This window comes from Acipenser ruthenus, chromosome 1 (genome assembly GCF_902713425.1).
Source record: "Acipenser ruthenus chromosome 1, fAciRut3.2 maternal haplotype, whole genome shotgun sequence".
NCBI classification, from domain to species: Eukaryota; Metazoa; Chordata; class Actinopteri; order Acipenseriformes; family Acipenseridae; genus Acipenser; species Acipenser ruthenus.
Window position 1 is genome coordinate 117,575,950 of NC_081189.1, and position 72,089 is coordinate 117,648,038.

The 72,089-nt window shown below is 42.3% G+C and overlaps 1 protein-coding gene across 2 annotated transcripts; it reads right to left on the reverse strand.

Moving 5' to 3' along the window:
- Nucleotides 1-5,584: 5,584 nt before the first annotated feature.
- Nucleotides 5,585-44,233, reverse strand: LOC117420971 (solute carrier family 4 member 11-like). 2 transcript variants are annotated; one of them, XM_034034789.3, is made up of 20 exons: nucleotides 43,913-44,233; nucleotides 37,906-37,953; nucleotides 36,274-36,390; nucleotides 31,406-31,452; nucleotides 29,608-29,833; nucleotides 28,361-28,442; nucleotides 28,105-28,228; nucleotides 26,739-26,945; nucleotides 25,748-25,832; nucleotides 22,423-22,548; nucleotides 14,835-14,948; nucleotides 14,553-14,685; nucleotides 12,649-12,722; nucleotides 11,605-11,812; nucleotides 10,862-10,968; nucleotides 10,382-10,547; nucleotides 8,646-8,819; nucleotides 7,762-7,957; nucleotides 6,932-7,101; nucleotides 5,585-6,178 (listed from the first exon to the last, which is right to left on the reverse strand). In XM_034034789.3, the coding sequence occupies exons 1-20, from the start codon at nucleotides 43,947-43,949 to the stop codon at nucleotides 6,112-6,114; spliced, it is 2,508 nt and encodes an 835-aa protein (XP_033890680.3). In that variant the 5' UTR covers nucleotides 43,950-44,233; the 3' UTR covers nucleotides 5,585-6,111. The 2 variants fall into 2 exon arrangements, with proteins under 2 accessions (XP_033890680.3, XP_033890678.3); XM_034034787.3 differs by having other exon boundaries at nucleotides 37,906-37,956; nucleotides 43,913-44,232.
- Nucleotides 44,234-72,089: the final 27,856 nt, after the last annotated feature.

A 72,089-nucleotide genomic window follows, 5' to 3' on the forward strand; every position in this document is an offset into this window, starting at 1 on the left:
GTGGCTATCTACCATAGATTACTCAAATGGTGAGAAACCTGTTGATGACTGGGGTACTTCTTTAATAGCAAAAAGAAGATAGGGAAGCATTCTTACCCAATTATTGGTGTCTCTTTGCACGAAGTGGCACAACATCTGCTTGAATCCTATTAAATCATTCTACCAGTCCATCTGTCTGGGGGTGGTACACCAATGTCTTCATAGAGTGAACCTTGAACAATTTGCAAATCTGCTGAGTGCACCCTGACATAAAAGCTGTCACTTGGTCAGTGAGGATCTCTTTGGGCATTCCTACATGAGAAAACACTTGTACCAACTGTTGTGCCACAGACTGAGCACTGATTTTACACATAGGGTAAGCCTCCGGAAATCGAAACCTAATTAGTCCCTCCAGGATTCTGCAATCGCAGAAAAAATCATGGAATTTGCTCTCTCTTGCGGAATTTTTGCAAAAATAGATCGGGCACAAATGCAAAATGCAAGTGGCAAGTCCAGTATTTCCAATAACTCACGGTCATAGCTTCTGATAAAACGACAGAAGACTGTGACAATGGCCATGGATAGACAAACAGCGGCTACTGAGGAATGAAAGAAGGTAAGTATTATTATTATTATTATTATTATTATTATTATTATTTTACCTGAAAGATGTCATTCTAATTATATATGGAAATACACACATTTTTTCAAGCCCTTGTCACAGTTTCCAAACTATTCCCATGTGTTGTCTTGATGTGGATACGTTTTAAAATTACAACATTTTGGTGAACATTTTGATGTTTCTAAAAATACCATTACATTTGTACAAAAATGCTCCAAGTCTAGTACACATTTGTAAAATGGTGCATTTGTAAAATGTACCAATGCTAATTTGAATCCCAGTGCACCACTACAATCTTATTCTACTAGGCAATTGTTATTATTACTAATGTGATTAAATATAGTCATATGGCCATAACATAATTTATTTTTTAAGAATTGTTATGTTTTATGTATATTTTAAAAAATGGCATCCAATAGTGCTGTAAGAGTTTAAAAAAAAAGTGAACTCTGTTTGCTTTATTGTATATGTTTTTTTTTTTCTTCTTTGATTTCCATAAAATATGGCAAACATGTTTGTTCTGGGTTTTTTTCAGATTTTAGTAATGCGATTTAATTAAAAAAAAATGAATTTAGCGAACTGTGACTTACTTTTTCTTATTTATTTATACTCATTAACACTTTTTCATTAAAAAGTCATTGCCGCAGAATTTTGCAGAAAACACTTTTTTTCTTGTTGCAGATTTTAGGAAATTTTACCGCAGATTTCTGTTTGGAATACCTAATGTATGTTCCATCTTGGTGAGATCACGCAGGTAGATCGTTCTAGTGCCACCACCTCTCAGGAGACCAGATTTCACACATGTTACTCACCTTCACCCTGCTACAGGGTCCTTGTACAATAAACTTATACTGTATTTTATTTTACTTTATTCATTTATTGTTTGTTCTTGTGAAACAGGCTTTTTATTGTGAAGTGATTCGTGAATGTGCTATATAACAATTATTTGATTGATTGATTGATTGATTGATTGATAATATGTAGTATGTGCTCTTCTGTCAACATGGCCTTATCAATAATTAACCACATTTCTGAATTATCATAAACTATCGAATTAATGGAATTAATTTGAGACTAAAGCAAGAATTAATATTCACTAAACAGGTAGGAATCATAGTAGCTGTTTAAGTTTTCAGAACTGAGATGTTTGTTCATGACAGGAGCTGCACAAGTCATAGCTGGGCTGTGTTCTGTGCTAGCTGTTTAAGTGTTCAGAACTGAGATGTTTGTTCATGACAGGAGCTGCACAAATCAAAGCTGGGCTGTGTTCTGTGGTAGCTGTTTAAGTGTTCAGAACTGAGATGTTTGTTCATGACAGGAGCTGCACAAGTCATAGCTTGGCTGTGTTCTGTGGTAGCTGTTTAAGTGTTCAGAACTGAGATTTTAGTTCATGACAGGAGCTGCACAAATCAAAGCTGGGCTGTGTTCTGTGCTAGCTGTTTAAGTGTTCAGAACTGAGATGTTTGTTCATGACAGGAGCTGCACAAGTCATAGCTGGGCTGTGTTCTGTGCTAGCTGTTTAAGTGTTCAGAACTGAGATGTTTGTTCATGACAGGAGCTGCACAAATCAAAGCTGGGCTGTGTTCTGTGGTAGCTGTTTAAGTGTTCAGAACTGAGATGTTTGTTCATGACAGGAGCTGCACAAGTCATAGCTGGGCTGTGTTCTGTGGTAGTAAGGAGAGATGAGTGCCCTCCCACTGCTGGTACATTACAATCCAACAGTCAACTTAACTCAAATAAACTGCATTATGAAATGGAAAATATGGATCCCCAGTCTTAGAGAAATCAATTTTCTTTTAATAAGCCAAAAATAATTAATCATAAAATCAAAATAATAAAAATAAAAGTAATAAAAAAAACAAAATAAACAAGAAAGCTTAGTTTTTAATTACATGGCACAGGAATATTTGAAAGATATCTCTTTTGATAAAATAGTTTAAGGAAGCTTCTCCATATATTAAACTGTTTTCCTAAAATAACCAGCATTTTATTTTATGACTATCAATTGCAAGATAAGCTTTTTCTTTGGATTAATAAGCATTGCTCTCATTACACCAAACCACAAGCTTCCTCACCTTTGACTCTAATTCAATGTATGACCCCGGGGCCTTTGACAACAGCTGATCTGGTACACATGAAACCCATACATTTCTGGATAAAGTGCTGCTTTGTGTTTCTATGTTCTATTTATATATAGCTTATTACTGGGACACTTCCAATCATCTGCTATTGTGTGGATTTATTGATGTATTTTTTTAATATTGAACTTTCATATTTTCAAACTCGTCATTTTCAAAATTCTACGTACAAATATTTTTAAATAATTGCACCTGACCAAAAAAACCATCTAAACATCATATCATAAAGACTCCACAGTGTTAACTCTGACAAATGCAATAGAATAACCATATAAAAACTATAAAACACAGCTTCTATACTACCATAAACTAGAATTAACTGTGTACAATATTAACTAAGTTTGGTACAAAATAAAAAGAGTTTGAAAACTTTCAAAGCATTAGTGGAAATCAAAACCCGTAGCTGATCCCAGGATACACATTTAAATTCTGACCGTGTTTATGAAAGGAATCACCGGAGGAAGCAAGTGCTTTTCTGTTATCATCAGTTATAATAGAATGCACCAGGCAGCTAGAATTCAATAAGGCATTTTCTGATTGGTCATTGTATACATCGGCATTTCCCTTGAAAGGCAACAAGATAGGCTTGTACACCCCAGCTCAACACCCCAGGAAGTCAACACCAGAGGAATAAAAATATACAACTTTGTATCTAAATTTATTTTCAGATAATGTGTGCAGCTGGAGACAATGCCACAGTTATGAACTGTCATAATAACCGGCTGATCGCTGAGACACGCTCAGTACAGTGCACTTAGGTAAAGAGAGCTTTACATTCTAAAATGTATTGTTATTCACAGGCTTCATATATACTGTTTAAATGTTGATCAACTTGAAGTAATCTTCATAAAAGTATTATATAATGATCAATTCAGATTGGGTTGTTTTTTCATTAATCTGATGCAGCAAATTGCCAAACCCTTTTATAGTGAACACCCTGCAAGTGAGCATCTTAACAACTATGCAAAAGAGCCAGGCTCATGTGCATTCATGTTTTTCATCTCAAGACAAGGGGCACTATCCATAACGGCAGTGCCCTTTACACACACACACACACATATACTGTGTGTGTGTGTGTGTGTGTGTGTGTGTGTCTATATATATATATACAGCTCTGGAAAAAATTAAGAGACCACTGCAAAATTATCAGTTTCTCTGGTTTTACTATTTATAGGTATGTGTTTGGGTAAAATGAACATTTTTGTTTTATTCTATAAACTACTGACAACATTTCTCCCAAATTCCAAATAAAAATATTGTCATTTAGAGCATTTATTTGCAGAAAATGACAACTGGTCAAAATAACAAAAAAGATGCAGTGTTGTCAGACCTCGAATAATGCAAAGAAAATAAGTTCATATTCATTTTTAAACAACACAATACTAATGTTTTGACTTAGGAAGAGTTCAGAAATCAATATTTGGTGGAATAACCCTGATTTTCAAGCACAGCTTTCATGCGTCTTGGCATGCTCTCCACCAGTCTTTCACATTGATGTTGGGTGACTTTATGCCACTCCTGGCGAAAAAATTCAAGCAGCTTGGCTTTGTTTGATGGCTTGTGACCATCCATCTTCCTCTTGATCACATTCCAGAGGTTTTCAATGGGGTTCAGGTCTGGAGATTGGGCTGGCCATGACAGGGTCTTGATCTGGTGGTCCTCCATCCACACCTTGATTGACCTGGCTGTGTGGCATGGAGCATTGTCCTGCTGGAAAAACCAATCCTCAGAGTTGGGGAACATTGTCAGAGCAGAAGGAAACAAGTTTTCTTCCAGGACAACCTTGTACTTGGCTTGATTCATGCGTCCTTCACAAAGACAAATCTGTCCAATTCCAGCCTTGCTGAAGCACCCCCAGATGAGTCCAATTTTCAGCTTTGCCCAACACCTGGTCATCTAATGGTTAGACGGAGACCTGGAGAGGCCTACAAGCCACAGTGTCTCGCACCCACTGTGAAATGTGGTGGAGGATCGGTGATGATCTGGGGGTGCTTCAGCAAGGCTGGAATCGGGCAGCTTTGGCATGAATCAAGCCAAGTACAAGGTTGTCCTGGAAGAAAACTTGCTTCCTTCTTCTCTGACAATGTTCCCCAACTCTGAGGATTGGTTTTTCCAGCAGGACAATGCTCCATGCCACACAGCCAGGTCAATCAAGGTGTGGATGGAGGACCACCCCATCAAGACCCTGTCATGGCCAGCCCAATCTCCAGACCTGAACCCCATTGAAAACCTCTGGAATGTGATCAAGAGGAAGATGGATGGTCACAAGCCATCAAACAAAGCCAAGCTGCTTAAATTTTTTCGCCAGGAGTGGCATAAAGTCACCCAACATCAATGTGAAAGACTGGTGGAGAGCATGCCAAGACGCATGAAAGCTGTGCTTGAAAATCAGGGTTATTCCACCAAATATTGATTTCTGAACTCTTCCTAAGTCAAAACATTAGTATTGTGTTGTTTAAAAATGAATATGAACTTATTTTCTTTGCATTATTCGAGGTCTGACAACACTGCATCTTTTTTGTTATTTTGACCAGTTGTCATTTTCTGCAAATAAATGCTCTAAATGAAATTCAAATTCTAGTTTATAGAATAAAACAAAAATGTTCATTTTACCCAAACACATACCTATAAATAGTAAAACCAGAGAAACTGATAATTTTGCAGTGGTCTCTTAATTTTTTCCAGAGCTGTATATATATATATATATATATATATATATATATATATATATATATATATATATATATATATATATATATATATATATATATATATATATATATATATATATATATATATATATATATATATATATATATATATATACACTCCACACTGGGCAGCAGTGTGGAGTAGTGGTTAGGGCTCTGGACTCTTGACCGGGGGGTTGTGGGTTCAATCTCAGGTGGGGGACACTGCTGCTGTACCCTAGGTACTTTACCTAGATTGCTCCAGTAAAAATCCAACTGTATAAATGGGTAATTGTATGTAAAAATAATGTGATATCTTGTAACAGTTGTAAGTCACCCTGGATAAGGGCGTATACAAAGAACAAAATAATAATAATAATAATAATAATATAGTATTATTGGCAATGTTTAAAATATTTGTATAGACTTTCAAACATTAAAAGTAAACCATAAAATCTAATCGAATGAAATAGAAAACACACCCCAGGTTATTACTGCAGAAGTCTGTCCCACAATCATAGCAATGACTGATTGTCAGTCCAAGTGCTTAGAAAAGGCGCCACAAAAGTGAATACCATCAGTTACTAATAGAAAACATTATATGTAAAAAGTGCACTTGTAAAATCCCTGTTCTATTGGGAGTTCCAGCTGAAATCCAATTCCTGTCATTATCCAGCAGTCCTCACATGTGTTGTGCATCCATTGTGTCCAAGTACTTGGCTTCGATAATCTTGGGAAGCAGGTAGTTCCTTTGGGAATAGATCAAGGTATGTAAGTTAGATAACTGAAGTTAGTCCCAAATCTTGATAGTCTTGAAGCAACAGAACCAGTTGTCTCTTAATAGATTTTTCCCCCAAGCAGTTTGCCTTCACGTATTTTGCAATCTGGGCAACATGAAGACAAACTGTCCGCTCCACAGAAAAAGCACAGAGGGCAATTTGAAATCCTAAAAGTTATCAAGTGAGTAATTTCACTTGCTATAATCCCCTCAGTCACTGTGTGTATTACTGTACCATCTTCATTTTTCTATGTATCTATTTGATAATGCATATATGGCACATCAACTTCTCGAACTCCACAGAGTTCACACAAACTATTTTAAAAATTCTATTTAAAAATTGTGGCCGAAGGGGATATAAAGAATTGTACCACCTTTTACTGCAATGCACAAAAATAACAGCCCATGTTCTGAAGGAGTCAACCTCCTATCACAGCTCAAATAAAACTGGTGAAAAACGCAGATGAGACCCTCACTGATCAGTCACTACTCCGCAACGTGCTACGTCTGCTTCCTGACCCCGTTGTTGCCATAGACACGCCCCTTACTGTGTATCAGTACAACCCCTCAGGGAACAGGCGAGTCTCAAGCCCAGCTTCCCCTATAACTCCTATGGGACTGATAGGATGTTACAATATATTTATTCTAGGAAATGTAATTGCTGTATATACTAGACCAGGGCACCACTTGCTCCTGCACTCCCACACTGCCAGTGCTTTTTTACCTGACAGGGATCAGTGTGATCATGATGAGAGGGAAGATCATCTTCATGTAGGGCAGGGGGTACATCCCAAAGGCACACAGGACGAGCAGCTGCAGCATCTGAAGCCCAGTGAAATAGTGAATCTTCCTCTGGGGCACTTTCCGGATATAGTGGGTAGGGGGGTAGGAGGTCTGGAGAGAAAGAAGAAGGGGAGAGAGATGATCAGTTTGTTTTGAAACATTAGTTTTGTTCACAATACTGTACGCATTGTTGAGACCAGCGTCTTATAAAGACCAGCTCACCATTCAGATTAGTCCCTTTTAATTGAGAGCCGATCTGAAAATCCGCCTGTATTCGGACCGTCACCCTATTTAGACCACGGTTTTACATAACTATATATTAAAATGCCCAAATGAGAATTACAGTTTGGGGAGGAGTTGCTTAGATTCAGGTTCCTACTCCTCTCCTATACTGTTCATATAGTTCATCCGGCAGGGGTAGGGTTAGGGTTGGGGATAGTCAAGAAAGTCTTGAGACCTGGATCCAGGGGCGATTATAACAACAGCAGCATTTCATTTACATAGCACCTTTCATGCCACGGCTGTCCCAAAGTGCTTTACAGACATTCATTTTATTGGCAAGCATGTAGTTCTTATGGTGAGAATTAAAACTGTCACAGTCTCAGAATACGTAATAATCTGTGACCGGGTATTCCAGAGCCTCAGGAGCAAAACAAGCTAAAAGCCCTATCTAATACATATAATACTTCAACCTTTGAGACACATGCAGGCTTCTTTGACAACAGTCTAGGAAAGGTTCGTGAGCATCAAACTTTCTAGACGTGTCCTCACCTGCTCTTTGAGGAGAAGCGCCATGCGGTCACACAGCTGGTTGCCGTCGATGGAGGTGAGGGCGATGTAGAGGAAGAGGCCGTACAGGACGGGTTTGGGAATCCACTGCAGGGGCACGGGCAGCAGGAACACAGACACGCCCAGCAGGATGTTGGCAGCAAGTGAGGTGAGACGGGTCTCCTTCACACTGACAATCCTGGCAGGGTGGTGGAGAGGGGAGCAGAGCAGAGGTTAGTGCCGCTGCTCCTCACTCAAAGAACAGAGCTAATCCATGATGGTTGCTAGGAAGGTGTTACTCAACACGGGCAGCACAGAAAAGAGGCTTGATTTCAGATAGCAGGATCAAATAGAGGAATCTCACAGTGTGGTGTGTTAACCCTCTACTGACTGCTGAATGACCAAACATCTTCCATTCTCATGCTTCACGTGTACATTATATTACTAGCACATGGGTGTTTTAAGTTCTATTACAAGACTATCATGAATAGTCTATTTTGATGTTCGATTGGGAAGTGAGTTGCTGATTTCTCTAATAACATATAAAGCATATCTTTGAGCACGGTAACAAATTGTCCTATTAAACGAGATTCCCTTAATAGGGACACATAATGGCCTAGGAAAGGGTCAGCCTTGGGGAAACCGAACGTCCTCTCGTCACTCCAAAACTTTTCTTATTTTCTGACCATTTTGCAAAAAGTAGGAGTCAGATTGCTGCCACCTGAAACAAACCTCTAGATAGAAAAATAAAACGGAGTGCTGAACAAGTGGATTTGCACAGACACTAACAGCTTGGCATCAATCTTTACACCCCTTAAATGAGAAGCCCTGCCCTCCTGCCCCCGCTGTTCACACAGTGATAGATAGAAACGTGGAGGAACACTTACGTCTCGTACAGGTGTCCGTTCTCCACACGCTGCTCCACGCAGGCCAGCTGGTGAACGTGCAGGGTGGAGTGTGGGAACGCGGCGTGCATCCATGGCAACCCCAAGACTGACATCAGAACATTGATGAGCCCTGACAACATCAGGTCCCAGTGATAGGCCGTGCCCTTCAGCAGCCTGCAGTACAGAACCATTCAAATAGAGTCAAATAGGGTCACGTTCTACAATACTACTAAAACTACTACCCATGTATGGTTAAGGTTGGAAGCACAAAACGAATCTATACTGTTCTTTGACATAAAAGCAGTGATTTGTTTGGGGTAGTGTTGATAACAGACTACATTTCAGAAAGGTTGATAGCATATCCCTTATAAAAGTTTATCAAGGTTTGCCATGTTGTTTAAAATGCTTTACCATGCCTCTCTGGACTTTAAAATGCTCACCTATGGTTTACCATTCTTTCAATATGCTTTATTACACTTTGCCATGCTTTTACTATGGAAAATAAGGGATAAGAGATGCACAGACAGACATTTATTTTTCCATTTTTTTAATGTACTGTAACATTATTTTCTGCAGGTGCTTTGGCATGAGAACTTTTGTTCAAGTTGTTTTAAAATCCTTGTGAAATAATCATGAGTATTCAGCCACCAGGTGGCATGTGATCAGTTCAAAGAAAATACTCAAGACACTACAATCGCAAACATGCACAAAGTTTATCTAGCACTTTAAACACTCTCATACTTAGAAAACTATTCAGTACCATCAGTCAATCAGCTTCCAGCTCGAGCAGGCTTCTATCAGACAGTAGATGCCCACTGCTGCTACGACACACGGCATCAACTGTGAACCCAATTTAAAATCAATCTGTGCAAGTACCGGCTTTTTCATTAATGAAAGCTCAGTTCACATCTACTGTACAGCAAATACTAAACAAACACCTAATTGGTCCAAATTTATTTTATCCACCAAAACCAGCCAATCAATACTTTGCAGCGACAAAAGCAACCAATCCTGTACCCGCAACTGCCGAGTCAGCCAATCACAGCCTGTTAGCTCAGCTGAACCCAGACAGCATCTTTCAACAACAAACCGAGACACAGACAGTTAAGTAATATTGCTCCATTCAGATATCTGTCTGTCCAGATAAACTATAAGCAGCTCTAAAGTAAACAATATATTTATTAAAAAAAAAAAACTCTATGTATTTGACCCTTTATGTTCATTTTCAGAACTATTTTCCTAAAGCCTTTCTCAGCGGAAGGGTACCCAAAGAATCATTACAAGTTTAAGGTACATCTATAAAGTGCTGAGGACTCATAACTCCAGTCGCGGTCAACTACCACATGGTAGACCATTCGTCAACAGGCACTATCACTTATTACTGTCATACATTATAAGAAGAGTTTGTGAATTTCACATCAGTTTGCATTGGGCTAGATTCTCAAAGCTATTTCCTCAGCACAATTTTTTACCAAAGCAGAAATAAACTTGTGTTAGGGACTTGTGAGTACAGCAGTCTGAAGTTTTATTTCTTGTTAGTTTTTATCTTTCAGACACCAAAGATGACTTGGAGTAAATTTGGAGCATATGTATAAAAGGGTAAATAAAGCCATTTAAAAGCAGATGTATTTTAATAACTGTGGCTTTCTTGCATATTCCTGAAAGATAAGATTCAGTGGCTGAGTAGCGTAGTGCAGTAGCAGCCTACTGGTGTCCCCTGAGCCACTGGTTCATACCTGTTCTCTGGCGCGTTGGTCAGTGACATCACGATGTTCTGGTCAATGAAGATGAGCAGAGCCAGGAGGAATCCCAGCCCCATTGCGCTCACAACATTCATGGGGGAGAGCTCGTGGAACGAAGCCACGTTGAACATCTTACCGGCGTGGAAAGTGAACATTGGAACTGCAGAAGGACGAGGCAGACAAGGTTTATTCAGGGGCTGCTTTTTTATTGTTTTGTAAAAACAAGACAACACTTTGTATAGTACACCATCATTGTGGGCAGAGGGTCAGAAAATCTCTGGCACAAGTACATAAAACATCAGAGTTTCCCTTACAACGAGTTGCATGAAATGTGATGTTACATGGACTTCAGAAACTATGCATGTACTTTAGAGTAAATGCATGTACATACACGCGACTCCAACATGCAAGGTGAAGCACTCCATACTGAAAGAGACGCTGACCTATTGCTTGGATTCAAGGTGCGATACTTACGGTGTATATCTAAGAACAGGTAGGATCCCACGAAGGAGCACGTCAGGACGGAGATGGGCAGGGCACAGTCTGACAGGACTTCTCGTACTTTGGCGTGGAGGAAGGGGCTGAAATGCAAGAAAAAGAGAAGTTCTCATTAAATGCATTCCCTTGAGACTGAGCCATTAAACGCTGCAGATATGTCACACAAGGAATGCAATAATAAATTCAACTGTTTCAGGGTGAGTGTTTGCCAGAAGTATTTTCTAAACTGCTGCCATAAGATGTTAAGTGAATTAAAAGCTAAATACTTTGGAAAAAATATTTGAGCATGGAAACTCCAGCACAACACTATTAAGACCTTTATTGTAAATCACAAAGCCAATCTCAGCCAATCAGAACTCCAGATCATATTTTGCCATGAGTGTTGCCTTGTTCGTGGTACAATTTGGATGACCAGATCAAACCTGTCAGTACTTTTTAAATCCTGTTTTTCGTGCACCTCATTGCAAAAACAAGAAAGATAGCAGTTAGCTCTTGTACCATAAATTGTTAAAACATGATTTATAACAAGCTAATATGTAGAGTTGACCTTGTCTCCTATGCTATAGGAGTTTTCACAAGAAGACATGCTTTGCAAGACATAAGAGACAGAGACATATTAGCTTACAGAAGAACTGATCTTGACTTGAAATGCACAGCCCCCTCTTTTGAGTGCCCTAGAGCTGAAAATGTTTTCCAGTGTTGTGTTAGCAGTCCCTCACCTTCTCTTGAACTGGTAGAGTGTGTATCCAAGCCACACGGTACCCAGCATGAGCAGCAGACTGAGCACAGTGCTCTCCCGTCCGCACAGCACCATGTCCGTTATCCCAGAGGAGGCGTTACTGCTGTGCCCAGGGAAGCGCGTCGCATTCGCTACATGATCCACGGTGCCATTCTCAAACTGCGGATCGTGGTAATATTTGCGGAAAACTAAAAAAAAAAAAAATCCAAATGCATTTGAGTTATGAATATCAGCAGTTATTTTACCGTGGGTCTTTTTTTGTTGTTTTTTGTTTAAATGGTCTTTGAGATTTGAGGTTGTGGAATGAATTTTTAAAAATCCAACTAAACATTGTCTTAGATGTCATTGTGTTTTCAGATGAGACCCTCGTCTCCCCTGCCCAGCGCCAGGTTAGTCACTTGTCCAGCCTGCAGATGGAGCTATTTGTTTGCTTAATTGAATGTATGGCTGGTAATACAGGTCTAGATTAGCACTAACCTTAAACTACCTAATGCTATTGTAGGTGAGGTTATCCAAGATTAGTAGTTATCAGGGACTATGAAACCAGCTGGTAATGTTTTATATGTTCTCCTGTTTTAAACAGGCCAGCATAAAATGTAACTGTTACTTTACAGTTGAGTCTAAACCAATTCTCTAGTGGGTGTCTCATTTCAGAATATCAAATATGGTCCATATGTTCTAATTTTCGTCTATGTTGATGTTGTCCCAAAGAGTTCTTAGTTGTGTACATTCTAAAGTAAATTGAGCTGTTTGTTTGTTTTCTTTTTGACTACTGGATAGAAGATTACAAGTTAAATGCTCTGGCATGGCAGCAAAGTTCAGTTCAGTTAACTGCCGGGCTGTCAACAACCAGATTTAAGCCCAAACCATGAACTCGAGACATGCAATGTCTGGGCTGAATGTTGATGGAATTTAATTGTTTAATTGTATTTAGCCAATTATGTACATCCCGCGCCCCCCCGCCCCCGCCCCCGCCCCCCAATCTGGAACCTGTCATTAAAAAGCAGAAAACACTCCTACTTACTTTTCACAGTCCCTTTGACTGCATCCGCCACGAATGCAACGGAAATAAAAAGAGCAATTACTTCTTCTGTTGACCTGAAAGAAAAAAACAGAGCAATTTGTAAATAAAAACGGACAGTCTGATAATGGACTAACTGTGAAGGGTGAAGACATGGGTTCAAATCTGCCCTTAGTGACAAGTGAACCCATAGTGTCACCGGGTCTCAGCAATTAGGCACATGTTGCACCAGGCTTTGATGGATACGGTGACTGAACTGCTTCCTTACTCTCCGAGGAAAGCTTCAGGCAAGATTGTGGGGAAATATAAGCCCACACGACTGCAGTACCTTGTGGGATGATTTGAAACAGGGATGCTGATGGTGCCGACTTGAATAGAAAACAGTGGCTGTATCTATCAAATGTTTGCACTGACCCTACCATTCAAGGCCAGTGCCAAGCAAAGATGCTGCATTTATTAATATCTCAGAGCAAAGCTGACCAAGTTTTGTGAAGTTGCATGAAGACGTATGGCTCATTATGATCTGTCAAAAGGGTCTTTATCCGGCAGCCTTAAGACAAGTTTAATTAGTCTTTGAAACACTGAAAGTGGGTGCTGTCCAGGGTTCTGAAGGCCAGTCATTCACATAGGTTAGGCGCTGCACACAAAGTTGCATACAGAGCTGGCACATACCTTCATATGTGCTCAACACATAACACTAATCTAGTCAAAGTGTGTGCTTTCTTTACTGTGTCATGGCCCTTTTATGCCTGTGTCACAACTAAAGTAAACAAATAAAAGCCTATAGCCAAGCTTCTCTAAATTGTATACCTTTCTTTAAAGCCAGATAAATGCTGTGATTCAGTACTAAAAGGTATAACAGGGAAGTAACAGGTGTAACAGGTTGTAGCAGGGTGATTGCCCTGCACATGGGGAAATTAGTGTTGGTGTAATTTATATGTGGAAACAGGTTTGTTTCGTGTGCTTTTTGGAGTTGTTATGTTTGATTAAATGATTGTTTACAGACGGGCACTCAATTGAGACTTGCTGCCAGCTAGGTTTGGTTGAGAGGAAGGGCAGCGAGTGACTGGCTGTGCCGGTCCTCAATCAGCAGGTGGGCGGGTCTCAACTGAGTGTCCGTCAGCTTAAAAACATCCGGTGGGGATCATTCTGGGCAACTGCACCACCATGCTACAGAGGGGAGCTGTGCATACTCAGGGGGAGAGAGTCTGCTCTGCAGGAACTACAGCTACGCAACCCTGAAACTGCAACACAGTGTTTGTGAAGGCAATGCCCAGCCAAGGCCGTATGAAGAAGCAGGAGTCGCCGTATGAATACCAGCTCATAAGTAAGTTAGTTTAGGGGATAGTGATCCCAAGTAATGTATAGTGAGGGTTACGTAGTGTAGCCGGTTCCTGGAGCGGGACGCCTCGTTTTTAAGGCTAGTGCTCGTCCTGTGTGGCACCTTTTATTTGTAGTTTTTTTGTTTTATTTTGGCTTTTGCACATTTTCCTGTATGTGTCCTCTGTGCACTACCATCGCTGGTAGCTGCACATGACCCGTTTGTTTACTTTGTTTGTGAATAAGTCCTGCGCACCTGAGTGCAGTTTCAACTCCAGCTCCCATGTCTCTGTCTTGCATATGAGCAGTTACCCACACACGTGACATGAATACCCTGTCCCACAGGTGTAACAGGTGGGCCACATATTCAACAAGATAAATTGGATACAGACATTCATATGGATTAGTTGTGTACCACAGATCCTGAATTGGATTCCTGTGTTTAAACACTAAATTAAACAACTGAATGTTGGATTTGAATACAGTAGATACAGTATATTTCAAAATGAAAACGTTAGAAAAATGCACCAAGCAGGTAGATCTCAAGGCTTGCTGTGCAAGTACAGTTTACATGGAGCATGACTGACCGTTTGAAGAGCTTCATCACCAGGCTCACATTGAAAACAGCCCCAAGAATGAGAAAGAAGCTGTTCCACAGACCAATGCAAGCGTAGAAAGCTGCAAAGTTTATACTGTAGTCATCACAGATTCCTCGAATCACTGAAAGAGAGCATGCTGGTTTATAGTCTCCATTCACCAACTTCCTCAGACCTCGTTTTACCTTCTGATTGATCATTGTCTGCTTCCCGATTAAAAAAAGAACACAGACACACACGCGCACATGCGCACACACACAAATTATAAATTACCACTGATAAACAGAGCGAGAGGGGCTGTCGTTAAGGGAATGACCAACGGTGAACCAGAAAACAGGGAGTAGATAATTCCGCCAATGCCTTGCCCAATGATTGTCTTCTGCACATCTGTAAAGATAATAAAAACAAAACATCATTTGGTGAACCCTCACATGATCTTTCTGAAGCCAAGGGGGGTTGGGGGGGGTCCTGACAATAAAGCTGCTGTCACACTGAAGGCTCTTTGAGCCAACACAAATAGTCATTCAGTTAATATAAAATCAATCCCATTAAATGTTTGCACCACTATTTAGTTTCATCACCAGGCATCTCAAATTACTTAGATTGCTGAATTAGGCAATGAAACAACAAACATCAAAAAATATCAAAGCAAGCAGCTTCTCACTGTTATGGCTGAGGAAAATCATCTCTGTAGTTGCAGACAGTCATGCTAGATCATTTCATTTTGTTCTATCTGTCCTGAGCCGAAGGACTGCAGAATAATGACTGCTGTACTCTGAGAAGTTATGAGGTTTAACATCATTACTGTTAGTGATTCCTAATAAAAATGCCAGTCTGTTTATTAACACTTTGAATCCCAGTGTTGTTCCTGAAAACAAATGATTTTATATATATATATATATATATATATATATATATATATATATATATATATATACACACACACACACACACACACACACACAGTTGTAGGCAAAGGTTTACATACCCCAATGGAAATTTATAATTTCTAGAAATGTAATGAAAACAAAGAATTTTAGCAAGAGCTTTGCTTTTGTGGATGAGGAAAAAAGTTACAAGAAATAGATGTCTACAATTATTTTAGCAATTTGTTTTTATGCTAATTCAAAAGTATTCATACCCTTTGATGCTATGATAGTATTGTCTACAAAGTGCTAGAATTTCAATATGATAATGCAGAACCTAACTCTAGAAAAGTCTAGAAAATGCTGGATTATAGGTGAACATTCTTTGAGAGTATAAAAGGGTTAGGCATAGGATGATTGCTGTCATTAACAATAAGTCAATATGGGAAAAAGTAAAGAACTGAAGACCTTAGGCAGAAAATGATTTACTGTCATAAAGCTGGAGAAGATTTCCAAGCATTTGAGTATCCCAATTTCAGCTATTGTTTCTTTTATCAAGAACCTTGATTTTATTCTTCTTTAACCATTCTGAAGTAGATTTTGATGTGTGGTTTGGATCGTTGTCGTGTTGAAATGTCCAGTTGTGCTTTAAATGTTAGCTTGCGAGGTTCAGGGGGCGTGGAGCTGGGGGGGCCGCTAATCTCTAATCTTTCAATTTTCTAATCTCCAGTTAATTAGTTCTATTTACTATTTAAGACCTGATCACCTGCACCTTTTCTGTCTTGTGTTTCGTTTTTTAGCAAACGCTCAGACGCCGTCGTTTCGTGCTTCACCTCTAATATCTAAACTTCGTTGCCTCGCTCACGCAGGTCGTTTCTCTGCACATCGCTGCCAAGATATTATCAATCATTTTCTTACCTGCTCAGGTGATCTTTCTTTTCAGTCAGCTTCTCTTTCGGCTCCAAGAGCTCCAACGTTACTCTTTCTTGTTCCATCCGGTCTCCACCTCGGCATCATAGCCGTCCAAAGCGCAGCTCCATTACTCAACTTGTCTGTAACCTTATCAGAAAGTCTGGTCCTCCGTTAAACTTCCAAGCTCCTTCAACATGACATCCTCATTCCCGTTGTCTGCGATTGCCTTACCTTAGCTCTATTTAATTCTACCACGAAGTTTTGTCGGCTTAATCCTTCTTTACTCCTCGCTTGTAATCAGACGCCCCTCCCCTCGCTCCCACTGAGCCAGCACAATTACCGTTTCATCGGAAGATCCTGCCCTGGACCTCCATCAGCTACGTTCAACATTTTAAAGACGTATCCAGCCCATTCTAAACTCAATTTAACTAGTGGCGGCTCGTGACTCGACTGGTCACAACATTCTCCAACTACACTATTGTACTGTAACTTTTCCACCGGCGTCTTACAGACTATGGTTACCACGGCAACGCCTTTATTGAGTGACTGCGGGGAGTGGTAAGTTGTCATGGTGACCAGGCGGCTTCATCAGGCTCTGCGTGCTCTGCGCCTCAGCACTGCAATCTTCCGGCTTCCTGTTGCTGCACTTTCACAACTGGCGGAGACCAATTCAACGCGCCGAACCATAACATCTAAATATTGCGTTAACTTATTTCTATTCATGACTATCTGTCCTAAACATGTCTAGAATATTTATTATTCAAATCTAAAGGAATAAGCAAATGTTGTTCTACATAGACAAGGATTTTAATCGTAATAACTTCTTAGATTCTACCCTGATTCACTCAGGTCAATGATGTAATTCCAATCATAACCTCTAGATGGCAGTATAATACCACAAGCTCTCTCTCTATACATTTAAACCAGTTTGGTTTCGCTGCAAAGCTCAGACACTACAGCTTTTCTATCTATTCCCGCAGTTCTCACTCGGATGGATTCTCGGGAGTTCCCCTCCTGCCTCATCCTCCGTCTATCTATATCGAATGACATTCTTCAATTTCAACTCTTACCCCCCTCCCCCCGCCCCTTTGAGACGGACTGCTCCTGACCAAATCTATAGATATTTCAACAGCCTCAGAGCAGCGGATTCTTCATCCTCTTAGGTTCTACAGCAGCCTCAGCTCTATGTATTCTCCATCTCTGGCTTCATCTAAATCAGTTTAACTCACAGTCCAATATCCACCGCATTCAGCAGATGTCTGTGCTCTACAGCAGATCATCACACTACCGATGGCAATCCACCATTCACTATTACAGATCCCTGCTTCAGCAGATATCGGCGTTCTGCAGCAGACCACCACGCTCTACCAATGGCAGTCCACCATTCACAATAACAGATCACCGCTTCAGCAGATCTCTCTCTACAGCAGACCACCGCTCATTATTGACAGCACTTCTTTGTTTACTTCCTCAGATCTCTGCACCGTCCAGCAGATCCCATCCTCTACTGTTAATTGCTCCTCCCTGCAGCAGACCTCTGCTCCCTCTTCAGATCTACTCACTGTTCTAGCATGCAAGTTGCTTTAGTTCAGTCTAAATCTGTACCTGCACTACTCCAGATCTTCCAACGCTTCCGCTTTCCTCCAATACGCAGATCGTGGAAGCATTCCGCAGTCAAGGCTAATGCTAATCCTCATCTAATCAAAAAATACGAGGTGCTTGTCTTTCTCAGCAATCTATTTATATGTCCACACATCCTCTCAAATATTACAGCATTAATACATGGTGAGAGACGCGGTGAGACTGGAAATCTGTCTTGTTTATGAGTTAAGGAGTTCCACTCTAGGAGAATAACTGGAGTTGTGAAACCCAGTCTCTCAATGTGAGTTCACCTTTTCCATTTCAAGCAGACATGATAGTAGCAGACCACAGATCGATCCCGTATTCACTGACACATAGGATAGTCAACATCTCATCTCTGCCCTCCATTCCAGTAAATGGAGCACAAAGCGTGCTGAGCTTCCCCAGCAGTCGATTTACACACGTTCGTCAGTTCCAGCTGCTACCTCAACTGTCAGTTCCAGCTCCCCTTCGGCCTCCACTTTTAGTGTTCAAGTTCCGTCGACTGGTCCCGTCTGCTGCGTGCCCCCCCCCCCCCCCCCCGATTCACCAGCTGTCATTTGACTGAATCATCCTCTCAGTAACCTCCTTCAATCTGCGCAGCATTTCGTATCTGCAGCTCTCTCCCTCCTTCGACAGCTTCATATTGTACAGCTTGGTCAGTGTTCTAAACATTCTGTGCCAGAATCTGATTCATCCTATTCCTTCAAATCAAACCAGATCATGGCTTTCATCGTCCAGCTAGGGATTTTTTCTTCCCACCATTCTCTCCATACCAGTAGTTTGTCTGACTCTTTCCGGAATCTTCAAAGTTCCCCCCCCCCCCCCTGCTGCACCTTCCAGCCTGCCTATATCAACAGACATTCTCCATTCACTCCATTCTCTACTCTTTGGAAAGTTTGCTTGTCCCCTTACGAAGATCTCCTCATGGAGACCATCTGCCTAACAGCTGATTCTTAAGAGCCTTCCCTTCTGCCTCACCTTCCCGCTGTCCGCATCAATGACCATTCTCAGTTTGCTCATTCTACTCTTCTGAAATGCCGCTTCTCCCCATACAAGGATCTACCTATGGAGATCATCTGCATCTGAGCCCTCTTCGGTCTCCTTAGGAGCTCAGAATTCACAGTTCTAATTTACGCCATCATTCAGTTGTGTACCTCCAGACGGATCCATTTCGGCGCGGTCAGTTAATTCAGCTGTCAAGCAGATTCCCCTATCTGCCCCTTATTTTCAACGTCAAGGTATCTCATCTGCTTCTCGGCCGCCTTCGGCTTCCTCAGAAGCTCAGACTTCACAGTCCCTCAGCTTCAAGCTTCCCTGCAGCGACGAAGATCTCCTAATCAGCCAACCTCTCCACCCTCCTTTCTAGAGCAGGCCTCCTTCCTCAGCTGTATTCTCCCCATTCATTTCGTATAGGTGCAGCTACCTCTGCTGCGAGAGCCAACATCAACCACAGTCTGATCAAGACCGTGGGCCGCTGGTCCTCTTCCGCAGTAGATTATTACGTTCAGAACTCGCAGTTTCTTCTGCTTCTGATTTACTTCACCATTCGGTCGTACCTCCAAGAGGGATCAATTTCAACGTGGTTAGTCCATTCAGCTGTCAAGTAGAGTCCCCTATCTGCCCCTTTTCATCATCAAGGTATCTCCCCAGCAAGAACCCCCCCCCCCCCCCAGGACCCTCTGTTCATTGATTCCTCTCGCTCCTATCATCACTCATCAACCCTCCTTCCACCCTCCAGAGCAAGCCTCCCTCCTCTACTTCACCCCCTCATTGATTTCTCTCGCTCCTAGGATCACTCGTCACTGGATTCCAACCTACCTTGCCTCCAGAGCGGGCCTTCCCCCCCCCAATCATTCCGTAGGCACAGCCCCCTCTGCTGCGAGGGCCAACATCACTCACAGCCTTCTTCGGCTTCCTCGGAAGCTCAGAATACACAGTTTCTTCAGCTTCAAGCTTCCCTGCAGCGACGAAAATCTCCTAATCAGCCCAGCTCTCCTCCCTCCTTTCTAGAACAGGCCTCCCTCCTCAGCTGTATTCTCCCCATTCATTTCGTATAGGTGCAGCTACCTCCGCTGCAAGAGCCAGCATCAATCACAGTCTGATCAAGACCATGGGCCGCTTGTCCTCTTCCGCAGTAGACTATTACGTCCATTCATCTCCCTTCGATATAGCAGCAGCCCATTTTAAAATTGCTAGCATGCCCGGAGTGGGGGCTACCTGTTCGCCGGGGCCACCTGAGGTTTTCCCCTAAATTCGCTTCGAGGGGTTTTTTCCTCTCCACTGAGCGGCAGGTATACACATAGTCAGGTATACACAGTCACATCCCATTAACAAATTTACTAATTCCCCTTTGTTCGTCCTTCTGGTCTTTTGTTTGTTTGTTTATGTTATGCGTTGGCATGTTCTGTCTTGTTTGTCTCAAGGTGTGGGAATTTTCGTAGGTGCCGGGGGTCCATCCTTTGGGGGGCAAGTGAGGCTCACTTCCCCGACCTCAGGGCTAGGCAGCCGCCTCCCTTACCTTCAGGGGTTCTCACAGCGTGAGTCAGAGCGGACCCCCGGCCAAACTCTGTTCTGTTGCAGCTCCTGCGCTCATCTCACTCGAGGCTCTCTTCTATTCTGCCTCTCTTCAGGACGTGGTCACTCGTGCCGAGTCCTATACTAACCTCAATGCTCTGTCCTTATTTTCAGGTCCCAGGCAGCGTGATGTCTCGGCCAATCAGGGGTTTTACGAGCGCCCCTTACATAAGCCTCAAATGCTGGGTACCTCTCTCATCTCCTCCCGAGGGGTGGCTTTTCAAGTCTAACCCTCATATGTGTTTTCAGGTTGCCGGGTCCTCCGCCCCTGGGATGTCGACAGCATCGGCCCCAGTCGACGACCTCTTTTCTATCCCGTTTCCGGTTGCCGGGTCCTCCACCCCTGGGATGTCGACAGCGTTGGCCCCAGTCGACGACCTCTTTTCTATCCTGTTTCCGGTTGCCGGGTCCTCCGCCCCTGGGATGTCGACAGCGTCGGCCCCAGTCGGTGACCACATTCTGTCCTACTAACTGCTCCTTGCTGCTTCTTCTGCCTTATCTTTCCCCCCCAGCTCACGCCCAGTGAAACCAAGTTTTGCAGCAGAGGGTTTCAGGTGATTGGCCAATATCTTTTGGTATGCTATGGAATCCATTTTACCACGTGTTGAAACTATATTTCCTGTGTCATTAGAGGAAAAACAGCCCCATAGAAGGATATTACCACCTCCATGCTTGACAGTAGGCATGGTGTTCTTTTCTTTGTACGCCTCACCAGACTTTCTCCAAACGGAACAACGATCAGCGTGACCAAATAGCTCGATTTTTTGTTTCATCACTCCACAAAACCTTTGACAAGAACTCATATCCATTATTCAAATTCCAGTTTGCAAACTTTAAGAGATTCTCCTTGTGACGTTTTCCTAAGTGGCTTTTTCCTTGGCCTGCCACCATTGAGACCTTTACCATGCAATACTCGACCTATGGTTGAAATGGAAACCCCAGTCCCACTTGCAGCTAATTCACTTTGAATATAGTCTAGTTGTTCTTGGTGAAAGAACATTCTTTCTTCCAGACCGAGGGAGCATTGTGACAGTACCATGTCTTGTACTTCTTGATAATAGAAACAATAGTTGAAATTGAGATACTCAGATGCTTGGAAATCTTGTATCCTTCTCCAGCTTTATGACAATAAATCATTTTCTGCCTAAGGTCTTCAGTTCTTTACTTTTTCCCCATATTGACTTGTTAGTAATGACAGGAATCATCCTATGCCTAACCCTTTTATACACTCTAAGAATGTTCACCTACAATCCAGCATTTTCTAGACTTTTCTAGAATTAGGTTCTGCATCATATTGAAATTTCTAGCACCTTGTAGACAATACTATCATAGAATACTTTTGAATTTGCATTTTTGAAGTTTTGCTAAAAAAATTGATGAAATAAATAATATTTCAACATTTTTTTTCCCTCATCCACAAAATAAATATTTGCTACAAAAGATTTTTCCTAAAATTCTTTGTTTGAGAAATTTCTAGAAATTATATATTACACAACTGTATATATGCAGATCACACTCATTAATACACTTTATACAATGTACACTTCTATTCTCATGCCAAAATGATGTAGCGTCATATCGTCTCCACTTTAAAAAGCACTGCATTAATGAAAGCATTGCACGAATAAAGAGGTGCAGGTGGGGTTATAGAAGGCAATTAGTTCAACATTTTTATCATCAAAACCACACAGCAAAATTGTTGTTAAAGTTAGAGTTTTTGTGATTATTCAGGTCCTTGTGAAACAGGTGTTAGAATTAAATGGAGATTTGTTATCTAGAATGTTCACTGAGTTAAAAGTTCCACAATTTGAAATTGTGTTTATTTTCTGAAGTGTTTAGTGCAGTTGTGAGAGCTGAGGGAAGTGCAGCAGGAGATATTTTCTTACCGATTTCTCCCCGTGTGCTCTCATCGTTCAACGAACCAAAGGCTATTGCTGGCAGAAGGATGGCGATGTACAGAAAGATGGCTGTTGTGATGTACTTCACGATTGTCTTGTTTTCCCCAACTATTCCTAATGGATACAAAATTGAAGAGCACTGATAATGATGCAAAATGGGCCATTCCATGAATGGTAGGTTTGCCATGCGGACAATCAATAGTAGAGAAATGGCAAGCCAGTGGTTTTGTGGTGATTAGTCTATCCCAGTGGTTCTCAAACTTCGTGGCACTGTGACCCCCTTCTACCAATAAAAATGACTTTGCGACCCCACTGCCCTGCATTACTTCAGAATAGTTAGTATTGATAAGTAAAACATGCATTACAAGACAATGTCAACAAAACTAAAATAACCATTGCTTGTTTTTACAGAAAACAGTATGAATAATAATAATACATTTTTAAAAAATTACAGTACTTTCCTAATGCATGGATGAACACAAATGCTTGAACACATGTGGCTGAGGTAAAAGGCAAAGGTCCTCTGCAAGGTAAGCTTGCAAAGCAAGCCATTTAGCATCTACAAGATTTTCGACCAGCAGAGAATTGTTGTCGGAAAGAAATTCTCACTTCCTCTCTGAGCTCAAACAAACGATTGAGTACCTTGTCCCGCAACAGCCAGCAAACTTCTGTGTGGTAAAATAGCTGACTGTGCTCTACTCCCATCTCATCACACAAAACTCCAAACAGGCAGGCATTTGTTGGACGAGACTTAATAAAACTGACAATGCAAACAGCTTCGTCAAGAACTTGTTTCAGAACGGGCGGCATTTTTTATTTTTTTTTTGCAATAAAGGCTTGACTGTGTATCATGCAGGGAGTCCAAATGGCTTGTGGTTCACTCTGGTGACCAACCCGCTGTTTCTTCCTGTCATGGCACAAGCACAGGCACTGTAAATGCATACACAGCGCTGCCATTCCAAGCCAGCATCGGAGACAAAACCACCCAAAAGAGCAAAGAGTTCCCGTCGTCTTCAAATCTAATGTTGATCAGCATCTGAGCAGCACATGACACACCAGTCATTTCATCCAATTGAATAGCAAAAAAAAACAACACTTTGTTCATTGATCACTTACTCATACAGGTCAATAGCCATACTGGGAATACGCCTGGCACCACTGTCATTAGACAGGGGAAGCGACTCAAGCTGGCTGGCAGCACTTTGTCCCATCATAATCGAAACCACCTGCTTGGCACACGGTAGAAAAACAGTTTCTCCAATATTGTGGGGTTTACCAGTTTTGGCTCTCCAGTGTGACACAGTAAAAGATGCACAGAGAGCCTTTTCGTTAGTTGTAGCCACCAACTTGAGTACTTTTGTCTGGCCTTTAGCTCTGTCAACTTTCACTGAAAGAAATCAATAGGTTTCCCTTGAAGAGAACCGTGCTTTGTCTGCAAGTGCCACAACATTTTGATGGTTTTAAACTCTCCTTAGCCAGCACTTCACCACACACCATGCACTGTGGCTGCGGCTCCTCTTCAGATTCAAACCAGGTAAAACCATATTCCAAATACTTTTTATCATACTTTCGGGTTCTGGGTTTTTCTTGCTGATCGGATCCTTGTTGTCAGCACTTCTTCTGCTTGCAGTGCCGCTCGACTCCCCTTCATTACTACCGTTTCCAACACTCTTCTTCAGAAAACGCTCCATTTTAAAATACTGTAGCAAAATATTATTGCTATGGTGAAGAAGGAACACGGACCGATACTGGGTAGGGAGGGATAGAAAATAAAAGGAGGTATGCATCAAAACACACAATAAAATATAAAGGGTAAACAAAACACTCTCGTACACTGCACTTTCTTTATCATTTTCCAATGGGACAGAAGCTCTAGCCAATCTCCAAACTAGCTCATGGAGCACAGATTTCACCCAATATTTATACCCCACAGCCACCCCACAACTGCAACATTTAACCAGCCCCCAACCACTCTCCCATCTTGTAACCCCCCCCCCCCCTCCCACCAGATGCACACCGTCCCATGTGCACCCTTCCCGCGCTGGCGAGGGATCAGTCCTGGTGCAGAGTATGCACCCATTATAACTATAGGTAAATAAGATTTGCCGGGCTGTAGCCCGTGCCCTGTCATGCATCCAGCAACGTACTGCTAGTTCTTGTATTAACACAATATTGCCATTTGCAACAGAACTTGCAAACAGCTCATGCAGCATTATCCTGTAGCGGCAAATGCTACAATATAGTGTGGAGTAGTGGTTAGGGCTCTGGACTCTTGACCGGAGGGTCATGGGTTCAATCCCCAGTGGGGGACACTGCTGTTGTACCCTTGAGCAAGGTACTTTATCTAGATTGTTCCAGTAAAAACCCAACTGCATAAATGGGTAATTGTATGTAAAAATAATGTGATATCTTGTAAGTCGCCCTGGATAAGGGCGTCTGCTAAGAAATAATATTTAGTAAAACTTTCTGAACTCTCATCACAGCAAATATAGTTGAGTTAACACTACAGAAGTGTATTCCGCTGATTGGCTGACATGCAAGACTGGTACAGAAGTGCTGATTGGCTGACATGCAATTTTTAATTGCACAAGTATTCGAGACCACATTGAAAGACTTGCGACCCACAGTTTGAGAACCGCTGGTCTATCCTATTAAACAGAGGTTTGATTGATTACCAGAAAGCCACATTCTAAAAGGTATTGACAATGTCGACCCAAGTGACTTTTTTGGACCTGAAAAAAGAAACGAGGACCAGGGGTCACAAATGGAGATTAGATAAAGGGGCATTCAGAACAGAAAATAGGAGGCACTTTTTACACAGAGAATCGTGAGGGTCTGGAACCAACTCCCCAGTAATGTTGTTGAAGCTGACACCCTGAGATCCTTCAAGAAGCTGCTTGATGAGATTCTGGGATCAATAAGCTACTAACAACCAAACGAGCAAGATGGGCTGAATGGCCTCCTCTCGTTTGTAAACTTTCTTACATTCTTAAGTTCTAGTCTTGCCAATGCTGGGTCCAACTTGAATTTACCATAGTTGACCATGTTTTTCTAATATGTTTTGCCATGCTTCTTGGGGTTTTACAATACTTACCTATGCTTTACCATGCTTTCACTGCATTTTATTACATTTTGCTATGCTTTTACTATGGGAAACTTTTAATAGCTTCCATCTCCCTTCTTTATCCCAGAAGGAAAAGATATGGAAGCTTGCTGAGGTTACGTGCCCCTTTAAACTCTGACAAACACTGTCTTGTTCCTATTAAAGTCTCCACGTTCAGTTTTAAAGAACAAAGAAACTGGTTTCACCCACCATCTGTGAAGTCTGAAGGGTAAAGAGGCAGCCGACGACACAAGTCAGTGTAAATCCCTCTGCCAGCCCTGAGGAAGTCCTGACTCTGAAAACAGACAAAAACAGTTTATCAATCCTTAAATATGAGACAATACTTCCTTTGCATTCTATTTTCAAGATCCTGAAGGGGTGGGGGGCAGTATGTGTGTCTCAGAATAAATTGTTCTTATTTCAAGATAAAGCTAATGTTTCAATTTCCACTGAATCTCAAGTTTCAGACAGGTTCCCAGATGTTGTTTCCGGAGCTGTTATGTGCCAATCAATAATGTGCCACAGTTGACACCCCCACAAAGTAGTGCGACTGCTGTATAATGCTTTGTCTTAAAGGCTGAACCTAAAACATAATTTAGTCCAACAATCCCCAGCCCATCCCTCACCCCATTCCCCCTTCAAGTTGGGGTATTTCCACTCCCCACCCAGCCATTTCCTTCGGCACAGACGGTGGTCTGGTGCAATGAACAACCGATCCTGTTTTACCACTATTTTAGTTTTTTCACTCACGCCACCTGAAATTAATTCACTTGGTCCTCCAGATAGATTCTAACCCAGTTCTTGAAGTCAAGACCAGTATCCTAGATTACCCAGATGTTCGAAGTGAAATACTAGCACATCATGTTCAGTCCTGATACATACAGTACATTGGGTCATTCCAGCTCCAGTGTTTCCTCTGTTTGTGGTTAATGATGACACATAAACCATGACTGCTGGAGAAAAGGGTTCCACGATAGGTGTTGTGTGCATGCAGAAGGATTGTGTAACTCACACTCATGAGATTGTCTGAAGTTTGCACAGACGTCACCTTTGATGACATTTGGTCTCATCCATGTTGCTGATGACCTAGTCATATGAAGTTACTATCATTTTGAAAACATGTTTCAAGGGCTTTCCAACAAAGAATAATTCAATTGAGCAAGCAACCCCTTGGTGCACTGGATCTGGAATGAGCTCCTACCCTGAGGGGCTTGTCACTGTGTGGGTCTGTGCCCTCAGCCTCGGAGGCAGGCTCCTGGAGAATGGTGGTGAGCTGGTGCCTGTGGTTGACCAGGGCCTCTTTAAACTCCTCCTCTGTTTTGGCCTCTAGCAGTTTCTGCCGGAAGCTGATGTCAGAGAACATGGTGGCGAACGTGCGGGCCAGCTCTATGGCAGTCTTGGTGCTTTTCTGACAGAGAGAGAAGTTTAGGGGTGCAGATTAACAAGAGAATAGAAGTTAGTGTAGCCTCATGCCACCCCCAAGCAACATCTTCAATGGATTTTCTCAGAGGTTTATATGGAGCTTCTAAAGGTATGTAAGGATCATTTCAGGTTAAATAACAGCCAAAAGAGGTTACCTTTGTATTAAAAGTTAGTCTATGGACATATTTACCTTATAATGCAATCCCTGTAACAGTAATAATGTAAATTATAACATGAAGCCTCCAGCGTCATATTATTATAATTAAAGCTAAATCAAAAACAGTTCAAGTTTATTGGGGCGTAACATTCATTTTAAAGTGTTTAAAATGTCATAACAGATTCATGATCATAAATCTATATTCATAAATGTCTTACTTAATCATTTCTAGTTTTGAGTGTTCTTTTGTTTGAAAGCAAGTAGTTCTAACAGAATAAATCACAGTATTCTACATTTCTGTTACAGTTCAGACTACATTAGGTGCTGATAAATAATTAATACAAGGTTTAACATGAAGTGCTGACTGTATTGTGAATTGGGATTTATTTAAGTTACTGTTCATGTTATTGAAAAATGTCTATCCTGTCGAGGGTGAGAAATTATGTTTGTGTAGCCTTCTCCTTTCTGTCTGCCTAACGCTTCTGTTTTATAGTTCTAGTTGAGAGAGACTTGAGGTATTGGCGGACACAGCAGTAAGCAACTGTAGGCATTTCCTAGCAAATTACCAAATCATAACTCAATCATAAAACAAAAGTAATGCTAAAATAAACTTGGTCTGTAAACAAACGTTTTGACAAAAAGTGTATCCATACCTCAGATAAAGCTGGCTCTTATCCATGTTGTATCTATATATCACTGGGACTTAATAATCTTCATACAACAACCGTAGCACAGTAACAGAATACTGCTTTGTTTCTGTGTCAGAATATGTAAGAATACACCATCTTGTTTTCCTGATACCCTACAGCTTAAGCGGCACCTGGACCCTGGACCCTGCCCCCCCCCCTCCCCTTTATTATTTGATTACTTCATCAATACACCTGCCGACCATTTCTCTCACCTCTTATTGAGCCTCATATTGAAACTTGTGCTCCATGATCAGGTATGCAATGGCCCCCGTTGTTCTAAAACCTCTTATGACTGTTACCATTTTGTGTGGTGCCAGGACCAATATGACGTATCTGACTTCACAGCAGTTCTCCCCCCAGTTCTGAGGCCGCTCCAGCCGGGAGATGCAGACGTGTCGCCTCGGAAGGTTCTTGGTGTTGCAGCTGTGGAGCAATACAAAGCAGCAGTGAACAGGACTAACCTGACCAGTTTGTAAATAGCTCAGGTGTCAGTGTTTCTGAAGAGACATCCCCGGTCACGCAATCAGCTCTCTGCTCAGCTGCTGTTTCACTTACATGACACAGAGCCAGGACTGCTGGTACTGAATCCCTGTGACGGTGGCTGTCACGCATTGAATTGTTTCCGACAGGAGATGGACTGTTGGAAAAAGAAATAAAGAGAAGATCAAGTCAGCTCACTGTTAGGTTAAACCAGGGGTCAGCAACCTGTAGATTGTGAGGCGTTTCAGGATTTTTTTAATAACCAAATGGGGCTTTTAGGACAAAACGAGAGAGGAAAAAAAACGGAAATTAGTGGTAGGTATAGGTATCGAAAAACCTAGGTGCCTGCTACAAAAGTACCCAACAGATTGTAGGCAGTGCATTGAGCCTCTCAGTAATAATGGACCTTGAAACTGAACTTTAAGATGCATTTTCAGTTCCATTATCACACAGTAATGGACCTGGGGTTGTCCATTTGATCAGTGAAAATGTATTAAATGTTTTCTACAGCACTGATTAAAACAAGTATTCCAATATTTTCCAAACAAGGTTGCTGTTCCCTGGATGAATGATTTAAAGAGAAAATGTGAATAGGATTTTATTCCACTCAGAAGATGTTTTCCCAGAAGATCATTTTACACCATGGGGGTCTATATTGAATTGATCTCAGTGACGGCAGATCTAAATTTAGCAGCTGTTCAAATCTAGAAACAGGAACCTTCCCATTCCCAAGAACAGATTGAAGAAAATCACATGTCCTGACAACTGATGTTGCTATTTTTTAACCCTGATACACAAAGGGACCTGGTAGTGAGATCGACCACCCGATCAATTGAATGGACCCCAACGTGTGTTTCAAGAGTGATTCTGGGTTTCTAAAGCACATCGTGACTTTACCTAAGCCAACCACAAAACTCTAAGGAAATGAACTCATGGTGTAATTGAATGACACAAATGTCCTGTGCATATCACAAGCTTACCGTTTCCAAAGAAAGCGCAATTTTGAACTTTCTCTGTACAAGAAAAAACAGCAAGGACAAGTATATCATATATATATATATATGATATACTATACATATTATTCATGAGTCTAACTACCCTTACAATGGCCTGCTACTGTAATTAAGGACACACTACGGAAGCCCCGGAAAAAAGATTTACATGAAACTGGAAAAATAGCTGAAAATATGCCCTATTTATAACGCATGCATGTTTTTTATTGTCAGGACAACTTCCCATACAGTCTCTCATTTGTATAAAAAGTCTATAATAGATAACCAGCAGCCCCTCCACCCCCCTGCCTGCAGTTTCAGCCGGCTCACCGTTGCGCCCTGGTGGCATCCATGCGTCTGTGAACAGCATGCTCATGACACTGTCTAAGTTGCAGTCAGGTTCGTTATTGTCCTGGGCCACGTGCTGCAACATCTCCCTGAGCACATCGTCCAGCGAGGCGGCTGTCTCGTCCAGCAAGATACTAGCGCGGGCCAAGAAGCCGTCCAGGTCGCGGTGAGCACGGATCTCCTCCTCGAAGTTCATGAGCTTCACGTACTACACAGAGGAGACACGAGGCAAGACCGACCGCTCATCACTGACAGGGATAGCTCAAAATGCATTAGAAACTGCAAGATCCACACATCTTGGACTTAAAGGAAATGTACCTTTAACTTGTTATAATGTTTGCAATCATTCGGTGTAACAAGCTCTGATAGGAGTCATGTTGCACTGAACACACGTGTATTTAGAAAACCATAAAATGGAAGAGACAATGGAGTGGAACTTTATAAGACTGTGTTATTCAAGGCCACGCACCCAGTATCTTAGAATAGTAAATAGAGTATTTAATAGAATATAGCGCTCCTTTTTGTTTTTTGCTGTCAGGCTCAAGGTCTGGATTAGCGAGGGAATAGTATACGGTATGTGGCATGTATAATTTCTCCATAAGTTCACAAACACACAGATCAACTTAACCCTCATGAAGACACGTCGTAAAACTGACGTTCCTGGTAACTGGGGGTCCTACCGGATCCCAGCAATTAAACAACATGTAACTAACAACTGGAGTAAATGAATGAAGGAAAATGTGTAAATTAACACTTTATTTTGCTTTTCCTTTACTTCTAGCCATCGTTTAATATAATGCTATGTGTCCAATGCGCACAGCTGTTTCCCAGCAAGTGAAGGCACCACTGTATTCTGGACGCTGTAGTTTATTCTAGAAACATGTCACAGGCATGTGAGATATCACTGGAAAGACCCAAGCCTCCTCTTTCATTTGGTATATGTGTTCCTAGCCTTTTGAGGTACAGGCACACCTATTGATTTGCTGCACGTCACAGCACTGGAGCACTGAATGAGGGGGTGGTAGAAAGTACTCTTACAGGCATGCCTAACATCAATGGAAAGCGCAAAGCCTGCTCTTTTTAATGAAGTTGAAACCAGAACGCTATCTGTTGAAGCGACCGAGTAATAGGCAACAAACGAAACTTAGGAACTGACTCATGTCACATGACTCAAGCCTTTGTTTTGGTTTGCTGTAGTTTAGCTTAAGAATGTGTGTTCAGGACATACGATACATCATTGGAAAGCTCCAGATCTGTACTTTCAAACCTAATACAATTTGGGAAATTCAACCAGGCTACCTGAACTAGACTTATCTTTTGCATAGTGTACATATCGACTGATTTTATACTGGTGTCTGCTTTCATGAGCTAAATAGCGATGGATCTTGTACGTAGTTCATAAGGCATGCAATGACCACAGACTGATCACAACAGCTGAATTTATATAGACTTCAAACACCTGGAAAGATTGAATCATAAGTTAGGTGCCATGGATACTGAGAAGACTGGTACTGATTTATAGAACAGATAACAAATAAAGATGAATTAAACTATGTTTAGAAACGTGAAATTGAGAAGGACCTCAGTACCTTTCCAGTAATTCATTAGCAGGCTGCTGTGAACTGATGGATGATAATGGAGGAGGGTGGAAAGACTTGACATCAAATTGTGAAGATTTTCAACCAGCTTATGTTAATAAATTAAATGCTTGCAATAGTAAGCTATAAAGTGCAGCACTGTTGAGGCATAGAGAACATCTTCAAAATGATGAAGCAGGTACCTTTTTTGATGTATGCAGTAACACACAACCTGAATCACCAGTATCTGCTGGAAAAAACAAAACAGAGACACAAGTCAATGATACAGTTTCACCAACACTACACACAATCAGTTTGCGGTGCATCTAATCACCAAGGTGTATCTAAGCGCTAATTAGAATGCAGCGTGACTGTGCTAATGCTAAAAACATAAAGTGGAATATAAATGCCATCTGTATGTTTTGTTTTAACTGATGAGGGAAAAATTGAGAAACAAAGAAAATGTTAAAAATAAATACATAAATGTAACAGGGAGGAGGCTGGGGGGCGAAACCGGTGACCCTGTGCACCGCAAGCAAGGGTCTTAACCACAGTGCAACAGAGCCGGGTACGTCTGTATTTGTTGTTTTAGAGCTTTGAACCTCATCTCATCAACAGGGGACAGGACAGAATCCGTAATGGCAATGTGTCAGACAACACTGCCCATTCCATAAAGGATTCCATTCTGACTTTCAAGTAAATAGTCGTGTGCACCAAATCACAGCTTGCATGTGTAACACCTGGCCAATTAGGGCTTGCGGTGGAGTGTCCTGCCCCTATATATATATATTTATTTATTATTTGTATTTTTGTTTGCGGCTCAGATCAAAGCGCTGCATATTTATTATTGTTTTATAATTTAAAAATCCTGTGAGGATGCGTGGCTGATCAGCTACTGATTATTTAACTAGCTGACAGTCACGCATCCTTTCTAAACTCGTGCAGACTGTGGCCAAGGGGTAATAAGATAATTAACAGCTAGTTAACCCCTCAGCCAGAATATAAGAACCTGCAGCTGTCCGTGCTCGGGGAAGAGTAAGTTAACTTAACTTAACTTACAAATAACTGCTAAGTGTGCTGGTTTACACCAGCACGATATTTATTTGTTTGGCCAACGCGCCTTTTTGTTTGTTGTGTTTTGTGTTGTTTGTTTAAATCTTTTGTTTATTATTTAATAAATACGCTGAGCACCGTAGCGTTCAGCTTCACCTGCCCATCCATTGTTTCTGGTACTTCCTGGTCCGTGACGTCACCACACACGCCACTCAACAGCTGCTCGACCACATATGGTGTCCTGCGTGGGACAGACAGCGCCTCCAGGAGCCGGACCAGGACAGAAAAGTGAGGGGTTTTTTTTGTTGTTTGTTTTTTCAAATACTGTTTTTTGTATTTGAAAAAATAAATAAATAAATAAATAAATAAATAATGGGAAGAAGTGGAAGGAGGAAACAGCAACGGCAGGAGCAAGTGCATCAACAGCTCGGAGCTGGTCGCAAGTCCTGCCGGGTCTCTGCTATGCTGGAAGTCTGCCTCACCTGTCTGAAAGGTGAGGAATGGTGCTTCGCCGTTGGCGAGGTCGGGCATGTAGCACCCGACCAACCCCCTCCATGGCAGGTGAGGGAGGAGCCTGAACATCCTGCGCCCATGTGGGAGGAGGATGGCCCAGAGCAGGAACCGGAGGATGAGGGGTCGGTCCGTCCACAGCCCAAGAGGGGGGAGGCCGAAAGTACACAGCCCAAGGCTCCACTAGCAGGGGAAGAATACCTGCTGGTTTCACCTCCAGCACCACCATCCGAGGGAAAGGAGCAGGAGCTGCCTCTGCAATCCTCCGAGGCGGACTGGTCCACTATCCTCAGAGGGGATCTGGGACTGGCTGGCAGAGCCTGAGATGGATATGGAGGCCCTCCCTGCTGTGATCAACCTCCTGTGGGCGAGAGATGGGGAGCGCTGAGAGGCCTGGGAACAGCAACACCACCCAGCATCCCTCCCAGACATCGCAGCCATGGTGCTCAACTACCTGGCTGCAGATATGGGAGGGGCCCCACTGGCATCTCCAGCGCCAGAGGGAGAGGAGCCATCGCTGCCATCTCCACGCCAGAGGGACAGTAGCCATCGCTGCCATCTCCACGCCAGAGGGAGAGGAGCCATCGCTGCCATCTCCACGCCAGAGGGAGAGGAGCCATCACTGCCATCTCTAGCGCCAGAGGGAGAGGAGCCCTCGCCACTGTTTCCAGCACCAGCAGGAGAGGAGCCATTGCTGCCATCTCCACGCCAGAGGGAGAGGAGCCATCGCTGCCATCTCCAGCGCCAGAGGGAGAGGAGCCTTCGCCACTGTTTCCAGCACCAGAGGGAGAGGAGCGGTTGCTGCCATCTCCAGCGCCAGAGGGAGAGGAGCAGTTGCTGCCGTCTCCAGCACCAGAGGGAGAGGAGCCATCGCTTCCATCTCCAATGCCAGAGGGAGAGGAGCCTTCGCCATTGTTTTCAGCACCAGAGGGAGAGGTCCCATCGCTGACATCTCCAACGCCAGAGGGTGAGGAGCCCTCGCCACTGTTTCCAGCACCAAGAGCAGAGCAGCAGGAGCTGCCTTTGTCTCCACTACCGCTAGGGGCAGAGCAGCAGGAGCTGCCTCTGTCTCCACCAACACCAGGAGCAGAGCAGCAGGAGCTGCCTCTGCCTCCACCACCTCCACCAGCAGAGGGTGAATACCTGCTGGTTCCATCTCAACCACTGTGGAAGAACAGCTTGCCCCTCCCACCTCCACCAGCAGAGGGTGAATGCCTGCTGGTTCCGCCTCAGCCGCCGTGGGAGGACTGCTTGCCCCTCCCACCTCCACCAGCAGTGGGTGAATACCTGCTGGTTCCGTCTCCACCACCGTGGGAGGACAGCTTACCGCTCCCACCTCCACCAGCAGAGGGTGAATACCTGCTGGTTCCATCTCCACCTCCACCAGCAGAGGGTGAATACCTGCTGGTTCCACCTCCACCGTCATGGGAAGGACTGCTCCTGCCCTGCATCGCACCGCCCAAGGATGCCTGCCTCGCACCGCTCAAGGATGCCTGCCTTAAATATGAATAAAACCCCAAATGCACACATTGATAACAATGAAAATCCACACTTAATTTATTTTTTCCGGTTTATTGTATTAATTAAAGTCAACCTGTGAAACTGGCAGGGCTGCAGTTCTAGCCCATCCCTCTAGGGTGAACACATGCCAAGATAATACCTGCTAACTATATAATGTTTTAAAAACAATACTTTATTTTAAAAAGAGGTATACATAGACTACAGCTACATTTTAATATCATCCCAGGTCTGGGTAAAAAAAATTTAAACAAAGCACAAAGCAAAAACAAAGGTTTACAACAAGCTCACAATGGGGAGAAGCCTTCCCACATATGAAAAAAAAGATAGAGACGGAGGAAGTGCAGATGACAGCAGACTTCAATAGCGTGCATCTACAGGAAACTCACACAAGCAGGTCGCCCACCCTACAGTGAATGGGTTAGCTTTTTTAACACAGACACTACAAGCTCCGCTTCAGCCTGTCCTTGATGTTCCTCTCTTTCAACCCGATTGCAATCCCCTGAGTCTCTCCTCAGACACCATCAAATAGGGGAGAAATAACAAGCAGATTAACTCCATGAATGATGATTAACAAGGGCAAGCATGCGCTTTCAATAAAGCAAAATGAACACAGCAGTACAACCTGAGAATGAAATAAAAACAAACCAATACAGCAATTTACAGAACGGCGCACCTGGTTAAAATGAAGGGGAGCGAATGAAAGAAGCAAACCCCTGTAGACACTCATTACCGCCGTCAATGGCATTGGACTTGATTTCAGACATATATAATTAAACAAGCCAATATAGATTGTACTTTACAAATAAAAGAAGCATCTGCTTGTTACACATGAATGGGGAATGATTGTGTTGTATTGAATGGGAGTGACATTAATGTCAATGCAGGATACGGTTTTGGTACAAGGCAGAGTGTGAAATCCTGTGGGAGGCAAAGGACAGCGAAGCAACGAACCTCAGCGCATGAAAGGAAAGGGATTATAAAATATGAAGGCTCTCTGCGCTTTCACTTTTTTCATGAAAGTCAATGTTGATAACCCTGGACAGACTGACAGCGGAGGAGGAATTCTTGGCATACTGTTGCTAACAAAAAGCTGTATCCAGAAAATCCCCTATACCTCTATTCCTCCCTGTTATTAACTCTCTGGAACACAATCGGCCCACCTTGATGCAGAGGAAACCCTTTAAAAAGCCAGGGCCTGCGGTCATAAAGATGGCTGTGAGTGGGCGTAGGTGGTAACGTCAGCACCCAGGAAACAGTACACACCAGACTGAAGGGACAGGGAAAACGGCTGCAGCCGTATATGTACATAAATAATAAAAACAAACCGTTTAAACCAAACACTAAATACACAAATGAAAAGGGCACATGGGCCAAAACAAAACAGACACAAACAATAACGAGTACCTCTTGGGATCTCTCCTTGGTAGCATTCGTATTTGTTCTCGCTTGGCTTAACTCCTCAAAAACTCTCCATTTAATGATCCGGGAGTGCGTCTTTTATATTCTGTGGCTGAAGCCTTAATTATCCATTAATACAACAATTACCTTAAGGCTCCAGCCACATTCCCACAAGATTTACGCCAACTATACTTTATGAGACTAGCTTTTTCGCCGGTCTCAAATAATAAATAATAATGACGGACGGTTTCCGTCCGCCCGCACACAAATACATATAATAACAGTAATACTACTACTACTACTAATAATAACAATGATAAAAATACAATACAAATAATAATAATACATAAATAATAAACTCAGACCCATTGTCTGCTTTTTCAAGTATCCCAACCTTGCAATGACTCTTATGTGCATATTTTCTGTTTAAACCACCTCTTCATGCAGTATCATGCAAGTTGGAGCTGAGCTAAATATTTAATTTTCCCTGGTATGCATGTGTTTTTCCGTGGTTACCGTCTTTGTGGGGACCAATTGGTTTGCACAGTGTGGGATCTATGCACACGCACACACATACTTGTTGACTCACCAGTGCCCCTTTGCTTGGCATCGATGTTAATGAAGAAACGGGTGTTGTCCTCCATGGCGATGGGCGTATCCAGACCCTCCTGTCGGCTCTCACAGTCATCGTCTGGGTCCCCTAATGCTGTAAAGAAATGCGTTAAACACACAGTGATGAGAGACTCACGCACACAGACAGGCTTAACACAGGAAACCATTCAGAACTCCAAATCAGAATTCCAAGGTAAAACTAGAAGAAACTAACAGCTGGTTTCATAGCCTCCGGTTAGCACTAGTCTTGGACTACCCATTGCTAACTTACATATAATTAAACAAAGCGGTGGTTCTGGCAGGGAACACACTTTAACCTTAGATTAAATCACGTAAACATCAAGCATATTTTAGGCACTTCCAATCCCAGATCAAGCTGTCAGTCGAATGGCTAGTATCTCATTTGTCCTTCGATAAACACATCCAATCTTACTTCAATCCATTACGTCCCTGCTGTGTGCCAGAGTTCACCTCCTCTTCCCCAGCATCCATCTGCTTTTTGGCTTCATTTAACAGAGGAGGGCAGCTATCCTGCCCATGGCTTCCTATGGTCAGCCTCTCTACTTATCTGCAAGCTAATTTATGGGCAGAGGTACCTCAAAAGGCGAGGCCCAAGACCAAAGAGTGTACTGTAAAATATGTATAATGTAGTAGTGTTGTCTAGTCTATGTTTTAATAAATAATCTATCACATGAGTTTCCTGACTGAACAGTAGGTACGGTAATCTAGGATTAGTGCTAAAGAGGGTCTGTGAAACCAGCCAGAAGTCAAGATCAGTGCTAGAGAGGGTCTGTGAAATCAGCCAGAAGTCAGGATTAGTGCTAAAGAGGGTCTGTGAAATCAGCCAGAAGTCAAGATCAGTGCTAGAGAGGGTCTGTGAAACCAGCCAGTAATCAAGATTAGTGCTAAAGAGGGTCTGTGAAATCAGCCAGAAGTCAGGATTAGTGCTAAAGAGGGTCTGTGAAATCAGCCAGAAGTCAGGATTAGTGCTAGAGAGGGTCTGTGAAACCAGCCAGAAGTCAAGTAGACAAATGTTTTAGCTAGTGCTTTCTCTCGGGAACACTTTCAAAAACATTATTGTACACTGAAGAAAGTGCTAGCAGAAACCTTTATCTGCTTGACTCTATTTCTTTTAGTTTTATCTTAACACACAGTAACCTGCAGATAAATTGTTTTTATTCACACGTAAAGCCTGCAGGCTTCTTTTTTAGTGTACATAGAAGAAGATATGCAAACAGGTTTTGAGAAATGTGTTTAAGCAAAATGTGTTTAAGGGTTATCATTTAGCACTGCAGATCTTGACAAATATGTAAACTGCCAAAACATACATGACATCTATTATCACCATGTATCTAATGTATCTAAGCATTGCTCTGCTGTAACCCTAAACATCATCCAATTATTTTTGTACAAGGCAAAACTGTCACATTATTTTTCATTACTGGGCATTGAATGAGGTGATTCACATTAAAGGGAATATTCCTTATTCAAAATATAGATATACTGAAGAATATTGAAGCCCTAGGACTCTTGTGCCTTGTTAAAGCCTATACTGGACAAAGTTATAGTGACTTAAAATACTGTTTAAAATGATTCAGAGTTTACTTACCAATCTCTTGGACAAGGTATCCATTATTGGACATACCTGAAGGAGGAGCTTCTAAAATAAAATTTAAAAAACAAACAAACAAAAAAGACAACAAGAAAACAAATTAGACAAAAGTCTGATCAAACAATTATTCGTCAGCGTCTGCTTTATGAACTTGTCAGATCGACAGGGCACTGCTCCCTGCATGACGGGCACACACATTCAGTTTATAGAACAATGAAAAGAACAATTAATAAACAATTGAAGGCACTAATGGACAAAAGATAGACAAAGGTTTACTATGGGATTTCACTCAATGCCCTCACACCCCACTCCAAACATGCCTTTTAAACTCTGAATAATTCTGGTCACTCTTCTTTGCACTCTTTCTAGAGCAGCAATATCCTTTTTGTAGCGAGGTGACCAGGACTGAACACAATATTCTAGATGAGGTCTTACTAATGCATTGTAGTTTTAACATTCCCTTGTTTAAATTCAACACTTTCTATATATCCGAGCATCTTGTTGGCCTTTTTTATAGCTTCCCCAATGTTTTCATCAGAAATGTCTAGATTAAAACGTTTCTGAGTCAACATAAACCCCTAGGTCTTTTTCATAGATTCCTTCTTCAATTTCAGTATCTCCCATATGATATTTATAATGCACATTTTTATTGCCTGCGTGCAGTACTTTACACTTGTCTCTGTTAAATGTCATTTGCTATGTGTCTATCCAGTTCTGAATGCTGTCTAGATCATTTTGAATGACCTTTGCTGCTGCAACAGTGTTTGCCACTCCTCCTAATTTTATGTTGTATGCAGATTTAACAAGTTTGCTTACTATACCAGAATCAAAGTCATTAATGTAGATTAGGAATAGCAGAGGACCTAATATTGATCCCTGTGGTACTCTACTCGTTACCTCGCTCCATTTTGAGGTTTCTCCTCTAATCAGTACTTTCTGTTTTCTACATGTTAACCACTCCCTAATCCATGTGCATGCATTTCCCTGAATCCCTACTGCGTTCAGTTTGAGAATTAATCTTTTATGCGGGACTTTGTCAAAAGCTTTCTGGAAATCTAAATAAACCACGTCATATGCTTTGCAGTTATCCATTGTTGATGTTGCATCCTCAAAAAAATCAAGCAGGTTAGTTAGACACGATCTCCCTTTCCTAAAACCATGCTGACTGTCTCCCAGGATACTGTTACCATATAGGTAGCGTTGTAAAATGTGTGTGTTTACTGAACCCAGGAAAGGGTTAACTTTAAGCCTTAGAAAGTTATTAGGCTGTTGATTTGACTCTGAACACCTTAAATCTCAGGTAGTTCAGAGAAACAGGGGGGTTGCATCTCTCAGCAATTGAGAGAAGGGACAGTAGCCAGAAGCAGGAGGCTGTCTGGCAGACAGTGCTGATAGAAGCCTCATTTAGCTTTTGCATGCAGAAATCTGCCACAATAGTTTAAGTATGTATTTTAAAATAAAACTAATGGCAATCACAACTATTGAGGCCAGAAATCACTGGTTGTGGACTGGGCTAATTTCCTTGGTGAAGATGTATGCAACTTGCACCACTATAGATATACTGTGATATTATTACATTTTTAAGTTCCTGATTTTCATTTCTGTCTCTCTGCTAAGGGCCAGCTGATCATCAACTGTCAAAAAGGATAGATCTAATTTACTGATATATGAAACATAAACCAATAACGGCATTATAAAAGGATTCCTACATAGAGTTTGATCAAAATCAAACACAGGCATTCTAAAACCTTTTTTTTTTTTAAAATATGCTTGCAGCAGCTCTCCGGAAATAATATGCTTATCAACTGGTTTAGGGTTAGCAGCACACAAGAGTCTTGAGACTGTTCCACGCTCCTCCTTTTCCTTCCTGTTAAAACCACCTTGAAGAATAATCACATTAAAGCAACACTACAGTAAAACCGTGCTTTGTAGTTCAGCTATACATTTTGCTGTAATACAGTAAGGACAACAGGCTCAGAAAGGATTGCCTGGCTTAATCTAGTGAAGGATTTAAATAAAAAAAACAATACGTAGTTTATTTGGGCTTGTCAGAACTCATGAAGCCAGTTGATAATGAAAGCATTCAGGTTCATCCTGTTACCAAGTCGGAGAAGCAGTGTATTGATTGATTTATGGGTAGGATTTCCACCGAGATGGAACTTCTTATTTTTAGACCACTCAATGTAGCTCCCCATAAAATCACTATAAAGAGCAGTGGTGCAATACAGTGCATGTTGAAACAGAACTACAATTAACCATTGCTGATCTGGAACCAATTGTTCCCCCATCGAAATTATTTTAGTGCTAGGGGTCTCTGGACATGGGCCTAAATCATCCTCGCTTGCCTGCCCCAGGGCTTTAATAAATTTATATGATAAATTTCACATTCATTACGGTGAGCGGGCTGTCTAATTTCATAATTAATCTTCCCTATAGCCCAAATCACTTCATATGGCCCCTGCCATTTAGCACATAATTTTGATTCTGAGGAGGGAAACAGCAGCATTACCTTGTCTCCAGGTCAAAAGGTTCGAATTAGTGCATTTTTATTGTAATGCTGCTGTTGCCGGTACTGAGCTGATTTCAGGTTCTCCTGGGCCAAACGACCAACCAAATCCAGACGATCTCTAAGTTGGAGCACATGCTTCACTACATTTTTGTACAAGCCTTTGTGCTCCTCCCACTCCTCTCTCAACAGATCGAGGATGCCACAAGGCCGTACAAGAGCTCGAAGGGGGAGAACCCTGTCGAACTCTGCGGCACATCTCTCACTGCAAAAAGGAGGTAGGGAAGAAGCGATGCCCAATGTTTTTGCTCTTGAGTTATTAAACATCTCAGCATCTGCTTCAAGGTCTGATTAAATCGCTCCACCAAACCATACGTCTGTGAAGGGAGGAACTTTGAGTCCAGGATCCTCTGTGAGGCCTGCAACCACCTCGGAATATAAAAAACCTGGACAACCCCTCTCTTCACCCGCAGAGCGACGGCCTGGTGGAGCGTTTTAACAGGACGCTGGTCACCCAACTAGCGATCCTGACCATTTAAATGACTTAATTAGTCTTATCAATTATTTAACAGTGTGTCCCGGTTTTGAGCTTTGAAAATGTGTTCCCTCTATCTATTGCTGTTCCTGTTTAGATCATTATTTATAAGCCTCACTAACAGTCCCTTTTCACAAATAAGGGCTGCTCCTGAAAAAAACTCCTAAAATCAGAATCTCCGTTACGCAGAGCAAATGATTGGTCGAAAAATCTAGCAATTGCATATCTTGTAAGTCTCATATGATACGCCATGCGGTCTACTCCCCAAAACAAAGCATTCAGCAAAACAAGTATCTTTAGAATTAAATGAAGCTCTAAAATATAGCACCAGGACAACTTTGTCGACCTTTTGCAGAAGGCTAGAATTGGCAAATTTATATTCTAAACAGCTATAAAATCCAACAAACCCTAAGCCTGGCTTAACATGCCGGCGCCCTGGGAGGCCACGGAAACAAGCCTACTGGGACTTGTGGGTCAAGGTGGAGTTTAACCAGGGTGTCTTCCTTCAATTCTGTTTTATTACAAACATTTCTGTTTACTGTACAGCTATGGCCAAAGGTTTTGTATTCTCCAATAGAATGATCTAATTGTGCTTGATAAAGTCGAATGAAACCTGCTGAATAATGTTACATTAACATATTGAATTACATACCGCTTTGTAGTTTTCCATATACTTAACGAAAAACTGAAAAAAAATTTAAAAATGTGACATTTCAAAATCTAACATACTGTACTACTATTATAGCTTCCGGTATATTTTTGCAATATAATTTTGTAGTTTCTTTGATTTACATGATATCATAGTAGTTCCAATTTATTGTGAGAGAGGTTTAAAACAAACACATTCATTCTATTGTGCTATCAGCCAGCCTACACTACAATTAGCATCAATCTTTCACTTAATGAGCTATTTTTGTCACACCCAAAGTCGCTATCACACCAAAAGTTGGCTTCTCTGCTTTCATTCTTTCCCATACAATTAGTTAAAAGCTTCAGTTTACCTCAGTAGAAGCTGGCGACATAGCTAGCGAAATGAGAAGATTATTGTCTATCAAAACAGTTCCGGTTGTCTTAATGCGTGGTTTTATTTGACTTATCTGTGTCACTGTGTTTTGGAAGAATGATGAGATTCAAGATAATTTTTTTTTTTTTTTCTCGCCCTCTCTGTTAAAAGTGCGTGGGCAGAGCCCCTCTGTTTAAAAAGTGCGTGGGCAGAGCCCCCCTGTTTAAAAAGTGCGTGGGCAGAGCCCCTCTGTTTAAAAAGTGGGTGGGCAGAGCCCCTCTGTTTAAAAAGTGTGTGGGCAGAGCCCCTGTTTAAAAAGTGCATGGGCAGAGCCCCTCTGTTTAAAAAGTGTGTGGGCAGAGCCCCCCTGTTTAAAAAGTGCGTGGGCAGAGCCCCTCTGTTTAAAAAGTGCATGGGCAGAGCCCCTCTGTTTAAAAAGTGCATGGGCAGAGCCCCCCTGTTTAAAAAGTGCATGGGCAGAGCCCCTCTGTTTAAAAAGTGCGTGGGCAGAGCCCCTCTGTTTAAAAAGTGCGTGGGCAGAGCCCCCCTGTTTAAAAAGTGCGTGGGCAGAGCCCCTCTGTTTAAAAAGTGCGTGGGCAGAGCCCCTCTGTTTAAAAAGTGCGTGGGCAGAGCCCCTCTGTTTAAAAAGTGCGTGGGCAGAGCCCCTCTGTTTAAAAAGTGCGTGGGCAGAGCCCCTCTGTTTAAAAAGTGCGTGGGCAGAGCCCCTTTGTTTAAAAAGTGCATGGGCAGTGGCCCTTTGGCTCACCCATCTCCAGCGCCTATGAGACATATAACAGAGTACTGTGGAAAAAGCAGAAGAGAAGTGAGAAGGATACTATCTATCCCCTGGAACTATCACTGAAGACAAAGCTGCTTCTTACATTTCTGAAAAATACGGTTCCAAACAGACCCTACATTACATTATGTGGCACTAGACGCAAAACATACATGTATTGTAGCGTACAGGGTCTTGCAGGCACCCCCGTGTCTTGTAGTTTAAGTCAGAGGGAGATGCCTCCAGCGTGAAGCTTGCCCTTTTCTCTGCGTAACTGCTACTTACACATTATAGTCCTGAACCCATCTGAAATTTGGCACTTGCTAAATTCTTGGGGACCACGCTGACTATCCCCCCCTTAGTCCCCTCCACCCAAGAAAACACCCAGAACCAATCAGATATTTTTTTATTTTTATTTTATTTCTTACTAAACAATCTGGAACAATCAACTCAACCCCGGAGAAATGAAAATGTACATAGTTTATTCCAACAATTGCAGCCATTTGGTTTGGGGGGTGTTTCCCCCAAGAGCTGTAGGCCAGATGCAAAGCTTACATTTAGCATCCTGTGCTGCATAGCATCTTTGCTATGGTTACTAAAGATATGTTGTACAAATTAAACAGATGTTAACATTAATGTGAAGAAAATAAACATCTGTGCAATATCAATATTGATTACTATAAACTTCAATACCCTTGTGATAAGCATGTAATAATTGAATAAACGACTGTCTTTAATAACTCAGTATGGAAGGAAAAAGTTTGTGCTTCTCTGCTGTCTTTCTCTGGTTAAGGTGATCAATAGCATGATGGCTCTAGCGGATCTGTGATGACTCACGTTATGCAAAGCAGTAAACCTCAGAACAGCTTTTGTTTACCAGCTATTAAAAGCCACATTGACACAGAAGAGATGAGAACCTCTGCTTCCTATTATTAAGCAGGTGGACTTTGTTCTAGGTTGGCCAAAATGACGCTGCTGTAGATGAAACAAGACAAGACTGCTTGAACTAAAGTCTCAATTTTTGTTCAATGGAAATCATTTGGCAGCAAAAGAATATCACATATCTGCTTTCTGCCACTGAAGACCAGAGCTATTTTCACAGGCAAGTGATATATCTGGCACACATGTAACATGCTGTACTATGAGACAGCTGTAATGCAGTGCAATGTAACATAATGTTCTTACCGGAAGGCTCAAAGTGAAGAACAGTAATGGATTCCATGGTGCAGGTGTGAGGATCTCCCAGTCAACCCATCATCATCATCATCATCATCATTCTTAAACTCCTCAGTCAGAGCAACATTGCCATCTCCACTGCCGTCACTACCTGAGTTACTGTAGGATCTCTCTCAGTGCCAAAATGAAACTGCCCGCCTTTGTTAATGCAAAGTGTGCAAGGCTAGGAGGCAGACAGGAAGGCCAGGAGGGGTAGAGGAGACTCTCTTCTGGGTCCCAGTGCCTGCACAGCTTCAGACTGATTCAGGAAGGGGGATATCTGGGTGAGTAGGAGCTAGGCAAGTCTGCTCTCAATGATTGACACTGTTGTTTACCAACTTATAGAATATCTGTTATTGTTTATTAGATAGAATATGTAACTGAATATGTACTTCTGTGAGAGAAAGCAGGGGCCAATAATTAGGTTCCGTTCTAAATTTGGGAAGGGGCTATGATATGAATAAGGATTATTTAGAGATGCGGGGAAAATCTGAAATTACTATGACATGGTAGTGCTTTTTGTTTTTTAATTCTTGCACAGTTATACAGGCCTTCAAAAGCACTATTACTGTGCACTCTTTCTTATAGTACCTTGAAACAAACAGCTTTCCCTCGTAGTATTAAAACATACAGCACAGCATGCTACAAAATGAACAATAGCAATAAAACCTTTCAAATGACGTGCTTTTTTACAGACTTTAAATGTCTGTTTTCCCATGCAAACTTCATTTTGCCTAATAGATTTAGTTTCCTGTACCGTTGAGTCACGTTTGATCGACTTCTGAATAGTATTTATCCTCACTCTTTTTACTTTAATTGAGGATATTGATATTTTTTAAGTACCACAGAGACCTTTTCACTTTCTGTGCAATAATGTCCAATAATGTTCCCTCAATTCAGCAATTCCCCACACAGGTCAGGAGGACTGAAGGTTCAGTGGGGTTCTTCCAATCTCTCAGCCAAGCCAAGCCAATATGCCGCACCCACCGGAATCCGCAATCGGATGCTGCAACAGTTGGAAATACATGTGTGTATCAGGCTTAAAATATACAGATTTTTTTAACCATCACTTAAGTTGCCATTGCACATCACCGTTTCCTGCAGTCCTTAGCTTCTTGTGTCTATAAGGTGTGCTTTAAGGTCCTTTAAGCTACTCAAATGTATCCCCCTCCTGAGTGGTAGTAAGCTGCTTCCCCCCCCCCTCTGAACTCCAGTATGCTAGTAGAGTCACCATCACTGTGAGCCATGCTCCTGTCTGGCAGTCTGGGATATTGATCTCCCCTGCCTCCCACCACCCCCACATTCATGTCCTAATGTTCAAATCCCTCCTGTTACTGGACATGACACTCCACATGGGGGCTTGCAAGAAATGAACATGCAAATACAAGTGGTCATTTGCACAGCAGCTATTTAGTTTATTCACTTTGTTCCCGCAGGGCCAGCTCAGGTGCATCTCAATAGTGATGTGATAAAAAAAAGTATATTTTTATTGCATACCACTGCAAAATCCATAAAGCATTTACCACCGTACAATGCAGTAACTTTGCACCCCTTTACTTACTCGAAGCCTCTTAGCATCAGTTTTTTGTTTTTGTTTTATGTCAACACAGGGATAAATTCTTTATGAATGACCTTCAGAGCGTATTTAAAAAGTGTTTTTTATTTTTATTTTTTTTAATAATTGGTGTTTGTTTGTTTCTGGTTAGACAAAAATGCAAAAATAGTGGATGGTGAAAGAACAAAAATGAATTTAAAAAAGAACCCCCTGGTTTTCATATTTAATCTCCTCCTATAAGAAATGCCTTGATGAGTTTTAAATGTTCCATCAGCTGTTCGAAGTAGCATTACCTCATCAGCCAAAGCAAGGGTCATCCCCAGAGAGATGTCTGATGTCTTGCCTATGGCAGGCTTGTTAGCCTTGCAACATTTATAGTTAGGCAATACTCTTTACCCTGTAGCCATTACCATAGTAAAAGCATAGCAAAGTATAATAAAGCACCAGTGAAAAGATAGCAGACCATGGTCGAAACACGTAGGTTTTTTAACCAGTAAAGTATTTTTTTGGATTTGAAGACACACAGCTCACACACGTGTTGCTGCCCTGCTGGTCTCATGTGCCTGGAGGTCTGGGTTGTTTGGAATTATTTCAGTGTTGTATTTGCATTATAGTTTATTGCGATGGACTATTTAAGTCTCTCTTTGCATTAGTACTTGCACTATTGAGGTGTATCTGTGCTGGAACTGCAGCACAAAGTGAATCATCTGAACTAAACTAAACTAACACCCAAATATACCCTTTTATATCTACAGTAGTTTCCTCTCTCTTATTTTTATTGGAATAGAAACAAACTATACATACAGATTTATTCAAGTAAAATAAATAAATAAATAAATAAAATAAACATGATCTTCATACCAGCTAATGCAGCTGTTTTAAAATATAAATGTTACAAAAAGCCTACTGTACCAACCTACCCAACTTCAGAAGCTAGTGCAGCAAACCATCATACAGTACCATTAAGAGTGGCACAGTATGGCACAAACGCTCGCGTGAATGGTTGGTTCAAATTAGGGTTGCATTGCACTGGTCTGATTGTATCAGTTCCTTATACTGTATATGGCCACAGTGGATTTGTAATTATTCATTGACCACTAAGTCAAAGACACACAGGATAAAGGTTTCTTTCCAGTACTGACTCCAGAATTCCAGAATTCTGGCTTATCAAACATTTACTTTCCAAAAGTCCAAATACTTTCCTGAATGTGCTGTACCATTGACATTAGCCTGGTCTTGAGACATTATAGCTGGCACTGGCACCACTTACTAGCAGATGTTTTGCTGATGCAATCCAGGTGCATTCCCTGGTGCTGTAAATCCAGAGGTGGTTTTATCACACCAGTGAAAGCTGATCAAATTCAATTAAAAGTTGTACCTAATAATGCATGCATGCAAAAAAAATAATGTCGCTGTTGGGCGTTAGTCCAATAATGAAAAAAAAAACGGAAACTGGAAGCAATATATATATTAAAACCTAAAACAGAAGAAGCCAGAAGGAAACCCCGAAAAGGAAAAACTGATTAAAGCTTGTCAGTTAAGGGCAAAGAGTAGGTCAGGAGCAAGAACTTGCTGTGTCAGGAATAACAAGAGGCAAGGAAGCTGCGAGTGTGCTTAAAAGTGCTGAGCATGCAACTGGAGAAAACTAGCATGAATGTATTTCATATTAAAAATGTTTACTTTGTTGAATGATTCTTTCACTAAATAGGGAGAGCCAGAACCCCTTAGGCTCTAATCACAAGGGTACTTTTTATCCAATCTAAACATCTCCACTGTACTGTTTGGTCACATTTTACCAAGATTTGCAAATAAGTTGTTAGACGGTGGAACACAACTGAATTAAATGTCATGCATTTGTCTCCTCTCGACTCGACTACTGCAACTCTCTATATGGTGGTCTCCCGGCACGCACCATAAAACGAATGCCACTGCCCGGATCCTTACCAGATGTAAAAAACGTGATCACATCACCCCCCATCTTGCCCAGCAGCACTGGCTACCTGTAAAGTTCAGGATTATTTTCAAAACTCTCCTGCTTGCCTACAATGCTCTTCATCACACAGGTCCCGAGTACCTCCTGAACTTGCTGACCCGCTATGTCCCTGCCCGCAAGCTGAGGTCCTCCGACCCTGGCCTGCTTGTTATCCCCAAGCAAAAGTGCACCACACATGGAGAACGCTCGTTTAGCTTCATGGCTCCGACTCTCTGGAACTCTCTCCCAGCTTTGGTGCGTGACGCTCCCACCGTCGCTCGCTTTAAATCAACTCTCAAGACCCACCTGTTCTCTCTTGCTTTCCATGCTGTTTAAGCCTGATATCTGCTATTAGCTGCTGTGTTGCTGCTACTATTTCATGTATTATGTTACATAATAATGCATATTTTTTTTTGTGTTGTTTTTTTTTTTCACTGTATATCATGTATCATGCATTTCTCTGTATTTAAAGTATTATGCATAGTTTTTTTTGTTAGTTTTTTTTTAGTTTTACTGTATATCATGTATCATGGATTTCTCTGTATTTAAAGTATTATGTATTTTCTTCTTGTTACTGCATCTTGTAAAGCGCTTTGTGATGGAGGTCCACTATGAAACGTGCTATATAAAATAAAGATTGATTGATTGACAACTACACTCCCCAGAAAAGCCGGCACTAGGACCCTGGAGGAGCTGCCTACAGGAGGCCTTCCTTGCAGAGTGAGTTGCTTGGTTCTATGCAGTGCTTGGGTTTCTGAGGGTGCAGAATAAGGACGAGAGCTAAGTAAGAGCCAACCAAAGTGCATTCAATCTCCATTCCCTATTCTTTGGAATTAATCAAGTAGCGAATACCTTCTTTAAAGTCAGCTAAGGTATTGACTGGGCGTTGGTGTAATCATCAGGCGTAATATCAAGAGGGCAAATGGTTGGTCTATTGCTAATCAGTAAAACAGTCGCTGGTTGGCTGATGTCACGCATGAAGGCTGTTTCCTGCACTGCATGGGAGTGATGGTGGAAGTGATAAACTCTTGTGTGGTAAAGAAGCATGGTAATGCACATGGTTGACAGTACAGTATAGTCTCTATTGACTGTAGGATCGTTGAACAGTAGTAAACCGTGTCAAACAAACAGAGCCCGCAGTAGCATTCTTTTAATTGTGTTCCCTGTGCCTTATTATGTGCCAGTACCTCAACCCCATATTACATTGGCTAGAGAAGCCACAGCATGCATGGATGTACCCCAAGCACCTTTATCCCAGCACCTTAAGTCCTTTCTGATGCATGCTACTTGGCTACAGAACTTTTATTATAAAAAGCTACATGGAGCCAGCAAATGGAATTACAAGTTGGAGATAAGAACATCATATTATTGGTTTAAGTTATTTCTTACTACCTGTTACTAAAAAAAAAAAAAATTAAAAAGTGATCCTGTCTAGACTAAATGCGGGTCAACTTTGCACTTGCTTTGAAATCACAGGACTCAAGAGTACTGACCATGGCATTAATAAAAAAAAAAAGTTTTAATAACATACAAATTGCTGTAAGCATTGGAGTCTGCAGTAGCTTGCTGGTAGCACAGGCCACACATCTGCCAGGGTGGGAGTGTTTCACAGGCACACATTGCAGACTGGAGATCTGTAGGAGGGGTGGGGTGGGCTGGGGCAGGCAAAGGTAATCCTGGCCATACATGTAAACAAAGGGCAATAACCCTCTTTTGGAAAACACAAGTGATGCGTTAAAAAAACAAGAGCTCCAATTTTGTCTTTCTTAGGCAAAACTTTTAGATAAATATTTGGCTGTGAAGGAGACAGTGTGCTCTGAACCTAACCTTGAGACGACTGGAAAATAAGAAAACTAAGCAAAACATTTGCATGGTGCATCTGTTTAACAAGTTCTTGACATTAGCATAATCTTATAATTCAAGGTCGATAAGGGTTATTGGTCAGGAGAACAAACAACCCAGAACCTTTATTTCATTACTCAGCCCTTGAACCCACTACAGAAAAAACTGCACAAAAACACAAGCACAGCACCTGCAGGGTTAAAAATATTACTATAAAATCAAGAGTTTATCGGATTTTAGTCAAATGCAATCCGAAGCGTACATGCTAGGCTAGGAGTGTATGATAAAGACTTGACATTCAGTGAAGATTGGTGCAGAATCAACCCATTATTCTTCACCATTGTAACTGCAATTGAAACTCACTATAATTGCATTCTAACTGCATCCCAGACAGCAGGACAGCAACTGCCTGTATGAGTTGGACCAGGAATGTGCTGCACTGCCCCTTAATGGTGTAAAGGCAGGTCAGCAATGCTGAGGGAAGCTGAAACAGATACCGATAGACCAGGCCACTGTACACAGTGTAGCAATTACCCAGTGTTGCATTCATGGCAGTTTACCTTCAGTTATAACTATCCAGAATAATAAATATGCACTCTTTTCAAACTCCACTGAGAAAAACACAGTGGGAAGAAAGTCAAGTATCCATTATCTGTAGAAATTGATTTTACCTTTGCAGAGGTCCTTGTGGCAAAGTGGTTAACAGTGTGCAGGTGCAGGTGATCAATGAACAGACAGACAATTATAATCCAGGTGCAAAGTTGTTTAATGATTTGTATGTCCAGTGCCTGACGGCAAAACTAACAATAAATGATGGTAAGTAATACAGCAGCGTGTATTACTTAGTTTGTAATCCCCAGGTTTGTCTCAAAATAATAGTCCCATTTATTATACACCCACACAAAACACAAAACACATACACAAGTCAGTTAGTGCGTGAATTAGTGCTCGTTGTGCAAATACAGTTATTTGAGATACAAGTGGAGTGCTGTTCCGGGTTTGTGCTGGCCCTTTGGCGACTGCTCCGGAACATGTTAGCCATCTACTAATAACAAGACACAACTGGAGACAAACAAACAAACAAACACTCACAATATGGATACACAAATCCTCAGGTCCTTCCGGGTTCTTTTGCAATAAGCAAAACGAAGGAACAGATTACGTCACTTCGTCCCCTACTTATACCGTCACTCATGACCCCTTGGTAAACAATTGCAGCCACTCCTCCAATCCGTGGCTGCCACATCATTTCCCTTCCTGGTCGATGAGTTAATGTACTGAAGCTCCGCCCCTTTTCTAAATGACCGACTTCCTTTTAACCCTAGGAACGAAGTGTCAGGCCAAGCAGTCCAAGGTACTCTGTTCCCGTTACTTAGCACCCTCACAGGTCGGAAGGGACATTTACCACCAAGAATCATTGTCTTTCTATCACAGTCCTGTTGTGATGTTTTTAATTTTTTTATTTAATATTGTGTTTATCATGTTGAGAGATGAGACACAGTTATGTAACTATGTCATTCTTTTGCTTAAGAAACAGTTTACCTATAAAGCTAGTGCACAGGATTATTATTATTGCTGCTGTGCACTAGAAGGCTCTGTCTCTTACTATTATAAAGAAACTTTAGCTTGCCTACCCTGGGATACACATGTCTATACAGCAGTGGGCAAGAATACAAGAGCAACCCTCAACTTTGATCAAAACTGCTTGACAATATGTATGAGTAACTACAAGAAGAGCAAACTGCAATAAAGCACAAGGGGACATTAAAAAATACCTGCAGCTACTTTAAATTGTAATTATATTGTAGTTATATTGTAATCAACTCCTTTAAACATGTCTACATCCATCTTTGACAGCCAGAATTTAGCACAGCCAGCACACACGCACGCACACATTCAGCTGTATAATACCCCAGCACACACGCACGCACACATTCAGCTGTATAATACCCCAGCACACACGCACACACACATTCAGCTGTATAATACCCAAGCACACACGCACGCACACATTCAGCTGTATAATACCCCAGCACACATGCACGCACACATTCAGCTGTATAATACCACAGCACACACACACACACACATTCAGCTGTATAATACCACAGCACACACACACACACACATTTAGCTGTATAATACCCCAGCACACACGCACGCACACATTCAGCTGTATAATACCCCAGCACACACGCACGCACACATTCAGCTGTATAATACCCCAGCACACACGCACGCACACATTCAGCTGTATAATACCCCAGCACACACGCACGTACACATTCAGCTGTATAATACCCCAGCACACACGCACGCACATTCAGCTGTATAATACCACAGCACACACACACACACACATTCAGCTGTATAATACCCCAGCACACACGCACGCACACATTCAGCTGTATAATACCCCAGCACACACGCACGCACATTCAGCTGTATAATACCCCAGCACACACGCACGCACACATTCAGCTGTATAATACCCCAGCACACACGCACGCACACATTCAGCTGTATAATACCCCAGCACACACGCACGTACACATTCAGCTGTATAATACCCCAGCACACACGCACGCACACATTCAGCTGTATAATACCCCAGCACACACGCACGCACACATTCAGCTGTATAATACCCCAGCACACACGCACGCACACATTCAGCTGTATAATACCCCAGCACACACGCATGCACACATTCAGCTGTATAATACCCCAGCACACATGCACGCACACATTCAGCTGTATAATACCCCAGCACACACGCACGTACACATTCAGCTGTATAATACCCCAGCACACACGCACGCACATTCAGCTGTATAATACCCCAGCACACACGCACGCACACATTCAGCTGTATAATACCCCAGCACACACACACACACACACACACATTCAGCTGTATAATACCACAGAACACACGCACGCACACATTCAGCTGTATAATACCCCAGCACACACACACGCACACATTCAGCTGTATAATACCCCAGCACACACACGCACACATTCAGCTGTATAATACCCCAGCACACACGCACGCACACATTCAGCTGTATAATACCCCAGAACACACGCACACACACATTCAGCTGTATAATACCCCAGCACACATGCACGCACACATTCAGCTGTATAATACCCCAGCACACATGCACGCACACATTCAGCTGTATAATACCCCAGCACACACGCACGCACACATTCAGCTGTATAATACCCCAGCACACACGCACGCACACATTCAGCTGTATAATACCCCAGCACACATGCACGCACACATTCAGCTGTATAATACCCCAGCACACATGCACGCACACATTCAGCTGTATAATACCCCAGCACACACGCATGCACACATTCAGCTGTATAATACCCCAGCACACACACACACATTCAGCTGTATAATACCCCAGCACACACACACACATTCAGCTGTATAATACCCCAGCACACACACACGCACACATTCAGCTGTATAATACCCCAGCACACACACACACATTCAGCTGTATAATACCCCAGCACACACGCACGCACACATTCAGCTGTATAATACCCCAGCACACACGCACGCACACATTCAGCTGTATAATACCCCAGCACACACGCACGCACACATTCAGCTGTATAATACCCCAGCACACATGCACGCACACATTCAGCTGTATAATACCCCAGCACACACACACGCACACATTCAGCTGTATAATACCCCAGCACACACACACACATTCAGCTGTATAATACCCCAGCACACACACACACATTCAGCTGTATAATACCCCAGCACACACACACGCACACATTCAGCTGTATAATACCCCAGCACACACACACACATTCAGCTGTATAATACCCCAGCACACATGCACGCACACATTCAGCTGTATAATACCCCAGCACACACGCACGCACACATTCAGCTGTATAATACCCCAGCACACACACACACATTCAGCTGTATAATACCCCAGCACACACACACACATTCAGCTGTATAATACCCCAGCACACACACACGCACACATTCAGCTGTATAATACCCCAGCACACACACACACATTCAGCTGTATAATACCCCAGCACACACGCACGCACACATTCAGCTGTATAATACCCCAGCACACACGCACGCACACATTCAGCTGTATAATACCCCAGCACACACGCACGCACACATTCAGCTGTATAATACCCCAGCACACACGCACGCACACATTCAGCTGTATAATACCCCAGCACACATGCACGCACACATTCAGCTGTATAATACCCCAGCACACACACACGCACACATTCAGCTGTATAATACCCCAGCACACACACACACATTCAGCTGTATAATACCCCAGCACACACACACACATTCAGCTGTATAATACCCCAGCACACACACACGCACACATTCAGCTGTATAATACCCCAGCACACACACACACATTCAGCTGTATAATACCCCAGCACACACGCACACACACATTCAGCTGTATAATACCCCAGCACACACGCACGCACACATTCAGCTGTATAATACCCCAGCACACATGCACGCACACATTCAGCTGTATAATACCCCAGCACACACACACGCACACATTCAGCTGTATAATACCCCAGCACACACACACACATTCAGCTGTATAATACCCCAGCACACACGCATGCACACATTCAGCTGTATAATACCCCAGCACACACACACGCACACATTCAGCTGTATAATACCCCAGCACACACACATTTAGTCTTTTGCTTTGTGTGTTTCATTAACCGCATTAAACAGGAACTGTTTATTGACTTTGATATGCCTTGTGAAATGTTTATGAGAGATAAACACTGACAGTTCAAACCCCAATATATTAGTGAGAGGGAGAACAAGAAGGCAGGCAACGGTAGCCCCAAGCAGAAATCGCAATGAAGTCACCGTCACTCAGCTGCCATTAACCAACAGAAAGTACATAAAGAATATTGTGGATTGTACGATACATAAATATTGTGGATTGCACTATACATAAAGAATATGTAGTCACTGTGACCTTGAGTGGGTGAGAATCACCTTGCACCTACACAGCACCATGTATGCTTTTTTTGTAATACATATAGTTAAAAAAAAAAAAAAATAATAATAATAATAATAATAATAATAATAATAATAATAATAATAATAATAATACTTGTATTACTTGTACTGTAACACTTGGAATGCATTTGCTTATGATTGTAAGTCGCCCTGGATAAGGGCGTCTGCTAAGAAATAAATAATAATAATAATAACAATAATAATAATAAATATTATTATTAAACTGTATTGCTAATATTGATGTGGCATCATTTCCATCTGAAAGGAATGATCAAATACAAGCCATCTGATACAAACTAGCTCATAAAATTAAAAAAACAAACAAAACAAAAAAAACTACATAAACTGCTCAATGCAGGAGCCACAGCTACAGTCAACAGGAGCCAGCCTGATGTGCAGCTGACCCCACCACTACTGAACAGTCACCTTGGCCTCTTTTTTCTGAATTGCATGCAGGAGTGTAATGATACAAACCGTCACAATATGACACATATCACGATGTGCAGTTTGTGGTACGATATGTATGAGGATACATGTGATGGTTCTGATGGGCTGCTTGTATAGTGCATAATAAGATGAAATGATCAATTAAACCAGGGGTCCCCATAGTGCGGCCCGTGAGGACGTTTGGTGCGGGCCCCCAAAGCACACCCTCAAACCACCCCCCGTTTCTGACCACTTTATTTTTACATTTTATGAACATTTTCTGTAAAAAATTGTGCATTTAATTTGGGGGAAATTAATAATACACAGCAATCAAAGTTCATTAAAGTTCCATAACATACATTTTTAAATGTTTTGGATCAAATCTGGACCCTCTCAAGCCAATTTTATTAATTAAGTTGTTACAATCATTATATGTGCACTGTCCCTTTAAAAAAAATAACGGCGCCTATAGTGCAGTGCTGAAGGAAAAAAAAACATGGAACCTTGTAAGAAAAAGCGTTCCATCGTTGAGGAGAGCAGGACTTTTCAAGAAAAACTGAGGAGTTCCCACTTCGTTATCAGAAATGGTGAAAAAGTACTGTGCTTGATTTGAAAAAAGCTGCCATAAAAGAGTACAACGTGAAACCACGGCTCTTACAATAGTCTTGTGGGAGATCAGCGAAAGAAAAAACTTGAACAGCTACGAAGAGAACTATCAGCTCAACAATCCATTTTCAAAAAGTAAAGCAAGTGAAGCTGCAACACGAGCTAGCTATGTGGTAGCTCACAAAATCGCAAAGAGAAGCAAGCCATTTAGTGACTTTAGTAGATTTCATTTTATTATTTTAAGAGCAAGACTGTATTCAGCTTCAACTACATCGGGAAATGCTCTTTGTACAGACTGTTGTAGTTTTGGTGTTCTAGGATCTTTTGTTTGGGAAGGTACTTCTGTAGTAACCCATACTAAAATTTATTATTATTCATATAAAACTCATAGTCGTGGGAATGATAAAATATATGGAAAAATATATGTATTATGTATGTAACGTTATATAAAATATATTTAACATATTACAAAATTGGCCCGTTTTCATCATCTGGAAAATATATTTACAATGTATTTGCTTAAACATATTTTAGATATATTTAAAATATAATTTCAGGTAACAATATATCAATTATATTGTCCATGTATTTTTTAGAAATGTATTATTCAATATATTTACTAAACATGTATTATATAATGTATTCACAATATATTACATCATGTATATTGCCTGGGCACACACCATATTTTGCATGTGTTCCACCAAACAGATATGAAGCAAATAAATAAGAAAGGAATTGAATTCCGCAATTTCACTTAAAAATAACTACTAGCTTTAAACATAACGGAATATATCAACATTTTGTAAAAATTCAGTGTATATAAAACACTCAAGTACAAAAATGAAAAGCTTTCAACATATGCTAAAAGGCTGTTTGCATTACAACAGGTGTTTGGGCTGCTTCTCTGTAGACCTGCTAACATTGTTCTTCTGAAACTATGAGACGTTACAAAAAACTGCTGCTTCCAATTAAAAATGCATTAATAGCTATGGAATTGTTGCTGAAAATAGAGCTATGAAAGTAAAAAAAACCACTAATAAACTGGAAATACATTTTTACAATTTCATTATTTTTTCATATTGGTGGGCATACAGTTTAAATATAAGGTGACTTAAAATATGAACAGCCTATTGTGCCCTTGATTGTTATTGACCTCTCTTTTTTTTCTTCTAAATACTAGGCTTAGCAACAGTTATTTTTTATGAGGTATCTGTAACACTTCGGTATCTGCAGAAAGATTGATTAACGACCATATTTGTTCCGTCAAGAATAAACTTATTTACCGAATTAAAATCACAGTGTCTGTGTTTTTATCTGCTGTACATGGATAAACTTATGAAGCCTTCTTGTTTTAAATTTAGTGCTGCCTGACCGTCGCAGTCTCCCATTATATGCAATATATAAATATATTGTTTGAAAACACTGCATACACTTTTAAATATATTAATGTGAATATATTTATTTACAACATATTTTACAATGTATTTTGAATATAATTTAGAAAAATAAAATGTATAAATGTGAATGTGTTGATTTACAAAATACATTTATAGTATATTATAAATATATTTAAGCAACATGTCATGTTTAAGAAGATATATTATGAATACATTTCAGGTTTAAAAAATATATCATTCCATATATTAAAAACATATTTATTTTCCGTATAGGAACAGCACCCGGTTACAGCTTAAAATTGTTACTGTTCCATTACTTTCTTGTACAATGTTTCTGAATACGACTACAGTTAGGCTACAGTACAGTCTCTAGTATGATGTTATGTAGAAATCGTATGTAATTGCAAAAAAAGCACCAATGTAATGGCAGAGAATTATGAATAATTAATGCTGCACTTTAAATAGAAATGTGTGATTATTTTGTTGTATTCAGAAAGAAAAAATAAATAAAAACATCAAGGTAAATTGCAGTAAAGTCTGTGTTTTATTTCTGCACATTTACTATGGAAATACAGTGGCTCTCAAAAGTATTCACCCCTCTTGGACTTTTCCACATTTTATTGTGTTACAACATGGAATCAAAATGGATTTAATTAGGAGTTTTTGCCACTGATCAACACAAAAAAAGTCTACAATTTTTTCTAAATTAATTACAAATACAAAACAGAAAATAATTGATTGCATAAGTATTCACCCCCTTGAGTCAATATTTGGTAGAGGCACTTTTGGCAGCAATTACAGCCATGAGTCTATTTGGATAAGTCTCTACCAGCTTTGCACATCTGGACACTGCAATTATTGCCCATTCTTCTTTGCAAAATTGCTCAAGCTCTGTCAAGTTGGATGGGGACCTTTGGTGAAGAGCAATTTTCAACTCTTTCCACATATTCTCAATTGGATTGAGGTACGGGCTTTGACTGGGCCACTCCAGGACATTGACCTTTTTGTTTTTAAGCCACTCCAGTGTGGCTTGGGCTGTATGTTTGGGGTCATTGTCCTGCTGGAAGGTGAATCTTCTGCCAAGTCCCAGGTCTCTTGCAGACTTCAGCAGGTTTTCCTCCAGGATTTCTCTGTACTTTGCTGCATCCATTTTGCCCTCTATCTTCACGAGCTTTCCAGGCCCTGACGCAGAGAAGCATCCCCATAGCATGATGCTGCGACCACCATGCTTCACGGTAGGGATGGTGTTCTCAGGATGATGTGCGGTGTTAGGTTTGCGCCAAACATAGCGCTTAGCGTTGAGGCCAAAAAGCTCTAATTTGGTCTCATCAGACCATAGAATCTTCTTCCACTTGGTCTCAGAGTCTCCCACATGCCTTCTGGCAAACTCTAGCCAAGATTTGATGTGAGTTTCTTTCAACAATGGCTTTCTTTTTGCCACTCTCCCATAAAGGCCAGTTTTGTGAAGCACCCGGGCTATTGTTGCCGTATGCACAGTGTCTCCCAGCTCAGCCGTGGAAGACTGTAACTCCTTTAGAGTTGCCTTAGGCCTCTTGGTGGCCTCCCCGACTAGTGCCCTTCTCACCCAGATACTCAGTTTTTGAGGACGGCCTGTTTTAGACAGATTCACAGTTGTGCCATATTCTCTCTATTTCTTTATAATGGACTTTACTGTGCTCCGGGGGATATTCAATGCCTTGGAAATGTTCTTATATCCTACCCCTGATTGGTGCTTTTGAAGAACCTTATTCCGGATTTGCTTTGAATGTTCCTTCGTCTTCATGATGTAGTTTTTGTTAGGAAATGTACTAACCAACTGTGGGACCTCCCAGAGACAGGTGTATTTAACCTGAAATCATGTGAAACACCTTAATTGCACACAGGTGGACTCCATTCAACTAATTATGTGACTTCTAAAGACAATTGGTTGCACCAGAGCTTATTTATGTATGTCATAGCAAAGGGGGTGGATACTTATTCAATCAATTATTTTCTGTTTTATATTTGTAATTAATTTAGAACAATTTGTAGATTTTATTTTTCACTTTGACTTTATGGACTTTTTTGTGTTGATCAGTGGCAAAAACTCCTAATTAAATCCATTTTGATTCCATGTAGTAACACAATAAAATGTGGAAAAGTCTAAGGGGGGTGAACACTTTTGAAAGCCATTGTACATTCCTAATGTAAATGCAAAAATGTATATGTAATAAAAAAAGGTATGATTTGGGACATATTTCGGTTTCATGAGAGGTACATTTTCTTGTGTGGCACCCCCATCCCATGCAACCTCTGGAAATTAGCCCTCCATCACCCAGACTTTGGGAACCCCTGAATTAAACGGAGAGTATGTATTCATATCAACTATACAATTACTCTACATTCAAGAACCACTTGGTGAACTATAATGAGCAATGTTATGATTTCGGTGCTTTATCAAGATACAAACAATACATACATTTATGGCCAAAAGTTTTGCAGGGAAATGTAATTAAAAAAAAAAAAACTCTATATGAACGGAATTTAGATATTTTATTTAGCATCATATAACCAAGAAACTGCAAAATTATATTGCCATAATAGTAGTACAGTATTTCATGTTAAATTTCAAACTGTTCATTTTTCTCCATTTTTCATTAAGTATATTGAAAACTACAAACTGTGCCTCACAGCTCAGTGCAATAGAATCTGCATGCAGTGACACTGTGCCTCACAGCTCAGCGCAATTCAATCTACATACAGTACAGTGACACTGTGCCTCACAGCTCAGTGCAATAGAATCTACATACAGTGACACTGTGCCTCACAGCTCAGCACAATACAATCTACATACAGTACAGTGACACTGTGCTTCACAGCTCAGCGCAATTCAATCTACATACAGTACAGTGACAGTGACATCGTGTCTCGCCTCTACAAGCATCTTTATAAGCATCGAAATAGGGAAAACCTCAATGTCATCTAATGTAGTGGATAGTTAACTATTTTTATTATGTATTCTGCTTAGAGATACATGTATAAAAACACATTATTCTATGACCCGAGGGACCTTTAATACTTCCTGAAAGTTTTGTTGAAAAATATTGTTGTTTGAGCAGATTACAAGACATTGTTTCACCTGAGGGATTGCAATGACATAGTACACGTTTATTCTCAGGGTCTTTATAAGCAATAATGGACACTACTCTTGATTTATTTTCTCAAAATAAATATTTATAAATAAAATAATAGTTATACTGATAATTCATTCCATTATTATCAGTAATAAGGAAAAAAAAATGTACCTGATACATTTAGTTCATGAAATAGTATATGCTTATATCCACTTGTTTGTTCATATTTATACATTTTGTAGAAACTTATATTAAAACACGAGCCAGAATAAATGTTCTAATGTAATTATAAGTCAAATACATCCGATTTACAGTGTTTCCCCTTTTTTATTAGCCCTAAACAAGTTCCTGCGATGTTCTGTTTCTGCTTCTGTCTCTGCAGTGCAGCTGTAATCTTTCTTCACCCTTTAGACACCAAATGCCCCTCTCAGTGACGTCATATGAAAAAAAAATCTGGAAGTGAACGTCAGTCCCTCCCCTATCAATTGATATGTGTTTCAAGCCTGTACTGATCACGATAACACAATACCGGGCCTTAAAGGGTCAAGAGTGGTCATGGCCTCCTCTATACAGGGCAAGGGATAGGCGTCCTTATGAGAGACCCCATTTAACTTCCTGTAATCTACGCAAACACTCAATATCCCATCTTTCTTTCTGACCCCCCCCCCCCCCCCCCCCCCCCCCCCCCCACCGCAACATACCTTGAAGTAGCGTCTTCATCTCTTTGTACAGATTAGCATTCCTGTATGGATTTGATGGTGGACAGTGCTGGTGCAGCCATAGTCCTCTAGATGTTCTATGAAAACACCTTGGTGCTTTTCCAGAAGGACAGTCAGTCTCTTCTTCTGTTCATCAGTCAGCTCCATCCCGATAGAATCCACCAGATGATTCCAGGTAGGCTGTGAACCTTCAACAACACTACCCTCCAGAGGCTGTAGTTCTAAGTCCTCTTCTTGATACATGTCCCAGTCTTCAACTAGGAACGCTGTAGCCAGTGACTGATATCTCTGCAAAACAACAGGCATGCCACTCACATTCTTGACCTTCACAAACAAATCACCACCCCTAACTATTGTCATGGTACGGGAAAAAAAACAAGGATTCCTTTTCCCAGACTTGACTCCACCAAGGCCAGGTAATCACAGCCTCTTGGCCCCGTCCTGGCACAACAGCGAAGAATCATTTTGGTTGCACCAGGAACAGTGACTGTAGTCCTGGCATCAACCCTCACAGTCCCCACACGACTGTCTCCACTGGTGAACGATTTCTCTCTTTCACATTTCTTGAGCTTGTTACCATTCCCGTCTTTCTTGGGGGTTTGTGACGATCAACCGCCTGCTCTAGAGGGGCCAGCCTGTTGAAAAAGAACATCCCAGCACTCTTCAATAGCATTCATCCCCAGTAACCCTGGAGCAGAAGAGAGGCACTTATCTTTAACAACTACCACCCCACACTTCGGAATCTTCGTCAACTCCAACTCCACATGCCACTTATAAGGGATAGAAAGTCCATTAGCTGCCCTCAAAGTAAGCTAGGACTTGGGGGTTTGCTGCCGGTATCCAAGAGGTCTGAAATGGGCTTTGTGACGGGGTACTGCCCCGTCTTTATGATCATGGTTGGGACTGGCAGGGAGGGGGTTAAAATTCCTCCCTGCCAGGAAAACATGTGAGAATGTGGCTGGAGCCCTAATTGACTAATTAGCAATTATTGATTAATTGGGCTCCAGCCACAGGGGATAAAAGCCAGGGGAGAGGCCCTGGCTGGAGAGAGTTGGAGAGAGTTGTAGAGGAGAGTTCCAGAGGAGAAGGTGTGTTTGGTTTGTGCTGTGATTTTTTGTTCCAGTGAAGGCAACGCCCAGCCTGGAAACCTTTATTTTTGTAAGTTTTTGTTTTGTGTGTTTATTTTATGTTTAAATCTTTTTGTTTGGCCCTCGTGCTGATTTATTTTGTATTTTTGTTTATTAAAAACTTTATTTTTGAACTTTCAACTGTCTCTGAGTCTCAAACCTCGGTCCATCCTGTCACATTTGGTGTCAGAAGTGGGATAGCGCCACCTGGAGGCTCAGAGCAGTAATTTTTTTTTTTTTCTTGAATTTTGGGAGGTTTTTTTTTTTTTGGAAAATGGGGAAGAGCAGACAGCGGCAAAGGCAGGAGAAGCAGCAGCCGAAGAAATGTAGGCTGCTGCAACAACAGCCACCCCAGCTGGAGGACCCAGCCAGTCTTTTCCCCTGGTGCTCTTGGTGCGGGAAGGTGGATCACCGGTGGAGGTCCTGTCCAGATGGGCCACCAGCTGACTGGTGTGGGCGCTGTGAGGTGGATGGCCACAACTGGGCAGGATGCCCCCACAATCGGGACCAGGAGCAGCTGCAAACACCGTCCTCGGCAGCCACCCCACCACTTCCTACATCACCGCCTTCACCACCATCCCAGGAAATCTGGGACTGGTTGATGCACCCTGAGGCGGACCTCTTCCACGACCTCCCCATAGTTATCAACACGCTGTGGCGTCGAGATGGGGGGAGGTGGGAAAAGTGGGAGGAACAGCATCACCCGGCGTCCTTCGCAGAGCTGGCCTTGATGGTCGTTAATTACCTGGCGGTAGATATGGGAGATGCCCCAGTCATTCCAATAAAGAAGGTGGAGCTGTCGTCCCGAGAGCCAGAGAGGGGTGAGCTGTCGTCCCGAGAGCCAGAGAGGGGTGAGTTGTTGTCCCGAGAGCCAGAGAGGGGTGAGCCGCTGTCCCGAGAGCCAGAGAGGGGTGAGCCGCTGTCCCGAGAGCCAGAAGGGGGTGAGCCGCTGTCCCGAGAGCCAGAAGGGGAGGAGCCACTGTCCCGAGAGCCAGAAGGGGAGGAGCCGTCGTCCCGAGAGCCAGAGAGGGGTGAGCCGCCGTCCCGAGAGCCAGAAGGGGAGGAGCCACTGTCCCGAGAGCCAGAAGGGGAGGAGCCGTCGTCCCGAGAGCCAGAGAGGGGTGAGCCGCCGTCCCGAGAGCCAGAAGGGGAGGAGCTGCCGTCCCAAGAGCCAGAAGGGGAGGAGCTGCCGTCCCGAGAGCCAGAAGGGGAGGAGCTGCCGTCCCGAGAGCCAGAAGGGGAGGAGCTGCCGTCCTGAGAGCCAGAAGGGGAGGAGCTGCTGTCCCGAGAGCCAGAGAGGGGTGAGCCGTCGTCCCGAGAGCCGGAAGGGGAGGAGCCACCGTCCCGAGAGCCAGAAGGGGAGGAGCTGCCGTCCCGAGAGCCAGAATGGGGGCCGCTGCCGTCGCCCAGAGAGGGGGAGCCGCTGCCGCAGCCCGAGAGGGAGGAGCCCGAACGTCTACAGCCCGAGAGGGAGGAGCCCGAACGTCCACAGCCCGAGAGGGAGGAGCCCGAACGTCCACAGCCCGAGGGGGAGGAGTCGGTGCGTCCACAGCCCGAGAGGGAGGAGTCGGTGCGTCCACGGCCCGAGCGGGAGGAGTCGGTGCGTCCACGGCCCGAGAAGGGGAAGCCCACAGGCCTAGGGCTGAAGGGACCTGTAGGGGAAGAATACAGGCTGTTCCCGCCTCCGCCAGCAGAGGGAGACGAGTTGCAGTTCCCGCCTCCGCCCGCAGAGGGAGACGAGCTGCCGTTTCCGCCTCCGCCAGCAGAGGGAGACGAGCTGCCGTTCCCGCCTCCGCCAGCAGAGGGAGACGAGCTGCCGTTCCCGCCTCCGCCAGCAGAGGGAGACGAGCTGCCGTTCCCGCCTCCGCCAGCAGAGGGAGACGAGCTGCCGTTCCCGCCTCCGCCAGCAGAGGGAGACGAGCTGCCGTTCCCGCCTCCGCCAGCAGAGGGAGACGAGCTGCTGTTCATGCCTCCGCCAGCAGAGGGAGACGAGCTGCTGTTCCCGCCTCCGCCAGCAGAGGGAGACGAGCTGCTGTTCCCGCCTCCGCCAGCAGAGGGAGACGAGTTGCTGTTTCCGCCTCCGCCAGCAGAGGGAGACGAGTTGCTGTTTCCGCCTCCGCCAGCAGAGGGAGACGAGTTGCTGTTTCCGCCTCCGCCAGCAGAGGGAGCCGGGCCGCCGTTCCCGCCTCCGCCACCAGAGGGAGCCGGGCCGCCGTTCCCCCCTCCGCCACCAGAGGGAGCCGGGCCGCCGTTCCCGCCTCCGCCACCAGAGGGAGCCGGGCCGCCGTTCCCGCCTCCGCCACCAGAGGGAGCCGGGCCGCCGTTCCCGCCTCCGCCACCAGAGGGAGCCGGGCCGCCGTTCCCGCCTCCGCCACCAGAGGGAGCCGGGCCGCCGTTCCCGCCTCCGCCACCAGAGGGAGCCAGGCCGCCGTTCCCGTCTCCGCCTCCCGAGGGTCCGCTGCTGCTGCCGTCGCCTCCCGAGGGTCCGCTGCTGCTGCCGTCGCCTGGGGTTGCCAGGGATCCTGCTTCGCCTGGGGTCGCTACACTATGGCCGGAGCCCCACGGAGGGGAGTTGCTGGCCATGAAGAGGGGGAGGGAGGTCAGGAGACCAGCTCCCCCAGCTGCACTTTCGCGGCAAGATGGTGTGTGGCCGGAGCCCCGGAAGAGGGAGCTGCTGGCCACGAAGAATTGGGTGGTGCCGGACGTCCCACCATGGCCACCCCCATGGACACTGTGCTTCCCCCTCTTCCGGGACTGAGACTGAGGGGGGAGGTGGCCATTTAGGCCATGTTGTGCTTGGCACAAGGGGGGGGATATGTGACGGGGTACTGCCCCGTCTTTATGATCATGGTTGGGACTGGCAGGGAGGGGGTTAAAATTCCTCCCTGCCAGGAAAACATGTGAGAATGTGGCTGGAGCCCTAATTGACTAATTAGCAATTATTGATTAATTGGGCTCCAGCCACAGGGGATAAAAGCCAGGGGAGAGGCCCTGGCTGGAGAGAGTTGGAGAGAGTTGTAGAGGAGAGTTCCAGAGGAGAAGGTGTGTTTGGTTTGTGCTGTGATTTTTTGTTCCAGTGAAGGCAACGCCCAGCCTGGAAACCTTTATTTTTGTAAGTTTTTGTTTTGTGTGTTTATTTTATGTTTAAATCTTTTTGTTTGGCCCTCGTGCTGATTTATTTTGTATTTTTGTTTATTAAAAACTTTATTTTTGAACTTTCAACTGTCTCTGAGTCTCAAACCTCGGTCCATCCTGTCACAGGCTTCAAAGAAGCTTTCTTTTAACAGATTATTTTGTATGAAAAGCACTATATTATTGCAATAAATAAATAAATAAATAAATAAATAAATAGATCCAGCAACAGAGGAAAGGTAGTCCATAAGTCAGTTTCCTTTTAAGGCAGAGCACAAACAAGTTAAACAACTCAAAACTTTAACCATCCTGCATAACAACATGTTATATCCCAAGCCGTCTTCTTGTTATAGATTCAAACAACACTCTCATGACTGCTCTGATTTCAGCTTAGTCTTTAGCGCATTACTTAACTTCGGCTTCTTTTATCCAATAACCAGCAATACAATATTTCACACGTAGTCTCCCTCTCCCCTTCTCGCTTGTTCTCACTAGGGAAGAATGAATCGGAATCGAATTTGAGTATTCTCAAAGTTGATTCCATCAATTCCCAGACCAGGAATCGATTCTAGAATCGCCTCTCAAATTTTTTGGAATTACCCATCCCTAGTTCTCACACGCTGCTTCCTGGTTCCGCAGCCCTAAATGGTGAGAGGAGCTGGACTGACACAGTGGTCATCCCTTATTTAGACTCTCACTCTGCACTCTCTCACTCTCAAGGGATTATTAGCCATTAAACATTGCATGTTACAACAGTTCCAGTTGAACCGGGTACTTTAACTTCAGAGTCTGACAAATGAAAACACTAGGTAAGTGTATTGATTGAAACAAAAAAAGCAGTTTTATCTTTTAGCAGGTGTGGTAGATCCCAACACCTTCATATGGAGTGGCCTCTTTTGTAATAATGTTCCAAGAAACCAGATGAAGGGCAAACAGTCAAACTGCTGTGTTGCGTAGTATGCAGTACAGTATATTTCACAAGTAGCTGTAGTTTGAGATTACCCCCAGGATTACATTTTAATTGTAGCAGCTTGAAAAAGCTCTTAATAACAAACAAAAAAACAAAACAAAAATACAAACATGACGAAGATATCAACTGATGGTTATTCATTAAACAACTGCACACAGCTTTTAGGATAATACTTCAGTTTAGGTATCTGTTATAAGTGATTATAAACAATCTATAAACATGTTATTAATGATGCTGTTAATAACTATAGAATATGATTAAAAATAATATTGTTATGCACGGTTTTCTTTTTGCTGTTGTTTATAATCAGTTATAACTGATATAGTCTGCCTGCTTGTCTTTTCAGGTCTGTCTGTCAGTCTGTTTCATATGCCTGTCTCCCCAATCGTATGGGACTGTTTTACTTTATTTATTTGCTTTATACTTAGATGTAAGTATAGGCATTTGTGATTTGCAGGTGCAAAATCCCCATAATCTGACGTAAATCGTGCTGTAAAGTTTGATTTTACCGGCCGGTAAAACTGTGGTGTATGTAAAGAGTGGTGTTACGTACCGTTCTGCACCCGCTGCCATTATTATATAGAAATGCATTCAAATGAAGAAAAGGGCATGGAATTGGGTGGGATCTGGATAATAAGCGGGCGCAAACATGACAAGGTGGAGTAAGGATTTTGCCGTGCACTTAATTGCTGAACCTCCAAACACTTTTACACCTCTTCTTACAAGGTGCAAAGTGTTTGCAGTGTGCAAGTGTAGGGGTGATGCAGTGCTCAAGACAATGACAGACAACAAAGTACTGGTGAAATGGAGGTTGATTTTTGTAATCCAAAGTCTGGTGACAAAACAGTCAATACACAATGGGTTGCGTATTGCTCGGTTTAATCCACCGGTTGGCCCTGAATAATAGTCCCGATATTTTAAACACCCACACGTAACACAAACACGATCACAAGTCCACAGTGAGTGCTATAGTGCTCGTGGTGCAAATACAGTTAATCGTGACTTAAGTGCAGTGTTGTCCGGGTTTGGTGCTGGCCTGTAGTGACAGCTCCGGATCGTGTTAGCCATCTAATAACAACAAACAAGTATATATTTAGACATGACAAAACAAACAAAACACTCACAATAACAATACGGGTTCTCCTTCCGGTTTAGCGTTAACCGTAACAAAGGAACAGATCACCTTTCTACGTCCCCTTATATACCGTCAATCATGACCCCTTGGTTAACGATTGCAACTGCTCCTACAATTCGCAGCTGCCACATTGTTTCCCTTCCAGGTCGATGATTTAGTGTACCGTAGCTCCGCCCTCTTTCTAGATGGCCGACTTCCGCCTAACCCTGGGAGTGAATTGTCTCTGTTCCCTTTACACAGCGCCCTCACAGGTCGGGAGGGAGATTTATCACCAAGAATCATTTTGTCTCTGTCACAGTAACTAAGAGCGGTATAAATGCATACACCTGCAGAGACCTGTCACTGGCTTCAGGATGGCTGCTGTGGTACACTTCCTGATGCAGCGACACTTGGCTCTTGTTGAGGAGAGGCAGGAACACGTTCGGAGGAGAAGGGCAAGATGAAGAAGACTTTGCATATTCAATCCCAGGGTCACTTTGTTTGGGATGCCGGAGGATGAGATGCTAAAGCGTTATCGTCTCACTCCGCAGGTCATCCTAGACCTAATAGCTGAATTGAGGGATGAGCTAGACTCAGCGTTAATCTAGGGACCGCTATCCCTGCACATGTGAAAATGCTGTGTTCTCTGCACTACTTAGCCTCTGGCTCCTTTCAGACCACAGGTGGAATGTCTGGAGGGATAGCCCAATCCACATTTTCCAGAGTGCTAGGAACATTTCTGGATGTATATTGTATGGGATGAAGGGCAGGCCAATACATATCAGGCCATAAGGACTCTCAGCTCCTTCTCAGAAAACTTTACTGCCCTTCGTCTGACATATTTGTTTTGGTTTGTATTTTCGTGCTCCACAAATATTACACAGCAACTACTGCTCTCTGTACACCTAACTCTGCAAGTGCGGACGCTAAATAGACCTCATTGAAACCCTCATTATCATAATTGCAGATCATTATTTGTGTGTGTTGAGTAATTTGCATTGCTCTTAAGCTTATATAGGGCGCAGTACAAAATAATTGGCTGCAATGCAATTTGAATTTTGCATCCACAATTATTTGCACTGTGCCTATACTTACATCTACCCCTATCTGTTAACTAATCATTAAAATATTTGTTAACATGTTAGTACACTAGCAGTTAACATTTAATGAAGTAAAAGAAAAATCTCAAAATAAGGAATGACCAAAACTATTGATATAAATACTTCAGGTAACTAAATTATTTCTGGTGCCACTGTAAGAATATTGTTTCATAAATACACTGTAAACTTGTGTTGATATGATCTGCTATGTACTGTTGTTGTTTTATGTAACATGTTATTTACATTAGAAATCAAAAACATAAAAAGGCAACATCAAATGTACAATACAAGGAAAGTTGTATAGAAGAAAAAATAATATTAACAGTATCAATCTCTGAACAATAACTTAAATGCTCTTTTCTTCTTAGGTACTGTTAAAATTGTTTTATAATTGTTTTATAAATGATCTTACCTTTGCACTTCAAAATAGCCCTTCCAGTTTGGTGCGAACTGGCGACCTCACATGCCACAAACAAGCATCTTTACCACTATGCAAAAGAGCCGGCTTCTCTGCATTCCAGGTTATAGAGCTTTAAACCTGATCTCATATCGCCAGCGGGGGACAGAATCCGTAATAGCAGTGTGTCATTCAACACATAATAAAAGCATGTCAAAGTGTAGTAAAGTGAAAGCATGGTGTTGCAAAGATAAGCATTGTAAAGCCAAGAGAGATATGGTAATGCATAATAAAAAATAAAAAAAACATGGCAAACTACTGAGAAAACTGCAAGAGTCTGGAACCAACACCCCAGTGATGTTGTTGAAGCTGACACCCTGGGATCCTTCAAGAAGCTTCTTGATGAGATTCTAGGATCAATAAGCTACTAACAACCAAACGAGCAAGATGGGCCGAATGGCCTCCTCTCGTTTGTGAACTTTCTTATGTTCTTCTTATGTTCTTAAGTACTGATTGAAAGTGTGCACTCTCTGCTGGAGACCTGGTCGTGGTAGGACACTGTGGTTATATGCTTGTATGAAAAGGGTTAAAGTTATGGTAAAATCATAATTGTTGTCTTGTTTTGTGCAAGGATTGCTGATAGTGTGCTATTGATGTATATATGTATCTGAAACTGGAATGTAAAAGATTGCCAAACATGTGTCTGCAAGTGTGCATTGTAACCAGAGTGTAGTGAATGCTGTGTGGTGCATTTATCCTGACCAACAATAATAAAGTAGTTATAAACCTCGGAGTGGGTTTTGTTTCAGTGTTTGTGCATTGCTAATAATTGTGCTGTTTAGAGGTTACCCCAGAATGGTTAAACAGTACGCTTAACTGTGCTGCTCTGGCCCTTGGGGCTTGTGTGAGTTATCAGGTCTCTAAATCAGTTTTATTAATAGGATGGAAAGGTAACAGCGTGCTGGTGCTTCCACTAATTAAGGGGGATCAGGGTGCTGACCTTTCTTTGTAGCCAGTCAGGTAAAATTGGCTAATTTAATACAGACTAGGTAAAAGCATAGTGATCTTCAGGAACCCCGATTTACAAGGAAGTGGGAATTAGTGGCGCTGCAGCCCTCACTAGGAGTCGTTGTATTACTAGTGCTGCTATTGTAAATTACAGGGTTGGTCATTTTGTGTACTTTATATACTGCAAATAATTGTATTAATAAACTGTATCTGACTTGTCTTGGTGTATTTGTAGGCATTGCTGGGGATTGCTCCACTGCCATTTTAAAAGGAACCTCTAATATTTTCTGTTATTTTTCTGGGAATGATTCCTAGTGGCGTAGTCGATTTAAATAATTTTACAGCTTACTTCCTGTAAGGAAACAAAAATTAATTATATTTCAAGCTGTACAACTATGCGCTGCCTTGTTATAGGATATCTCTGGTGAATATAAAATCATCCATGCTTACCTTCTGCAAAGCGGTTAACAATCACTCCAGACATGTCGGAAGCATCCGTGTCCATCTTCATGCCTGCCAAAACAGCCTGCTTCCTTCGGAGAGGGCAAGAATCAATATTGGGACCAAGAGGTGTAAGACACACACGCACGGGCACACACACACACACACTGTAGTCTCAACAAGGAGGTACCTCCCTCCCAGCCAATCAGATTTGAGCCAAAAAAAATGCTTTCTTAGTGATTCTCTGCAGCCTGGAGCAAACAATTAACTGAGCTAGACTCGGAGACAAAGATCAAGTCTGTGTGGGAGAGGGTGAGAGGGTGGGATGGATTTTTTTGCAGTGCAGTCTATAAATTTAAACTTAGGACAATAATAATTAACATTTTAGAGCACAATTTACCTACAATTTAGCAAAGTTTTATAGTAGCAGGTCTTCCAGTCTGTGTCGTAACTATTTTATTGATATGCTTAATGGCTCATCGGTTTGTAAATACTTCATAAAGCAAATATATTTATCCACTCATATGCAAAACAAAAAGGTTGCCTGCTATGAAATTAACATTGTTTTACGAAACATTCAAAGTAATATTAATCATCATTGGCTCAAATGAATAATACGTTCTTATGATCAATCAAATCATTAAACGATCGGCAGAGGACCTTAAATTAATGCATACTAGTATTCAATGGTTTAATATGCATAGATACTTACATCTGAAATGTATACAGATATGTTCAGTATTATACAATTATGGCTTTTGAGGATCGGGTCAAATATAGAAGATTATTGCAACCTTGTTTTATTGTTCTTAAAGTCCGTCAGAGTTCTGCGGTTCCAGCTTGCTTGTAGCAAAGATAAGGTGCACTGCACAGCATTCGGGAAGGGACTGTAGGGGTAGACGACAGAGGCTTGTAAAGGCTGGCGGTGGTGTCGAAGAGGAAGATGAAGGCTTGAAGAACAAACTTGCATAGGTGGTCAAGACGAAGACGGCCTGGGGGCTTGAAGATAATGATGAAGGACAGAGACAATGGATAAGGTGAAAAAGAGAGATTTGAAGCAGCTGTTCTTAAACACCTATGTAGAGATGTGTCATTGATGGTATCATCCAGTTAAAGTAGCGTGTATCCACCCAGACGGTATAGAGAAGTGATCACTCCTCCTTTCCATGCCTCCTCCCTTCCAATAACTGTGATATTGATTACCATAAGGAAATCGTCCAGATATTACATAAAGGTTACCATAAGGAAACATACTGTGAGTATCTGGGTTTGCAGCATGGCACAAGTGACACATTTTAGTTAAATAGCCTCTTGGACTGAGGGAAACCATAAAGTTCTCACTATCTTCCTGATAAGAGAAATGTACATCTTGTCCCTAGAAAGAGGCAAATGTCAGCCTCAAAGGTAATATTCTAGAGACAGATACTGCTGATGTTATACAAAGGAAACGCACTACAATAAACATAGGTCTTTGCATTTTTGCTCCACAAGGACAATGCTCCTAGTTAACACAACTACAAGGGTTAGGGTTATAGCTTCTAGCTGACTAATAAGCTACTGGACCGCTTTTCATTGTTTCATATGGCATACATACCTTGCACAAAAAAATACCACTTATGCATGGATGATATACATGAAGGGATGGCCAAAAGTTTTGCATCACCCTATAGAAATAACTAATTTGGCTTCATAAAGTCGAATGAAACCTGCTGAATAAGAACATAAGAACATAAGAAATTCAAAAATGAAAAAAAAGCCATTCGGCCCACCTATGCTCGCTTGCTTTGATGCAAGCGTGGTCCGTTAGCACTCAGGAGAGGAAAACAACAAAAAAACCTGAACCAGGTTAGTAGGGAAAATGAAACCTCTGGGAATCCATGGCTAAATGGATCGCCCTTCCCCCAGGCAGCTAGCTAAAGGTCTTATTGTGGTCACAGAGAGAGTTATACAGTATTATTCATGACAGCATCCAGTCTATTCTTGAAGGACCTGATTGTCTCTGCTTCAACTCTGTCCAGCAGCCTGTTCCAATGGTTCACCACCCTTTCTGTGAAAAAGCTCCTTCTCCCCTCGGTTCTGAATATACCCTTCTTCAGCTTCCACCAGTGGGCCCTGGAATAATGATAT

Excerpts from the sequence above, each read along its gene's own strand:
- LOC117420971 (XM_034034787.3), bottom strand. The coding sequence starts at position 43,949 with ATGGAATCCATTACTGTTCTTCACTTTGAGCCTTCCG. Across the intron at positions 7,958-8,645 it reads AACGGACACCTGTACGAGAC|GATTGTCAGTGTGAAGGAGA; the intron begins GTAAGTGTTCCT and ends CCACCCTGCCAG. Across the intron at positions 6,179-6,931 it reads ATCACACTGATCCCTGTCAG|GAACTACCTGCTTCCCAAGA; the intron begins GTAAAAAAGCAC and ends CTATTCCCAAAG.